This window comes from Prinia subflava, chromosome 2, assembly GCF_021018805.1.
Source record: "Prinia subflava isolate CZ2003 ecotype Zambia chromosome 2, Cam_Psub_1.2, whole genome shotgun sequence".
In the NCBI taxonomy this organism is placed as follows: Eukaryota; Metazoa; Chordata; class Aves; order Passeriformes; family Cisticolidae; genus Prinia; species Prinia subflava.
The window spans coordinates 56,522,054-56,594,142 of record NC_086248.1 but is presented as its reverse complement, the minus strand read 5'-3'; the positions used below and the strand labels follow the sequence as shown (position 1 = coordinate 56,594,142).

The 72,089-nt window shown below is 40.8% G+C and overlaps 1 long non-coding RNA gene across 1 annotated transcript; it reads left to right on the top strand.

The window, feature by feature from the left end:
* The first annotated feature begins 34,214 nt into the window (after window positions 1-34,214).
* Window positions 34,215-49,632, top strand: LOC134547741 (uncharacterized). Its single transcript, XR_010079587.1, has 3 exons — window positions 34,215-35,837; window positions 47,101-47,233; window positions 49,479-49,632. It is a non-coding gene; the product is annotated as an uncharacterized LOC134547741 (long non-coding RNA).
* Window positions 49,633-72,089: the final 22,457 nt, after the last annotated feature.

Below are 72,089 nucleotides of genomic sequence, written 5' to 3'. Positions count from 1 at the left end.
CAATAAATATTCCATTTGGCATTTCTGCGCTGCACAGAGTGCAAGCAAATAGGTCCTTCCTGAAATCCACTTTTTTTTTTCCAGTTCTGTTTAGTAAACAACACATACCTAGAGAAATTCTCAGTCAATTAGTCAATGCTTCCAAAAGCTACAGACTGGCTTTTATGGTACCAAATTTGCAAAGAACTAAATTTGCTGTGTCAAATTAATGCCAGCAGCAGCAAGCAGTAGTTTTTAAGAAGTTGCTTAGTGTTGCCCAGGATCAGCTCTGGCTGAATGAGGTGGATTTGGGAGAATTCTGAGAAATCCAAAAAGTTGCTCAAAATGAATATTTTTCTACAGGACTTCTGAATTCTCAAGGGTGTAGAATTTTGTTCAGCAGGTCTCAAAATGAACCAATGCAATGATATCTTGATGGCTTCTTAGGATGAAATATTTCCTCCCACAGAGATTCCACTAGGTAGATGTAAAAGAACAAGAATTTATATATGTAAGGAAATGAATATTTTATAAGGGAACAATATCTAGTAACTTACATGGCCTCATTTCTCACTGTCTCAGAGGGCAATGACACACAGGAATTCCTAGAAAAGCAAGTTTGAAAAAATGTGTCTGATTTGAATGTGATTTACATCCGCCACAGAGCTCAGTGCAGATAAGTATTTTGCTTGAAAAACTTTAAAAAAATGTTGATATAAGAGGCTCATCAAGCAGTGTTGATGCAAAACAAATGAAAAGCTCTGAAAAGTCAAGTCCAAATCGGTGCCAAGTGCTGAGCCCCTCCACAACCACGAGAGGCAGGAGTGAGTTTTGCAAGCTAAAAAAAAACCAAACCCAAACCAAAAACCAGTAACAACAACAAAAAAAACCCCAAACCAAACATGCTTATATACATAAAAGAGCACAGGAATTTTCCATGGGGGTGGGGAGCAACAATAGAGAAGTGATGACCTTGGGATGGCGCCTGGAGCCTGAACAGCTTGGCTATTGTATGGAAACAGCTGACTTCTGCACAGGAAGCAATCATTGCTGATTAGGGACTCCAAACCCCTATCTCTATTTTTTTCTGTCCCCTTTTTTTTTTTTGTACATAAGGCAAAGCTCCCGAGGGCTGTTCAAGACTCACCAAACCCCCCCTGGCCTGCCACAACCGGGAGCGTGCGTCACGGGCGGCAGAGAGGCAGCAGCCAGGGATCCTGAGGGGCCCTGCTGTTCCTGAGCTCAGGCTGCCAGGGAACACGGGAATCAAGGGCACAGGGTCAGTGTAGAAGGCACTTTTGGGGACACAGTCACTGATATTCTGCAGTGGACCTGGGATGCAGCCTTCTGTTTCTTGTTGACTCTGTGGGCTTGTCCCCAAGTATCCCAGTTTAAAGAAGAAATTTTTATTATTAATGCTTTAATGTATATTCCCTCTGCAGCCTTTTTGGTTACAGATTTTATCGATGAGATAAATGTTAAATTAATGCTAGATACAGTGTTGTCAATTTGAGGATGAGCTCCTTAAAAGCATATTGTGTTGAAAAGTTTGAGCCTTTTGGCTCAGGAATCGAGATGCAGAAAACAAAATGAAGCACAAAACCAGCCTCCTGAAGAGCAAGAAAAATTGTAGGTTTAATTTAACACCATGAGTTTTGTTAAACTGATGTATGCTGAATGCACAGAGGAAAAGAGATAACCACAAACACTGTAGCCAGCTGGGAGGAGGTCAGTAGGGAAGTGCTTGCAATTCTTCTTGACTCAGCTAGGAAAGCCAGCTCCAAAGATATGGGGAGCACTGAGTGGGAGTGGAAGGACGAAAGGGGGAGGACTCTGAAAAGCCCATTAAAGTTCTTCCCCTCATCTTCTTCCAGTGCAGCAACCAGGGATGAAAAGACAGAGGGGATAAAAGAAGAGGGGATAAGAAAAGCAGCAGAGCTTAATTAATTGGCTGGAACAGCCACAGAGGAAGGCGAGCCTCGCTCTGTAAGCTGCCTCAGTCTCTACCTCTTCCCAGGAGCTCACACCCCCACACCCCCCACATCCTCTCCCTGGGTGTTTCAGATCATGCCCCATGAGGAACGCCAGTACCATGAAGAATTTAAGCAACTCCAGACTTAACCAACAGCAGAGCTAGGGTTTTTCAGATTTTAGTAATGGATTTGTATGTCTGTGGGAGGCAGTTAGGGACTTAAGCTGCTTTAGGCTTATAATATTTAGACTGTAGTTATACTGACATACTTTATCTAATGACACCCACATTTGGTATTATGCTGCTTATTCACTGTCTGCCCAGTCCAGGGCATCCAAGAGATGTTGTGGCTATCCTGTCCCACTGCATTGCTTTACAGATCTCCTGCTACCTCGTAGTTTCAGATGCTTTGGGAAATTGCTAAAGATACAACACTGTGAAATATGTTACTTAGTCAATGAATTTTATGTGAAGAGATTCAGACATGCTTTCAGTTAAGGGAAAGGAGAGGCCAAGGGATGATGGCCCCTGTGTGATGATAGGATGTTTTTTAAGGTATCATTTGGCTAAATCAGTAGGAAATACCAGTGGAGCCAGAGGTCACAATATCATATTTACTGTTTTACTACTCTGACATTCCAGACTTTTGGTTAATAAACTGGTCTCATTTGTGATGATTGTATGGTTTAATTTCCACCATGCTTTGAATATCACATTCAGTGAAAGCAAGTAGAAGCAGCTGTTTAGCCTGGCAAGTTTGTGGGAGGATGGCTAAAGCTGGAAATGCATAAAGAACAATACTAAAGCTGATATAAAATGTTATATTCCTTCATCTCCTCCTTTTAAATCATTGCCAGGAAATCTCACTGTGCTCTGCTGACTGTTTCAGGTATGCTCCTAAGTGTCAGTGCAAGCCTTTTAGGTAACCCCTCCTTCTAGAAGAATGGATTTAGATAGATGTCTTTTTAGAGATGCATTGAAAATAATGAAAAATACAACCAGCCTAAGTTAATTAATCAAAAGAATTTTTATGTTAAGTATGTCTGAGATCCTCACCCTTGCAACACAGAGCACTTTCTTTCAACACAGAGCGTCCAAGAAACCCCAGAAAATGGTTAGGCATGTTTGGAAGTGACATGGCTGCTTTCTAAACAGTGCTTATCTTGAAGATACATTTTATTTTGAAAATACACTGTCACACTAAGACAGTCTTTATTGTATGGTACTCTTTACCAGTCTGCTCCCTTGATTTCTGCAGTGTGGGAACAATATACTCCAGCAGCGCCTGATTTCTAAAATAATGTCTTAATCTCATTAATTTGGCAAATTCAAGGTTTAGTTTCTGTTATATTCTATTCATAACAACACTAAAACTACTTCTAGCATGGCTGCCTGCCAGGTGAAAGATTTCAAGGCTGGAATTTATTTCACCTAGTTTTAATTGTCTATAGTTTTGGGAATAGCCTCAGCCTAAGCCAGGAACCCTCTTCAGTCAACTCAGATTAAGAAGAAAATTCATCCTTTCCCAGTTCAGGGCTATGAATTGACCCTGAACCTCCCTGGGTGAGGCATTAAAGTTCCTAATGGTACCCAAATGTCAGCCATGAAAAATCATGTTGAATAGATGTCACTGTGAGGATAGCCATTTGCATCTATGGGTAGTGGCCATTGTACTTGTTTGTTCATCAGACACTCAGCTCTTGGAATAGTTTTTATGTGGTGTTTTTGGACAGGAACTATTTCCTTACACACCATTACTCACAGCAAAGGTCTAAAATGCCTGAAGTCTTTTGGCATCGTTGTAATCCTCAGTATTATTACCAAAATTCTTACTGGCCATAGTTTTTCCTAACATCGAAGCAAAAATTTCCTTTAGTCACTGAGCTGAATTGCTTTCCCTTTACTACAGCAAATTCATAATTCAATAAATCTTTTGATTTCTCTGATGTGTATCCTGATGTCCTTTGTTTAGCATACCCTGAACTGTCTTGGTAAAAAATTACAAAACTTTATATAACAATTAGTTTTCCCCTTTTCTCATTTTCTTTCTTGTTATTTTCATTTGTGTGATTTTCCTTTCCTTCTGCCCTTGCCTTAAGTTCTGATCCAGTGACTCTTCTCCTGCAGTGTTATGGGACAGGCAGGCTGCCCTCCTGCCTGCTTGCCCTGCCTGCTGTGTCTCTGCCCCAGCTTGGCCTCACCCCAGGGCTCGGAGCCCACCCTGGGAGCCTCATGATGTCTAGAGTGAGACAGGGAAGGGATCAACAGTAAAAAGAGACATTCTTCTCCCTTTCTGACGGGGTGGCATGTGGTCACTAGAGGCAGATGGAAGTAAGGAGGCTTTTTTAGAGTGCCTGAATAATCAGCACAGAGGGGATCTGCCAGGAGTATTTCTACACATGAAAATTTAAAAATAGATTTTTTAACCAAAGTGGACTGTGAGAGGGTAATATTATTTTTTTTTGTAATAATTTCCTCCTCCCACACAACACACCATCCATTCCCACGTACCCTCAATGACTTTTTGGTTGGATGTTCTCCTCTCTTTATGAGCCTTTCAAGATGACTAAGTAGTGGATCTATCTCCCGCTTCCAAAACCTGCAGTTCATGATCTATGCCCTGGACTCAGACCTAAGACTCAGTAACTGATTTGTGAGAGAGAAGCTACATCTATTTCATTCTTACCAGCTTAGTTCCCTTGCTGTTTGAGACTTCCTGAAATACTTCTGGTACGGAGATGCCAATGAAGTACAGCACATTTCTATCTTTTTCCATTGGATCTTATAACAGAAAAGGGAACTTATTCCACAGGATTTGATGAGAACATTTATTCCTCAGAAACAGCTACATTTTGTCCTTATGCTCCTGTGTTCAGTTATGCATTTGTCCACATGGCAGACTCACAGGGTACTCATTGGCCCTTGCAGCCAGCTTAGTCCTAAACAAGACTCCATGAACAACCAGAAATCCTGCAAAGCCACAGCCTGAGGACTGGTCAGTAGCCATATGACAAGAAAAGTATGCTGGGTTGAGTTGCTTTCACAGTGTCTTAGCTGACTGCTGAAGTGACCCTCTCTTAGTGGCAGTGTCCTTCTCCACTGCATTTCTTGTACCACCCAACCTGCCAGCCACGGTGGGATGCCACTCTGCGTTCTAGCCCTTGCAGTTTTCTCCCAGTTACAGTATTGCCCTCCAGGGCTGTTTAGCCATCATAAGTGTAGGTGGTCTTTCTTTTCCAAGAGAAGTTGTGAACAACAGGGCACATCGCATCACCGCAGCCAGATACGAAATGCTTTTAAACCCTTCTAAAATGAGAGCACTATTCTTGTGGAGAGGGAGGGAGAGGAGGTAATTGGACATGTCATCCACTTCCACCAGAGGCTCCTGAGGATACTGTTGTTACTAACGTCTACTGTTTTCCGCAGCCCAGAATAATGCCCACCCTCCAGTACAGTTTGTGCCTGCTTTAAGGTGCTGCCATCCGTCCCTCTGGAACAAACACAGGAAATGCATCAGGAGGCCTCGGCTGCAGATGGAAAGCACATCACCGAGCAGCACTTACACTGCAAGATCCCTCAGATGAAAGTCTTATTTCAATGAGCATTGTGTTTCAAGGTCCACTTCCTCCAAATCTGGAAAGCTTAAGAAGGAACATCCCACTTGTGTCTGCCGACACAAAGGGCTGCTGTGGCTTGGGAGATGTTATCGGCCTTCCCGTGCCACGGCAGCAGCCTTCCAGTGGCGTCTCCCAAGAATTACTCATTGTTCCCGGGGAGGCTTGACTCCTCTGGGTGGGATCCCGTGGCGTCCAGTTCAGATGGAAGTAGGTGTTGCTGGGAGGCCAGCCAGACTCATGACTAAGATCTCTGGCTATGGGGCAGTTACACTGGGGGACCAAGCTAAATGTCCACAGCCATCACAGAAGTGGATACTGATTCATGAAATGCATCCCTTTTTGTTGATTGTAGTTAGTAAGTACCATTTAGAGCAATCAGATGTGAGCCTTGGCTCCTGGGAAGCTTTAGAAACTGAGATGTCTTTGTCCTTTTTTTTTTCAAGTACTCAGGCACTATTGATTTCTACACACTCTTTCCTATAGTTGTCAACTTGGAGCTCAGTTATGTCATAGCCACCTTAAATGAGGAAATAAGGATTGATCTATGCTTTTAAAGATCATCACTTGAAATCCAGGGCTTCTGTGAAACACACATGGTCACTGATAGGCTCTAATTGGGTTCAGTTTGCAGAAGCCTCTTGCACAATGGATGCATGCTCACATTGTCTTAATGTCTTGTCTCTAAAATTAGAGTGAAGGTATAAAAAGCAACTTCCCTGGAAGACTTCCTAGAACTGGTACTTCTGGTGCCAACTGAAGATACTGGGAACAATCACTTTTCTCACAATGATTTGACTTTGTCTTCCAGACTGCACCTCAAAGCACAAAAGAGGAAAAGGAAAAATGACCTGAACATTTCTGGAATTTAGCAAATCTTTGATTGGCTAGCAGGCTTACATTTGAACTGAGGAATGTATTATTTTTATTTTCTCATCTCTCTCCTGTCATATCAGAAAATCCATCTCTGATTTCTTTTCCCTGTCTCTTTTATTTTTTAGGAGGTCAGTAGAAGATAAACTGGAAAGCAAAAATATCTGTTGGCAGTGATTTCTTACATTTAAATGAAAAAGATTAAAAACATGTGTTTTGGAGAGGTACAGGAGAGGCAGCAGAGAGACAGAGATACAGCCTTTTCAGAAAGAAAACTTTTAGTCTGTCTTGCAAGCAATGGAAATTCCAATTTTAGAAATTGTGCAAAAGGCTAATAACATACAACATTGTTGGCTATGGCACATGGAAAAAAGAAAAAAAAGCTTTTGTAATTCTGTCTCTCTTGCCAGTCAAGCACATCACAGGGAAATGTTAATTTTCCACAGATACAGACTAAGAACATTCAGCTAAAACTGGTCATACGCAACTATGCCTTATACCCATGCCATAGAATTATATCATGTTTGATAAAACGTGAACGTTTGAGTTTTCTTTCAATGTCAAACCTGCAAGCTCCAGTTAGCATCCCAGGAATCAACATGTAGGGAGCCTGGTGGACTAAGGACAGAAGTTCATTGCATAGTTTTCCTAAAATAACATTGTTATTTTGTGTAGCATATGCTACAACTCCATGGCAACGGAGCCAGGGAAAATGGAGACTGAATGGTGACAATGATGTTGAATTACCTTCTGACAACCTCACTCACCCCATTTCTGGACCAAGTGTCATACTAGTCAGCTGCTGTTGGCATATTGCCACCAGTTTCCTCCAGACTGAAACTGAGAGGTTTTGAAAGAACTGCTGACAAATAAGGCCAAATGTATGCCTGGAATAACTTTTTAGCTTAGTGGTTATCACAGGAGTGGATTTGGCCTGTGATTGTGTTTAAACCACTTTCTCAAGGATGCTGTGTTGTTTCTCTGGAGGCAGGAGAGACCTCTTCTGACCCATGAGCGCAGTAATCAGTGCAGGTACAACCTCTGTGGCTCCTGGAGTCCCCGGTACAGCTCATGGAGAGAGAGAATGATAACTCACAACACCTGACATGATGGCAGAAGGATAAACAAAAAAGAAATAATTACATATGTATGGAACTGTGAAATTCGAGTTATCCCTGCATGAAATCCACAGTTCACTTACAGCCTGAGCAGCAAATATTTGGCACAGTTTAACAAAAGAGAAAAGTTATAAATCCATAAAGTTTTTCCATGTTACAGATTGATTTGTGGTGGTAATTCCTAGTACATGCCAGAGAAGCCTGTAGAATGTCAATGAGTACTGTTTCCTTGGGCCATGATGGGTCAGTTCAGCAGCTAAGGTTCTACAGGGCTCAAGGCAAGTCTGTGTGTACCCAGTAGTAGTTGGATATATCATGAGATAGAGATAAAAGTCCAACAACATACTCTGCTCAGCTGTGCAACTATAGAGCTGTTTCTGAGCATCTCCAAAGAGGGAGACTCCCATTTTACAAGGAGTCATGCGGAAAAGACAAGAAGTATTTGGTACAAGTTACTTCTGGGGAGATTCCAACTGGACACAAGGGAAAATTTTTCACAGTGAGAGCAAACAATGAGCCATTGGAATAATCTCCCTAGGGAAGTTGTGAATTCCACAGCATTGGTCACTTTTAGGATTTGGTTGGACAAGGTGCTGGACCATTTTGTTTAGATTGTGCTTTAGCCTGGAAAAGTTGAGCGATCCTTGAGATCCCTTCCAACCTATGATGTCTCTCAGTGACAGGAATTGCTGCTCACAACTACAGGTGGTAGCAGGCTGGTAGAGGCTTATGGAATTGTATTTAAGTGCCCCAAAATAGAGGTCAGACAAGAGTTAAATATCTAAACTTTGCATGCCTAGCACTGGCTAACTTCTACTGATTTGTAAGCTGCAGAGTGATGCGCTTTGGAGATTTTGATCAGTGCCTATCTACGTGTTCAGGCATTGACACCTTTAGCTGGCAATGGAAAAAAGCTTTATCCCTGGTGCCAAAGATGAGACTAAAGCAAATGGGGTCAAAAATAAAACCAACATGCTTGGAAGGAGTGCCAGGAAAAGGTCTCCCCAGTTAACTGGAACAGAAAGCCCTTCATCTTCTGGAAACACATGATCTTTATTGTGTAGCACCCAGGCCTCCTGGAAGCACTGCCAGGGGATATTAGCTGCTCACTTTAAGCTTACTGATATTGAGGGAGTGACAGCTCTTCTGCACAAAAGCAAAGAGCTCTTCTGGAAGCAGTACAACTCTTCCATGAGATGGTGATAAATACAGATAGCTACTGGACTGGGCTAGAGGGCTGCCAGCAAAAGTGACTTGCTGAGAAAATTTATGCACTTTTGTAATTTTCATAACTGGCAAGCTTAAAGTGACTTCAAGACAATTCCAGACTGATCAGGTCTGGCAACAGGAACAGACAGACATGGCACAAGTCATTAACAGAACTGGAAAACAAATACTAAAACCAGTTAGCATAATAGATACTTTTTTCTTGGCTGTGTAGTCCTTTTCTTCCCCGCCCAAAACCATGTCACTGATGACACGAATATTTCTTAGACTGTTCTCATTCAGTATTTCTGGTGTTAAATTAAAACAGAAAAAAGAAAAAGCGGGGATTTTTATCTGACTATTCCCCTTAATTAATGCCATCCATTTCTGCCTGCAAACTACCTCTTCACCTCATTTCCAGGGAGTTTTGGCAGTCAGGAAAATAATATTGAAGAACAGTTTGTCATTGATGTTCCCTTAGACAAATACAAGTTCAGGAATGCATGTGCCTGGCTCTTCTGCTCTGATAGAAAGCTACTACCACAAGAAGGAAAAGGAAACTGCTGGCTATTTTGTGCTGCTTCTCAGGTGATACGCCTTGGCTGGCTCTGATTCATGACCCCAGCCAATGACTCTCTTGGCCACATGCAATGGACATGAGAGTCCATTTGGTATAAGTACAGATGAGTAGGACGTCTGGCACACACTCATTCTTCTCATTTGATCAATAAACCTCCCACTAGCTCTGTTTGCTCAGCTTTGCTCTCAGATGACTTGCTGCAATCATGACACCATAACTTACCTGAGAGCAAAGTTTACACCTTTTTCCAAGAGTTTGAGTGTCTGTTGTTTTCCACGTGAACAGTCAAGGTTTTCAGTGGTATTTTTAGAATACTGTGGTGTTGGAAAGTCCAGTAGTCCCAACCACGACAATCAGCCTAATGTTAATGTGTAAAAAAACCCCCTCTTGGTGCCAGATTTTACAACAGCAAAGTGCTATATATAGCCTTGCAGGAGATAAGGATAATTCAGCCTGATACTTGAAGGCACAAGGTCATCAGCAGTGAGAGCTGGAAAGAAATGCTTCATGCCATGTGTAGCAATGTCTGATTGGGTAAGGACAGCACGCTTTGTCCGTAACTCCATTTCATCACCGCGTGCTACTTGTTACTACACAGGCTGAATACCAGATAGGATTGGCTAATAACTTCACCCACTGGGCGAAATCTATGTTCTGAAACAATTTTTAGGAATGCAAATCAGACCAGTGGCTTATTGAATCAAGTTTACCCTATTTGTTACCTCAGAAAACCTTCTCCACTTTTTTTATTTCTATAATAAATTTGCCATAAAGCTCCTATCTTCTTCTTTGATCAGTATGAAAACTTAAGACATCATCATCTTGTCTTTCTGTACCACAAACTTGCTATTTCTAGCACAATCTGACACCAGAACTCCCTCTTGGAGCAGATCTCACTCTTCTCTATAAATTCCACTTCTAAAGATTGTATCTTCATTCAAGGTTCTAGGCAGCAGAGGAGAGCAGCTTAGCTGAGCATTAAATGCAAAAGTCCTGGGCTTGGTTCTGAACCAGCCCATCACCTAATTTCTGCCTCATTTCCATAATTTGTAAATGAAACCTGGCAATGGTTCTTAGACTTAGTAATGATCAGAGAACAGTAAGAACCACCTACTACAGCATGATGTCAAGGCTAGGGTCAAAGGAACCACAGAATCATACAGAATCACAGAATTAATTAGGTTGGAAAAGATCTTTGAGATCATCAAGTCTATGTGGCTGACTGTCCCACACATGGAAAAAGGTGGCTCCTGGACACAAAGTTAGCAGAATGTCCTTTGCCCACCCACTGCTCCATCCCAGTGTTTCCAGAGCAGACTAGCTACATGCGTATGTTGTATCAGTTGGCCATGAGTTTGTTTAGGTCTCATGAGATATGTCTCAGGCAATTAAGACATAATGGTTAAATTTTTACTGGGGTAAATTTTTTTGAGCTCAAAGTGATCTAAATAATGAGATGATTGCTTTGCATCCCACCCAGCTAGTGTTTTTGTGTTCTGACACTCAGGACATGCATGCTATGGCTGGAAGCTAGAGGCCATGACCTACTGCAGAAGACAAAGCCTACTGCATAACTACATCAGCTAGGGGAGACAACTCAAGAGCATCCATTAAAACTTTTGAGAGTGGCCTGCTGAGTGTCCTGTCACTCAAACAGCTGTGAGAAATAATGTTGCAGTGATCCAAACTGGACTGAGGTAACACTTAGATGACGTAGACCCTTGTATGTGTGGTGCTGGGCTGGATCTCCTCCATTTAGCATAAATATCTCACAGACACCAGTGTGCCAAGGATCTAAAGCTAAAGCAAAGTGTGACTGCTACAGTCACAGTGAAATGGCAGAAAAAACCCTCTAAACTCCACTCACCTTTGAAATATCTTTCTGTGTGCACAAGAAGGTAGACTTTCTCAGAAGAATGTCTGGAGAAAACCCTGGCATGTTTCCTTCCCCATTTCTCTTGATACCTGCCTTGCACTGCAGAGGGGAAAACCAGAAGCCAGGTGTTTGCCTGTGACACAGATGCAGCAGTGGGGTGTTTGACCTGGGTGATATTCTGCTGGGTTAGTCACCAGCTGGTGCCAAACTGCTCCTGTGACAGAGTGGTATCAAAAAACTAACTTGAGAACAGTGCTCAATACTTCTGCTGTTGCCTTCCCTTTCTCCATCCCTGTTTATCTCACCTTTCACTCTGACTCTTCCACAAAGCGCTGCCAGCTCTGAAGCTCGAGTAGATAGATATGCAGTCCTTTCAGCCTGCCTGTAATATATCCTGGCTTATGCCGAGCTGCAGAGAAGGATTTGCCTTTCTCTCCTTGCCATTTGTTACTACTTTCCCCAAGGGCTGTTGATACAAGTCTGGGGACCAGGCACATAAAAGGTTGGAGCAGAGGGCCAAAAACTGAGGTTCCTTTGTCCTTGATCTGCCTCAGACAGCCAGTGGCGCGGTACCCGGGGTTCTGATTTATGTGTAAATCAACAGCAAACACTCACACCACCCCCTTGGGCCTCCTCCACTTCCCCAGTCTCCTCTGCAGAGACTCTGTGTGTATTAATTCCAGCTGGGCACATAAGTTCAGAGGGACCCCATGGAAGGAAAATAGTCAAACAAAAGGAAGAGACAGACACGTTCAGTGCTGTTTTGTTTTGCTGCAGGAAGCTCAAAGCCGTTCAGACAGCAGAAGCTGCAGGTCACAGAGTGGGCACTTGCTACGAGACGGGAAGCCACAGCTCCCTGCACATGGGGCTGTGGCGGGATACAGGCTCCGCTCCCTCCTTTGGGCTTTTACTGCCGCGGCCGGCACCACCGCGGCTCGAAGGCACGGCTGCGAAGGGCCAGGCACCCCGCTGCCTCAGGAGCTGCTCTGACAGCCCTGTGCTCCGGCCGGGAGCTGCCATCCCCCAGGACAGGCCTGTGCCGGGGGTGCGGAGAGCGCTGGGAGAACATCACCGGGCACCAGCGGCGGGCGGCTGGGCACGCAGGGATCGTGGATGGTGCTCCCACAGCACATCCATCGGCAGAAAAAAGCAGCTGTCAGAAAAACTACCCCAAACTTGGCTTCTGTATTCAGTGAGCTATGTCACACCTTAAATGTCTAGTGGAGTTACAAATGTGAAGGGCTATCTGAGGAGAGTATAACTATATTTTTAAATAAAATTGATTTAAAAAGGAATTTCAACTGTGCCTTCTAGCATTATTTTAGGTTATATCCTGCATTTATTAATCTTAGTGTAAAAGTTGTTTTTTACATTTTACAACTGCCATTGGAGCTCTGCATATTTGCTGCAATTGTAGGCGATGTGGAAACACAACAAACTTAAGGCTCCTTCAAATATTGATGAATTACAGTCTAAAGAATCACAGAATCACAAGATGTTCTGAGTTGGAAGGGACCCACAAGGATCAGCAAGTCCCACTCTTAAGTGAATGGTCCATATGGGGACTGAACCCCTGAACTCCTGTGTGTGAGAGAGACAGAGACAGAAATAGAATACACAGAGAGGAAAATCTAGTTCCTGGCAGAAAATGTACGTAAATATAAATGTGTACATATGCTTATGCAAGTTTATATTCTGTTTCTACTGTCTTTGTTGAAGGGAGGGTACAGCAGGGTCAGCTATGACTAATCTGGGAGTCTCAGCACTCAAAAAGAATCAGTGCACCCTGAAGACTTTTCTACTCTGTGCTGGCCAGTAAGGGTCCTTTGCCATCTGCACATTGCACCAGAATGGCCCTAACTTTCAGGACTGGTGGAGGGTGACATGATATACATATCAGCACTCCAGAGCTCATTTTGCTGGTGGTACAACCATCCACAAGGTATAAATGCCACAGATTTTTATTCTCACAGAAGTGCCAAGATGACAATTTGTCTTCATATATCACAACTCATTTTGATTCAAGTGATATCATCAGTTGCAATATTGTGATTAAAGCCATCAATACATTGACATTCATAAATACAGTTAATACTCAGAAATCTGGCCTTAATTTTCTGCACCAAAATTATTATGCTGTCTTGGGCTCAGGAACCAGATGTGATATAATGTTTCTAATTTAAGCTTTTGAATAGTCTTCCCAAGACTAAACAGGCTAACGTTTCAAATAATAAGTGTGAAGCTAAGACATGCAAATTATATATGAAATATATAAAGAGACCAAACTATGGAAAGACTTCAACCTATCTTACCTTTATGAAAAACCAGCAAGTGTGGTGATGCAACAAAAAAGGAGAGGTGAACGACCTCTGAAAAATTCTAGGTTTTCCAATTGTTCCAAAATCGTTGAGTTGTTGCACAGCAGATAGAAGTCTGCTTTGATCTTGTGGTTTGTGCTGGGAAGTGTGTAACTGCCAGCAAGAAGAAATGTGGCCTAGTGGAGTGCTGAGATTCTTGCACACTGGTAAGAACCAGCTACAAATGGAACTAACATGATTTCTAGCGCTGTGAGAAGAGGATGAAAACAACATGGAGAGTTGTGTAGGGAAATTACAGGAAATTTGTTAATTACAGGGATTATGGAGAGTGATTTTATATGAGGATTCATATATTCACTTACCTACTGAACTGCGTTTCCAAATGGATGAATGCTTACAAAAACCCCCTCACCTTTTTTTCAGTTAAGCTGAGGTGACTGGAACAGCTCATAGCATTTTTCATGTAGGTGCATTCAGTTCTTCTTAAGCCTAAGGGGTTACTTCATTAAATAGTAAAAGAACATACCAGAATAGCCTAAATTTGTTTCTAGTTTGAGTATGTTCACTTAAAGAAATAAAAAATAAAAAAGCATTTCAGAAAATAATAATTTTAGGAACTGTTTCGAAAAGGTTCCTGCTAAAAAGATTACATCTTTTTAAGTTGATAAAAGATTTCAAATTGGGAAAGATTCAAGTAATTTCTGAATTATCAGAATTTTTTCAAGACCTGTTTTACTTTAAAAAAAGATCCACCAAACCACTCCACTAATTTATTGTATTTGGAAAGGATTACACAAGTACATCACTCTGTTTTCATCTTGCCCATAAGCACTTTGTTTCTATATCAGTTTTGCATTTTTTAGAGCTGCAAAGGAGCTGGGGAAATCCAAGTGAATTATTTCACCTACAGAGCATGAAACACACTGGAAAAATTCCTATGGCATATGCAAGCTGCTGTCCAGTGTCCAGTCCCTTGTTCTCACTGCTGCCCAGAGCAAGAGGCTCACATACAGAAAAGCTTTAAAGGTCATGACCCTACCTTGAAACAGCTGTGCAGAGTAGATCATGCTACCCTGCCCATTCCCCTTTGTAGCCATTTATACCTGGGTCAAATACATTTCAAGAGATGCCTTAAATTCACAACTGGTTTGTATAGCCAGACTGTCACAGAGCAGCAGCAGCAGAGAGATCAATTTGATTCCAGTCCATTGGACTCAAAGGAGAGTTGGACAGAGTCCATCCACATGATGCTTGCATTTTAAGTGCAATATCTGCTTCAATAAACAATGTTCTGTGTTTGCTAAATAGGCTGGATTTCAGCTCAAGTGCCCTGACTGAAGTGTAGTCTGAATTCAGCCCCACCTGGGGTGGAAGGGCTTCAGCACAGAGACTGGCTTTCAGCTTCAATAGACAATTTCTGCAAGAGATGAGAACTCTGCTCTTCTGAAGCAGTGGTGGGTATGATCCAAAGGACATTGAGGCTGATGGAAGAGCTCCAGATAAATTTAATAGCCCTAGAACAGGCTGTAAATTATACTTTGCTCTCTTTTTTTTTTTTTTTTTTTTTTTTTTTTTAATTTTAGATGTATACTTTTTTATATACAGCACTAGCTTTCTTATTTCTTATTTCTTGTTTGCATTTGCCTATTTAAGAGCCCTTCACAGACTGGACAAGAGTGAGGCAGAGGAGAAGTGTCTAGAGCTATTAGTCAGTTTGGGGATATTTCTCAAGTCCTATGGTGAAAAAAAATCCAGTTTGTATTTGTTTTTCCATACTTCTGATCTATTGTCATCAACCTGAAATATTTGCCTTATATTGCTAAATAAAAAGATATTCAGAAAGCTTTGCAGTTTGTTAGTCACTGTTTCATGAACCACTTGATCACAAGAAAAGCTAGCTTGGTGTTTGCCTGTATTAAAAATGCAGAACTTTTTCTTCCTAGGGACATTTACATGCTAATAAAATGGATATTTCTGTGTTTTTTTGAAATCATTCCAGTGGTTTCCTAGTCATCTAGAATGTTTTTCGTAGGACAAACCTAGAAATTTTCCACAGCCTTTTAATTTGCAGAAGTGTTGTTTCTAGGCCTGACAATTGTTTCCCTTATTGATAAAATTAATCAAAGAAAACACAAAAAACATTAGCCATTTACCAAAACACAATGAAGAATAGATAAAATAGTATATTATTGAAAGATTAGTGGTAACATGATGTGTACATATCAACTGTAGTACAAATTTATGACATATTAAATGAAATGTCAAAAACAATAATTCCGTTTCGAGGAATTATATTTTGCTGAGCAAGAGCAGAACCAGAGGTGTGAGACTGAAAACGTGCAGAGATTGTGTCTTCATCTCTTCTCAATGAGATTATTTGGAGTGTTGGTTGTAGGGCACGGGAGAGCAGTGGGTAGGATATTGTATGGTGTGAGGAAAATGAGATTGACAGGAACATCAGATGGATGTTTTTGTTCCCTGCTAGCAGTTCCTGAGTTCTAACCAAACAGTGTGACTTGGCTTAGGTAAGATGGACTGTGCTCTCAGTGACTTTGATCTCTCCTATCTCCTGAGGTCTTACACAACCTTGAGATGAGGAGAAAAAGGACCTGCTCTTATCAAGGGGAGTTACTCCTGCTATTGATGAAGAAAAGCAGAATTTGACAAAATTAGGGGGTTTGCTTCTGTTCCTGGAACAATTTTTTCTTTGTGGTGGTTGAAGATATGTGTTGCAAAGGAATTGTTTTTCTTTATACATATAAGAAATCTTTCAGACTCTTGGTCATCTGATACTTACATAACAGAAACCCAGATGTAGTTTTGATTAAAGCAGATTTTCCTCTAATAACATTTAAAACTAAAGGATAATAACCACTATTTGCACAACTTTCAATTTTTGAAGGAAATCAGGGTGCTTTCCTAATATAAGGAACCGATTTTGCACAGGCAAAAGGGCAATCCTTAAAGAGGGGCTTTTGTTTTAAACTGATTTCTTCAAATAGGTGTAAAAGACATCAGCATTGTGACTGCCTTTTGTCCTTATCTTCTAATATATATGTACTTTTTAGTTAGTTTGAAAAAAACGGTTTCAAAGGGAAGCAATTTCTAATTCTATTTAAAATTTGTGTCAGTTTAATGGACAGTAAGTCTCTTATTCTTGTTTAAGTGCCACTAAGTGAATACACACGGGTACTCCTTTCGGTACTCCTTTCATAGCCAGAGCTGCAGTCATCCATCAACAGTTGTTCAATGAGGATGGGATTAATCTTCTTTGAGTGTAGCTGTTTAATTTTTAAACTTTTTTTTCCCAATCAAATGAAAATATATTTTGAAATCTATGTCTGTTTTCTTGTTATTCCCACTGGCAGGCTTAGCATTGAATAATTCAGCAGACTGAGTAGCCTATGCCAAGTATAACCACAAATCCCCAGACTTTCTAAACTCAATTTCAGGTTTCTCACTTTAAGCAATACATTTAATAAATTATGTATTTTCCCTTCAAATGTGCATTTTCCAATGGATTGCAAGTAGCTGAGACACCATCCCTTGATACTATTCATTTTCATATTAAAGGAAAAAAAAAAGCTGAATAGGGTGTAAATATTCCCCTAACCAAAAGCCTTTCTGTTGGTTTGGTTTTTTTTTTTTTTTTTTTTTTTCATTGAAATCTAACCCTGGGAAAATGTGACCATACAGAAAAATTATTCTGAGTCCCTGTAATCTGTACTAGATACTATTGCGCGAAGAAAACCAGAAGAAAACATCTAATTAAGTGTATAATCATCTCCTTGTGTAATTTGCCAAAGATATAATTTATTCTAAAATTGCTGAGAAAAGTACAGAAAAAGGAATAATCAACACAGCCTGGTAATTAGGTATGTGTCCTCTGGCACGTGGCCTGTCATATTTTAGACCAAAAGTGGATCTGAGCTGCACATTTTTGATGCAGATCTTGACTGATTAAGATCTTTCCAAAACTCAGGGTGTTTGGCTTTTGGTGTTGGCAGAACCCAGTGGAAAGGGTACAGCTGTGTCCTGCATCGTGATCAGATTCCTACATCTGCAAACACTTATGGGATTTCAGATTGAATTTTAGCCTTATCATGTTCTCACGGATACATACCACAGAAAGCAATTAAGATGTTGGGAAATCTAAGTGATTGTAAAGCTTCAGGGCTCGTTAAAACTGCTTGTTATACTCCACAGGAGAAGGAAACATGGGGAAAAATAAAGCCATTAAAAGCTACTATGACCTCTTCTGACCTCTTATCTTTTGCTTCTGAAAGAGCAATGTAAGAAAGATATTAAGCTATTAAAGAGCATCCAAAGGAGTGCAACAAAGACAGTAGAGGGCCTTGAGGGGAAGCTGTATGAGGAGTGGCTGAGGTCACTTGGTCTGTTCAGCCTGGAGGAGACTGAGGGGAGACCTCACTGCAGTTACAGCTTCCTTGTGATGAGCAGAGCTGGGGCAGGCACTGATCTCTTCTCTGTGGTGACCAACAACAGGGCCCAAGGGAATGGCTTGAAGCTGAATCAAGGCAGGTTTGGGTTGGATATTACAAAAACGTTTTTCACCCAGAGGGTGGCTGGGTACTGGAACAGGCTCCCCAGGGAACTGGTCACAGCACCAAGCCTGACAGAGTTCAAGATGCATTTGGGCAACACTCTCATGTTCATGGTGTGACTCATGGGAATGTTCCTGTGCAGGGATGGGGATTGGACTCAATGATCCTTGTCAGTCCCTTCGAACTCAGTATATTCTATGACTCTGTAATTCTGTGATAAAAGTTGGTAACAGGCAGATGCCCTTGTAGGTGGATTCATTGTCATTCACATCACAAGTGGAAGTAGAGCAGTGATCTAATCTACAGATGCTTTAATCAAACATCTTGCTTTGTCTTCTCCACTGAGCTTTCTGCTTTAGTCCCTTGCCAAATTAATTTTGAAGGTATAACATGACATTCTAGGCCCTACCCAGTGTCTGCAAAGGAGTTGTTTTCCACCTTGAAAGGGTCTAGTGGTGGGAGTCAAGGGCAACAACATTTTAACATCGTTAAGTAAATAACACCTTGTTCTTCCTTAGAATAATACTCAGATAAACAAAGATATCATCATTATGCTGGGTGCTTGGTGGTCATATCTACAGAATGAGTAGAAGTGATAACAGCTGGCTTCGTGTTCTACAAGAGATGCATTCTCTCACTTATTCTGAGCACTACTTGCCTACACACCACAGCAAGGTCACTGACAAGGCAAAATAATACCCTGCATCTACCCTAAACATCTGTGATGAGAAATGACCCCCAGCAAGATTAGTAGGACCAGTTGTACAGGAGGCAATTTTGAAGGGACAAGACACATTGTCTTGACAAGTGGGAGAAGAGGTTTTGGAATCTGCCTCTTGAAAGAATGTGATTGGAAAGGCGCCTTTGGCAAAGGGGATAAAAGAAGTCTAGAAACAGTAAAAAACTAGAGAAACAATCAGAAGGTCTCCAAGGGAGGAAATATTCTCTAGAAACAGAAAGCCCAAAGCTGCCTTATATCAGCTATTTGACAGATTGGCTGGATGTTGCATCTGGAAAATATTGTAGGAATTTGAAAAAAAGCTTTAATTTTCCTTGAAAACGATTTTTATTTTAGACTCTCGTTATCAGTTTGTTTTACAGCACTAAAAATTGCAAGTTCGTCCCATCTGAAGAAGAAAAAGAAAGAAAGAAGAAAACTCTTAATTGTCCTTTGTCTTTATTTAAAACTTTCAGGTTCATTTGAGAAATACTTTATATGGTAATGGGAAATAAGTGGCCACTTATCTTTTCTGAGAAGAGCCACTTGAGTTGACTCAGCTGATTCAGTCCTGTGGTATCTAGTGAAATATGAAAGAAATTTTTCAATTGAGCACAACCATTATAATTTGCTGCTTGTTTGGAAATACCTGCTATCTTTCTTAAGCCACTTTGTAATATCATAAGACCTTCTGTACTCTCTTGAGAAATATGTTTCTAAGATCATATAAACTGAAAAACAAAGGACTACATGTACCCCGTTTTGGAGGCGGAAATCCTATATCTGGAATAACAAATATTTTCATAACCTCAAGACAGGCCATATTCAGAAATAGGAAGAGACAATAGAAGAAGAAGGGAAAAAAGGGATCAGAAGCCATTGAGATTTTTACTGCCTACATATAGTAATGTGGGTCTTCATTTCACCAGTCCACCTCTCTCTGTTTTTTTAATCTGCTGGTTATTCAAGCTGAAATAACTACTAAACCTTCCAGAAGAAGTGATTGTTACACAGCTCTGTGGGGGTGCTGCTGTGAACAGATCCTTGCCTAATGGGCCCCTGATGCAAGTCACTACCTCTGCAGGGCAGGGTGCCTGGGAGACTTCTGAAATATCATTAAAAATGTTATCTGCTCCTCCTTCTTCTTATCAATATGTGAGTTTTATTGCTTTCAGAACTAGCTGTCACATTAAAAAAATACAATTCTTCTCCAGGTTGCTCTGCTGTTCAGATGGACTAATAAATACACATTTTAGTTACCATACCTGATGCATCAAACAATATATGTAAAGTGAATTAGTATTAGAGGATAAATAAATCCATATGCATCCTCGTCTCTGGTGAGACTGTTAGTGCATTGCTCTGGACTGGCCTTAAGATTAAATAGAGCTCTTTCAGTTAAGCAAACAAACTGCAGATAAAGAATCCACTGCAACTCGGTCAACACTAATTACTTGATCATAAAGCGTTAAAAAGGAAATACACAAGGTGAAAAAGGGGGAAAAGGTAAACAAAGAACATGCTGATGTGCTGCACTTCTCTTTTGCATACCCCCAGAACTTCATGAAGCCCTCAAGGAAACTGCTGCTATGTGGAGCAGGAGCTGTAGTACATCCAACCACTTGAATGGTTACCTTTCACACTGAGAGAGCAGCCTAGCTAATCAACAGAGACAGCTATATACAATTAGCTCTCAGGACTTGGTGCATGCTTCTATTAAAGCTGAATGTGTAGGCACAGATGAAATACACTCACATTGAGATTTCCCCAAGGAGAGGATTTGAGGAAAGCTTTAAAAGCTTCTCCATTATCTCTGCTACGACTCAGCTGAGCACCAGAGGCCAACTTGAGTTTGCCTTCCCCACCCCAGTGCAGCACTGTCCGTTCTTTCCACTGGCTTCAGAGCCACTGGGAAATTGCAACAGTGGGGAAGGCCTCTGTCTTCCCCTGGCACCAGGATGTGAGCCTGGATGCACTCCCTGATCTAGAGGGTCCAGCATGGAGGCATCATGTCACTGGGAAGAGGCAGTTCTCTCCTGTCTCCCCTTTACAGGAGCTGTGCCTGTGGCTGGAGCTGCCTGAGACCCCAGCAGTCATGCTGGGATACCGCTCTGTGTGAGGGCTGCAGGCGTCAGGGCGGGCAAGAGACAGGCTGGGCACATCCAGACTTCCCTGAGGCAATAAAAACACATCATGAGCACCCACACTAGCCTCTGAGCTTCAAAGAGTGTTCCCCTCTAGAGAGTCTCTCCCCCTTCTAAACTCAGAGATTGGAATCCCGGGGGCATAGAAGAAGCTAGAGAGTGCACAACAGCCCACTTAAAGTCATCATTGAGCCTTAGTTTATGCATATATATATATATACACACACTCATAAGCGTCATACTGGTCCAAGAAAGATGTGTAAGCAGTTTAAATCCAGTTGAAAGAGAAGGTAAGAGTTATAATCTGGCCCTCTTTTCTCCAGTTTGAGGGAAGCAAAGAAAGACAGGGGAAGGTGGAGGACTGGGGCAGAAGTGGTTGGAGAGGCCTTAACCTGCAGAAGCACCATATTGTGTGAAAACTAACCTGGATTGTGGAAAACTAACCTGGATTGGACTACAGGATTTTGTGACAGAAACTGTCGATTTCTGGTTTTAACTCACAAAGCAGTTGAAAGAAATAATTATAAAGGCAGAGACAGGTAAGAGAAAAGAAAAGGGCCAGCAGGAGGATTTAAGAAGGAGGCAAGCAAAGGGAGCATGTTCCCAAGCCAGGGATAAGGGGCAGTGTGCCCAGCATGTGTGGGAAGCAGCACATGCACGGGGGACAGATACTGCAAAGGGAAAATCTGCTTCCCAGGCCAAGTGTTGGAGATATGAGCAGTCCCGTTGACAGGCAATTGAAGAGGAGCCAGTGCTAATCTTCCCCACTTAGACTACTGCTACTTCATTTGTTACACTTTGACTTCCTTTTTGAAAGTTTGCATCTGTTTGTTTTCTCCTCCTGTGTGCCAAGCGTACAGTGACGTTTTACGCAAAGCAGTTCTCCACTGGGAAAAGGCCTGAGAAGCCTTGCACAGACCTCAGGCTCAGTCCTGGCATGTCTGTAGGGGCTGAGACCTGAGTCATGCCTAGTCTAGGACCCTTTCAGCCAGGACAGCCACTTTTCTCCATGAAAGCATAATAATGTCAGGTTTCATGGTGCCATGGGAATAGTAGAAACCTAAATGTTTCAGGAGCTGCTTGAAATTTTTAGGAGTTTCATAGAACAAATGGATAAAAACCAAGCAAGAAGACCAGTCAGTTCACTGAAAGTCTGTTACTTTTTACTCATTATGCTAACTGGATGACTGAAAAATTACTGCAAAATTAATGAAAATTGTAGTAATTTTTCAGAATGACTGATTTCACTTGCAACTGATCCAGATGTGCTGAGAATATAAAATTGCATGGGAATAATTTCTGCAATGATGAGCTGTATGAAACATAAATTGTTGCCATAGTCCCTCCTCTTACACAATGAATTAGACAAATAACAGCTGAAAACAACTAAAAAGCAGACAGCACATCAGCATGTTCTTTCTCATCGTGGACTGGCTTAACATTTGACTTCACACTTTGAAGGAATTTTTATGCTACTCTAGATCTGCTATGATGCAGAAAGCTGTTGCTGAACTGTCCTGAAACGCCCCCTGAAATCTCAGGTCAAACCTCAGAACACTGGGAACAGCCAAAAGCTTGGGGCGTGGGGAGGGAAATGGGGAAAGAGGCTGTTTCTAATGTTCAGCATTCTGCTTCGGCAGATGCAAAGCTGTAAGAGACTAAATTGTTCTTCACTCTTCAGCTTGTGAGGAACAAGAAAAGCCCACTCTCAAATGTCTTTCTTGTGGTGGAATGAGCACAAGAGGAGAGGGTTTTGCATCCCCTGCACGTTATTCAACAATTTCCCCTTCTGCACTCCACCACCATTCTGCTCCAGCCCTGCCCAGCTCAGCAGCTGGGTGAGATAAAAGGTTTACCTTGTAGTAAGCAGAAGCTTGTCTGCTATTCCTCAATTTTTGTCATGAACTTGCACGTTACTGCAATGGATAAATAAAAGCCAAGATATTCAAGAACATGATTGAAGAAGGGACTGACGCAGTAATCAAGTACACATTAGAAAAGGAAGTACTTGGATAAATATTTAAGTAAAGTTCAGAACTCCTGCTTGCCTCCTGTCAAATCCTGAAAGTACCTAAGCTCCTGGACAGGCTTGCTAGTCTGGTTTTCTAAGGAAAAAGTCCATGGGATTGAACTTTGACTATAATTTCACTTCATCATAGCTTTTGAACCCTTGGGAGAATTCACATCATGCTTGGAAGATGACTGGAACCTCAAAGAGAGTTTTGTTCCTATGGGTTTTGGGAAAAGTTGAAGACAATGTAACACTCAATCCTAATAGAAAACCAGAGGCAAGAGGCTTAGATATTCAAAACATCTGCGATAATTTGGTATTATCACCAGTTCGTGTGGGAATCTCAGCTCTACACTACAGCCCCTGCTCATGCAAATCCCACCCTGTATATTCCACTACATCCTCTGATGGTTATCCAGCCTCCGAATATTTTCAGTTTATACGTTGCACACCAACAGATTAACAAACTCCTTCCCAGGACAGCTGTGATGTTTATTAAAAAGTGCCAGAGCCCACTTTTAATCAATCACACTAACTTAGTTTCACTGACATTTCCTCGATGAACTGCGACTTAAAATCAACTAATGAGAACGTCTGGAAAATAGACCACTTTCTAAAATGCATCCCTTCTTGTCCATAACTTGCTGGGCAAAGGTGGTGATACTAAGTCCTAGGAGACTGTAGGAAACTCCTCTTTGCTGATGCCTTGAAGACCATTTGGAAGCAGACATTTGTCAGAGACAGAGTGATAAAAAACAAGACAGCTGGGTCAAAATAACATAAATCTGGATTCACTATTGGGGTGTGTCAGAAAGCAGCATCTCAGCTGATTATCATAGTCCCACTGTTTCTTTGGCATAATGTCAGATGAAAATAAGGTTCTTGGTGATGTAGAAGTGGTCAATGCCCATTTCTTTCTGTATTCTTGGTAGAATGGTCAGGCAGAGCTCTTGAAGCCTGGCCTTAACATTTTTACAGTGGTATTCTGGCAAGTGGCAACCTCATTACTAACCAATATTGTTTTATTAGCTATTGTGTTATTACACAGACACACAACATACATTATATCTTTGTACATATATTTAGCATAGAAAGAGACAACTTTAAATATAAACTTTTTTGTGGTTTTTTAATAAATGGAAACATTGATTACATACCTCCTGACTCTGTCTGTTGCTCTGACGTTAAGGTCACAGACAACTTCAAAAATGTGCAAGGTACGTTAAGAATTTTCCCAGACAGATTAGGTATATGCTTAAGTTTTATAAACCTACTCTTAACCCTCTTTTTCAAATCTCCTTTTCCAGGAACTCAATTACAGCATGAACAATAGTTTGATTATAACTGCTGTAACACAATGACCTGTGTTACATCTTGGTTTTGTGTTGCTGCTTTCAGTGAGCTCTGGAGTAGAGAGTAATTTGATACAGAATCTTATGGGTGAATTTTGTCGGGTGACTAGGAGGATGCCTCTGAAGGCACTCACTCACTCACTCACTCACTCACTCACTCACTCACTCACTCACTCACTCACTCACTCACTCACCACAGAACTGTATGTATGGTATGATTTTTAAAAAAACAAGTATCTCTGTTTCTTGCAGGCCTTGTGCTCTGGCAGGGAAACAAAGCTACCTGCTGTGTAGAAAAGCAGGAGGGTGTCTACAGGCTAGGCTGACCTTTCTGTATCATCCCCTTCATGGTAAAATCTCTAAACAACTACGTTTCTGAGGCCCTCTGAAAAAGCAATTGTGGTTCTGCTGACATTCTGACTTATCCTGGTTGTTCCCAGACTGTGCTTTTGTTGTGTTTGCATTGCAGTGGACTAGGAACAAAAGAGGAAGCTTTAATTCAATGATCCCCTCCTACTGCACAGAATTACAGGCTAATGAGAGGCAATCTGTAACACCCTGGAAAGGCCCTCCTGCACACACTGGTGTTACATTTACTTATGTAAGGTGGTGGCCACTCCAGATACACTGGAAAAGGATTAAGTATTGCCTAAGACAAATAGCTTATTTGCAAAGGGTGTAATGGAGATAAACACTGTCTCAACAGAACTGAAACTTGTCAAGCATGATTTAAATCGGGGGTTTTTTTGTGCTATTTTGCTATTCTTGTACTTCTGAATTCCCTCTGACATAATAAGCTATGTCTACATTGCTGGAGAGGGAGTCACAGAAAGGCTACAGATACATGGCTAGACACCTTAGGAGCCTGATAAACCAGCCTGCCTGAACTTTTTGCTACTGTGACTGCTTTTCAGTTGTTTCGTAGGTTGAAGAACTTCAATGCAAAGCTCACTCCAAAATCTTTTGATTGTGTCACTCTCTGTGCTGTCAGCACAACCCCATGTACGATCCAGGTTTTGGTCCTAAATGGAGCAGAACTGATCCTCTGAGGCTGTAGCTAAAAGATGAAAGCAGATATCATGTCACAGCAATACATGAAGATTACATTAAATGTGTGCAATTAAATAGTAGAAAACCTGCCATGGGAAAATAATAATAATAATTTTTTTAGAAGTTATATTTTATGCATGCTGTCTATATCTGAATTTTGCATGCAGTTTCCCAAGAGGCTTTCATGCATCAGTGAGGCATAGCTCTCCACACCTTCAAGATCAAATCTCTCATCTGTATATACTACACAGAAATTTGGACACGACCGTCACACTGTCATTTGATTCAGCCATTCTTATGACCTGGAAAAGTACAAACAAAGGAGGACATGTAAAATTAATTGTAGTTTCAGCACAACGTAGTTTCAACAACTCTACTTAATTCTTCTGGAACCACAGTAACAATATTATATAGCCTACCTTAGAGATTGTCTCTCTGCATAATCTGGTGACCTGATGTTGTAAAATTCATGGTATTTTTGTTTTGTGCTGTTTCTTGTTGGTTGCTTGACCATATAATTGTGGGTATTCTTTTTGCAGTTGATTAGGATATCATAGAATTATGCAATTCTTTGGCTTGAAAGTGATCTAGAAGTCCATCTAGTTCCAAATCCCCTGCCACTAGACCGTGTTGCTCAAAGCCCCAACCTTCCCAGTGCCTCACCACCCTCATATTGAAGAAATCTCCCCATTTGCTATGGTAAACTAAAAATTTGAAACTCTCTTCACTGCCTCTCTGTCTCTGTGAACAATTTTTCAGAAGTCTCTTATGAGCATTTGGGGTAGCAGTGACTGCTAGCAAACCTACTCATTTATCTATTGGTTTACAAGGGATTGTGTTCATCTGTGAAAAATATAAACATTTCAAATTTTATTTTTTAGCCCCAATATGGCAAAATATGGCTATATCACAGACTATCAAAAGTGGCTTGCAAAATTACTTTGTCAGAATGTTTCCCTTTGACTCCTTGTTCATACACAAGTCCATCAGATGCTGCACAAATATGTTTATGAAATCTTAGAGAAAGGGTCCAACAGTTATTTACATTCCTGTGAAATGTTTTGATTTCCTTAAATTGCTATTTCCTAACACAGTAGTTTTCTAACAGATAGTTTTCAACATCTTTTACTCTAGGTTCCCAAACATTCTCTATCAATGTCTGTTGAACTTTTTACTCTATACTTTGGGAATTGCATTATTTTTCTTTGTCTAGTTCTTGGTTATGATTTAGGATGTTTTTCTAGTTGACATGGCTTATCAACTCAACTCAACTCAACTCAAATATAAAAAATGTTATTCCAGCTTGCCTGTACCTTAGGATTTCTAATCCTCTTAGTTAATGAGCGCACTGCACTTTCTTTCTCTAAACCTCTTTCATCCTTTGTTTGGAAGCAAGGCAATAGTGCTGTTTTTCTGAAGGATTAGAAATTCATCTCATAAGTGCGTATACTTGTCAGTTAATTACCTGTTGATGCCAATAAGTTCTAGCAATATTTGGTCAGAAAGTTGCATATTAGAGTAACTGGGCAAAAGAAAGAATACTCCTGCTGTTCTGTGGTCTTTGATTCGTCCAACCTTTGATTTCAAGTGTTTTCCAAAAACAAGTCGTAGTTATTATATAAAGACCAGACTTGGCTCTTTGCTAAATAGTTTGGAGCTTGTTTTTTCGTTTCCTGCTCCTGCACTGTAATTTGTAATTGAATTGAAGGAAGGTTTGCCAAACAGCAGTCACATGGAGAAGATTTGCATGCTTCAGCTGATCTTTAGGTCTAGCAGGTTCTCAGAGATGTTGAACTGTCTTTCCAATTGTGACTACGAGAGAAAAAACTTGCATTGCTGTAAACTCTCCCCCAAAAGATGGGCATACAGTGTGGCTCTTGCATTCGCTGTGAGGACTTCCCTCCTTACAAGTTTCTGAGTTTCAGCCCTGAAGTGGCCCACTGTCCCCTGGCACAACACCACATAGAGCTGGGAAGTAAGGGGTGGGTCTGGAGGGTAGCAGGCTCACCTTCCACAGTGCACCCAGCTTTCCCTGTGTCCTGCTGCACTGGCTGCATGGCACCAATGAGAAGCTCCTGGTGCTCTGCTGGCACCACAGGCTTCATCAGCTGCAGCAGGACACAAGGAGACAGAAGTTAGTCTCTATGGTTGTCGTCAGAAATGAAACACATGGGAATTTCTCAATGCCAGTTACTTCTGGGCAGAATACAACTATGTGAAAAGCAGGGAGGAAAAGCCTCTCCCAGTCCTCAAATAAATAATGCATTATCCCACTCATGAAGGCACATAAAACCACCCTTCCTAGGTTTTCCAATCTGAATGAGTTTAGAATAAAACTAATTCAAGTTTCCTTACCTCCTCCACAACTTTATGCAGCTTTGTTCCTTCTTTGTGTTTAACTATAATTTATGTTTTTTTCTCATACACTTTGCTTTTGAGAGGGATGACATTGAAATGTTTGGAGCCAACAGAGCTGCAAGGAATTGTTTTGCCAGAAAATGTGTTCAGGGAGAATGGAAACTATTTGTGAAGCTGGAGCTAACACAAGCAGTTTGCATTTGAATCAATCAGCTGAAGTCAAAGAGTTGTGTTACATACACACAAAAAAAACCTGAAACATGTTTATGGGTACTTTTTCCAAGAATTTCCGCTTGATTTTCATATATTATTTTACTGTATCTCCCAAAAAGACCCTTAAAAATTTTATTTTCAATTGATCAGTGTTTTAACTTAGCAGAAAATGATGTTAGGCAGCTATATCATTAAAAAAAAAAAAAAAGAAAAAAAGTCCAGTGTGAACAGCCTGAACAACTTGGGATTTTTCAGCCTTAGCTTGGCTTCCTGGAGAAATACAAGCTTACATATGTGCTCTGTATAACTGTGTGCCCCTAGACTAAGTACCATCAACATTTTTTTTGTGATCACTGTCTGACTTGAAGCTGTTTTGTCTGGACTGCAGGTATGCTGCAAAGATACCTAACTTTCTGCAGATTTCATAAAGAATGAGAGATGAGAAAGAGACTTAAGTTCATTACAGCATAAGATGGGTCAGAGAGAAGGAGTAAGCGTCATGATGACCTCAACTGAAAGCCCATTTTGGGCAGCTGCAAAGATTAAATAAGGCAGCAAAGATGAGAGCTGTAAGACCTGCCCTTCATGAGCTGCCATGGCTCCTGCTGCAATGTGGCATCCATACATTAATACATAAGCTTTTCATGCTCCTCACCTGCTTTTGGTACAAGATACCAAACAACATGCTTTTCTTCCTCCAGCACAGCCTGTAAGTATCACTCCATGGAGTATTGTGATTTACAGATGATGGAAAGCATGCCATTAGAAACAGGAACTGAAATAGATTCTTGATTCCCCTGTACCTATATCTGATACTCTCAAAATCATTTACTGTGCTTCCTTGGTTAGACTTTATTATTTCAAGACAATCTGGTTCAGCTACTAGGAAGAAAGAATGAATCGCTTGTATGAGTTGGTGAAAAGACAGAAATTAATAGAATTCTTTTAAAATGTCAGTCATCTTCAAGGCAAAATCCAGAGGAAAACAGACAGCTTTTGATGACTTTCTCAAAACCCTAGTTTTCTAACAGCTCTGGAGTTCACATCATACATAAAATCCTCCATGTCAAGCAAGACTTGAGGGTATTGTTTTGGCAGAATAAAAAGTAACCACGTGACATTCCATACTTGCATGGAAGTGTGGCCACATGTTTGCTTTCGTGACAGAAAACTGCTTTCCTAATCAACACAACCATTTCCATCATGGAACCATTGTGCTATTTTCCATTCAAAGGAATCAAGTCACACTGACTCTTTTCTAACAGCTTAAAGATCAGCAGAAACAAAGAAGAGAATTGACCTTATGTAATCCTAAACTGATGCCTGGGACTGAACCCTTGCCCAGTGCTCCCATGCCAACTTCAGCAAAACAAGCTCATTCAGGAGGCTACACTTCTTTTTCCAGATGCAGTTTTAAGGCAGGTGACTCAAGAAGGGGGAGGAAGAGAAACCACTAGAATTTTTTTGAAGTGCCTTTTGCAGCTCTTGGGTTATGCATGGTTTTGTTATTATTCTGTATTTATTCATGGTTTAAACAAAGGGAAAAAATACCCTTCCTTTAATTTGGGTAACATTAGGCAGGAAGAATAATTCTTTATATCATGTTCAGTGGAAACATGTTCTTTAGTGCTCTTTAGTCTTGGGCTGTTACCACGTTTCAAATTGTTTATTGGCACGGATTAACCAACAGAACTACACTCATAAGCCCTTCTCTGTCCTAGTGGCAGGTAGATTTAGCTTTGCCAACAGGAAGGAATTTTTTGCTAAAGCTTCATAGCTCTCCAGTGTTGATTAAGAATTATTCTTATGTCGATGTTCCTAACCAGGTATTGAGAATTCTGTGAAGGGCTGGGTTTGGGTTGGGTTAGATACCAGTGAACTTCTGTGTTGTGCAGATGGAGACATCCCCATCACACTCATTCATCAAAAAATAGTGAACTGTTACCATGTGCGGTTTGACTGCCACTAGAACAAATTTTATTTGTGAGTAGAGCTGGGTGCCTTGTGGAAAATGCATTCTGTACATGCTCTACGAAAACGAAATCATTTCTCAGCTTAATGTGGTTATCACTATTTTTTTTCTACTATCAACACACCTGCAGAACATCTAAACTTTTATTTGGATGGAATTGCCATTATTTAGGTTGCAGTTACTGTATCTACGAATGGGGATGTTTGCTGTGTTTGCTGTACAAGCAGAATAGAAGGACAATGAATTGACAATCTGTTGTGTTGGGTTTGCATGGCCATGTTTTGGTGACGGGGGGCTACAGGGGTGGCTTCTGGGAGAAGCTGCCAGAAGCTTCCTCTGTGTCCAGCAGAGCCAATCCCAGGTGGCTCCAGGATGGACGCGCCACCAGCCAAGCAGAAATGGTGGGAACGCCCCTGGGATAACAGATTTAAGAATAAGAGGTAAAAAAAAGGTTATTGGGCAGATGTAATTGCAGCCAGTGAAGAGCTGTGAGAATATGGGAGCAAAACACCTATTCAGACCCCAAGGTCAGTGCAGAAGGAGGGGGAGCTGAGACTCCTTTGTAGCCTGTGATGCAGTCCATGGAGAGGCAGCTGTGCCCCTGCAGCCCAGGGAGGATCACAGGGATGCAGAGATCCACCTGCAGCCCATGGAGGAGCCCGTGCTGGAGCAGGTGGATGTTTGAGAGGAGGCTGTGAACCTGTGGGAAATGTGCTGCAGCGGGGTCCTGGCAGGAGTCTGCAGACCCATGGAGAGAAGAGGCCATGGTTGGCCAGGTTTCCTGGTAGGACTTGTCATCCTGTGGGGGATCCATGTTGGAGCAGCCTGTCCTGAAAGGACTCTACCCTGTGGAAGAGTGACCCACATTGGAGCAGTTTGTGGAGAACGGTTTCTCAAGGGATGGACTCACCTCAGAGAAGGTCTTGGAGAACTGTGAAGCAGTTGTGTGATGAACTGACTGTAACCCCCAATCCCCACATGCCTGCACTGCAGGTGGGGAGGAGGTAGAGCTGAGAAGGAGGGAAGGGTGGGATGAAAATGTTTTCAAGGTCTGTTTTTCTTCTCACAATTCTGCTCTGATTTTGTTCATAATAAGTTCAGCTATTATCACCAAGTTGAATCTGTTTAGCCCGTGACGGTGTGTGATCTCTTCTGGTCCTTATTTCAACTCAAGAACCTTTTTATATTTTCTCTCCCCTGCCCAGCTGTGGAGGAGAGTGATAGAATGTCTTTGGTGGATGCCTGGCACCCAGACAGAGTTAACCCCCTACACCTGTGCACAAAGAAAGGTGGTGAAAGGCTGGAGACTTGGGCTTCCTGACCATGTTACCACCAGTGACTGCCCTGAGATGGGCCGTGGCAGCCACTGGGCCAAGCTGACCCTGTGCAGAGTAGGGGACCCCTCTAGGGTAGGTACCCCTCTAGGCAGCTTCCACAGCCACAGTAAGTAGCTTGCACCCAGCTCTAAAAAAATTCTTCGTGAACCATAGCAGAAGCCAGTCTAGCTCTCTAGCAAAGTAGGCACTAAAAGCAGGGTCATTTTGCCAGCTGCACTAGAAGAATGAATCTCCAAAGCACTCCGGGTGACTCTTGAAGCCTTCATTAAAACCTCTTATTTCACAAAGCACATCAAAATAAAGCGGGTGTCCTTGATTTATTTTAAAGAGAAGAAATTATTTTTTATCACAAGCTGTGTAATGTCTCTGTTAAATAACAAGAACAGAAGGTAGGGCATACTAAGCACTTTATTGTGTAGGTCTCTATTACTAATATTTTAGGGGTTACAATGTGAGACATTTCCATTCTTGATGATTCACAAAAGGATACCTACAGTAAACAATAGTTTTCTTTTTTGTGAAATTGGTGAATAATACAAAGTTTAAAGAAATTTATTTTAAAAATTAGACCATCTATTTAAGCATCTAGCCATTAGTGCCAGCTTGTAGTTACAATGAAGGTTCTGCCTCTACAGCATCACATTAATGTGATGAAGTTCTACATCTGAATTGCCTCCTCCCTACCCTTGTCACTCCAGAAAACACCCTTTCAATGTTATTAATTTCCATGCTAACATCAGATAGCTGCAAGATCTTACTTCTTGTTATGTATTATAATAAGTGTGCATATTATTTCAGAAAGCAAGGAATAACTGCACATAAAAATGAATTTACACACATGTATATTCACAACTTACTGAACTTTGCTCATTTCCCTTCATTGTCCATTTGGCTATGTGTATCCAGATGCTTCTATCCCAGCTGAGAGAAGAAGTGAGTCCACTTTGGCTTTCTTGCTGTTCTTCATCAGGTTTTGCAGCTCCTCTGGTTTACAACAATCACTGTGAAATATGAGGAACAGCAAAAGACAAGAAGTGAGACATTCTGCTGTGTGCTTCGTAAGCACTCTGATAAGCAGTGTGGCAGGCAGGAAAAGATCCAAGGTCTTGGCAGTGCTCAGATGGTCTGAAGGAGAAAAAGGCTGGCTTAGCCAGGAATTCCTGCAAGATCAGCTGGACCCTGCAAAAGAGTATGGAGAAGTGGCTCTTGCTCCAGGCCAGCTCTCTGTCCTCCTTCTTGGAGCAAACGGTATTGTGGGAGATGGTGTGAACATGTGAGGCATTTGGAGGGCAGTAGTTAACAACTACTGTACTCCACAGTGAGGATATCTTTATCACAAACATGGTGTGTGCAATATGAGCCCCTCCTCAGCTCTGTCCCTTGCACAAGACAAATGGGCTGCTGGTGTGTGCTCCAAGGTGTCAGCAGACATCAGCATCTTAAAGATACCCCTCTGCCTGCTGCAGGATATCAGCAGAAGAAAATTGGGTCAATTGGGTCTTAGAGAAAAGAAAATGTTCTTTTCTCTAAGAATCAACATTTTTCCCTAAATTTCAGAGTAAAGAAACTATTTTGATGGTGACACCTGACTTTCAAGATAACAGGGGCTTAAAAACAGGCCAGAGAAAATTGTAACTGGTCTAAATGGTTGGCTTCATGGTAAAGCAAAGGCACAGCTGTCAAGAAAGGTTTATAATTTTATTTTCACATGGAAAACAATGGAAAACAATCTGCTTAAGCTTGCCATATGGTTTTCATTGGAGTTATTCTGTGTTTATATATGTGTGTCTGTATGTATATATATGCATAAGCTATTATATTATATGAGATTTTGACCTGCTTACCTGCTTCATTAAACAAGGATATCTGAAAATATGTCTGCCACTCATTAACCGCCCTTTTCCTTTTATATCTAAAAATTTAGGATTGGCTTGCTCTGAATATTTAGATATTTCAACTTCAATATTAACAAAAGTAACTTAAAAGATCCAAAATATTCTACTTTGTCTAGCTTGCATTTCACTTCATAACACAAGTGTATAGAAGCTCAAGGATAACCTATCTAACCAAGCTAGATGGCACAGGAATAATGTCCATTGTCATGTTACAATTTTCTACTTTGTTGAGTATAATTTTCAGTACTTTTGAAAAAATGTAACTATCTTATTTAAATTAAAATTTAAATTTCAGTTTATGTTTAGTGTGATTTATGGTCATTATCCCTTTTTCTCTAGTGGAAGCAACCCTTCCTCTGATAATAGATATAAAACCAATGGGAGATGTGAGTAAAATGTAACAATATGAGAATATGGGAATATGAAAATGCTGCCATACACAAACTGATTTGAAAAAATTCCACTTATTTCTACTTTGTTTTTACTGTAAGAATAGGTAAATAGATAATTTCTTACATATTGATAGTACTTGGTATTTTTTGTATGTCTGTTATGGTTTTGATTGTTAAATAAAAATGGCTGCTAATCTCAGCTTGTCGGTATGTCCATGCTTCCTATGACCATGCAAAACAACACAGCTAATAAAATACCATAAAATGAGCTTTCTGAAATAAATAATCTTTTTGGGAATGAATCTACATCCATTCAGTTTAGTAAATCTCAGCATAACTAAAAGCATAGTCTGTGTAACATGTGGCAGAGGGTAGAATATTAATATATTTATAAAATGCTGACAGATACTGCATTTGTCATGAGTAGAGGCTGTAAAAAAATATCCTCTTCATTCTGTCTGTGCTTGAAATTTCTTACATTTAAAACAAGGAACTCTGTCATCTCCCCAAAGTTTGGCTGCTGCAGCCCTGCAGTGGAACATTTGATACTGTCATGATGAAACTCAGACTATAATCTGCCAAGAACAGAGGTTGCCAGGTCAATCTTCTGATAAGTATGGCTGATTTGCCTCAATACAGCAGTGGAAAATATGCAAATTCACAGGGTGACTAATTACCCCTTGGGAAAACTTAAGAAACTGGTCTGAACTCCTCTGTAATTAAAACCATCTAGATAATGTAAACAATTGTCTCGTAAGCATTTCGCACTGGAAACTTTCTGCAACTACTTATTCTGTGGACTGGCTTTGTATTTGCCAAGCTCCTCAATGCATTTTAAGCTCATTAAGGCTTAGCTCCTGCCAAGGACTTTCTGTTTCAAGTCATCCAGTGCTCACAGGTGGCAGTTCTGGTTGGAGGCTGGAACTATAACCTTGTGAAGTATTCACAGCTGAGGGGGCAGCATATCACATGTCTGCGGCCCCCAGCAGCACCTGAAGTGGCAGCAAGAGAGGGGCAGCAGGACTTTTCAGAGGCCCCTGAAACTCCAGATGAAACTACTGGAGAAAGAACTGGAGATGTAGTACTGGGGGGAAATCAGCATGTGGAGTGTTGGGGGCTTGGTATGCATATACATGAAAAGCCAGGGCACCAGCTGTAATTAAAGTCAGCTGCTTGCTACTCTGTTTTGTTAAAGACCCTGCCTTGTTTCCTGGCCCCATTTTTTTTTCTAACACATCCTTCCAAAAATGTTAGCAAAATGGTTAATCAAAAGTCTCTTAATCTCAGTTAGACTTCTGATCTAGAGTAATAAACTTTATGATTACAGGAAACTACAAATACTTTTGCAAGTATCTTTTTCTAAGTGAAAAAGTACTTTTCATATGAAATAACTTGTAAGTACTTTTATCACATGAAATAACAGGTGCTTTTTTTTTTTTTTTTTTTTTTTTTTTTTTTTTTTTTTTTTTTTTTTTTTGACAAGTGGGCTCAGTGATTCTGGGAAATCAGAATCACTGAGAATCTGCTTTTACTCCAGAGTGTAATTGGTCACAGTATTTCTTTATAGGATGTGTTCTGAATACATGTTCTAGATATCAGCTACTTGGCACTAAACCATGAAAGTTCAGGTGGTTTTCTTCCAGCTTCCCTGCCCTTCCCCTCCCAACAGGAGAACAAACCACACTGTTAACTGTAGAGACTGAGATGTACTGATGGTGACTTGCTGAGCTTATTTAATAGATCATGAGCTAATAAATAATATTGTGCTTGGAAAGGGATTTGGCTTGTGTGGAGCAAGAGCTACTAGATGAGGAAGAAAAACTGCAACATTTGAGTATCCCATATTTCAAGCCCTGAGTAAGGCAAGAGCCAGTGTAGGGGCATGTGTGCATGTGTGCTTTGTAGAGCACTGGTCACAAGAGAGCAGTGAATAGAAATTTCAATTGCATGGAAGTTCAGCCAGGTCAATATTCAGTAATGAATTTGAATCTTTATAATAGGCAAACTGTTGGACTGAGAGACACTGTGTTGTGTGGTGATTCAGTCCTGAATCTGAATGCAGCTGAGCTGTGGAGCCTCAGTTTGCCTGATATGTGAAGTAAATGCAGTTTCCAGAAATCACTGGTTGGTGGTCCAGAAGGTTAGTTCTTTGTTTACTCTCAGAAAACCTTCAGGAAAGGCCAACACAGAGATTTCCTTGTGCATTATGTTGAGGCATTCCCATCTCAAAAAATCCAACCAACCACCACCAGCACCAACAAAAAACAACCGGAAAGAAACCCTACCAGCTGACTGTGAGTATACATCTCCCCGCCCTCCCCCCCCCCCAAAAAAAAATAGGCTGGGGAAGGTCAGAATCTGCAATTTTGCAATTTTCCTTAGTTCCCAGATTTCTTGAATAAGATTCCTACAAAGCTGTTCAGAAAATTTGAAATATTGTGGGCTGGGAGCTGCTCTTTTGCTGAGGCTCAGCTGTCAAAATTAATTGCTACTTACTAGTATCCTCCTGCATCCGTATCTCCAAAACATTTGATGGACCTTGTTGCTATTGCAAAATGGGCCAGAGGAGCACTACAGGCACATTTTTTTTTCTCTTCTAACGGTTCATGTAGCTATTTCTTCAGACTCAGTGATAGGACTAGGGTGTAGTGTATAGGCCCAGAAAATAACTTCTTACCACAACCCAAGATGTGAGAAGGATCCTCTTATCACATCCTATAAGTGGAAGAACCTCTCAAGAGAAGTCCACCACAGCTTAACTGGGGCTAGCTGCCTCCCATTTTTGATGGGTTCCTATTGGGGTGAGCAAGTGCTACAAGAGAGCTGGAGAGGGACTTTTTACAAGGGCATGTGTGACAGGACTGGAGGAATGGCTAGACAATGAACAAGAGTACATTTAAATTTGCTATCTTCAAGGTAAGAGTTAAATATTTGATTTCCAGCTTGTTTTTTTTGGAAAATTTGTGAAACAGAGGTAGCTCCAACCCAGAGGCAAAGGACAGAACATAGACAGAACAGGACTTTACACTGTCAGATAGTGAAGAAACTCATATCCCTCTCACCTCTCTTATAACATGGGGGGGACACTAAAGTCCTTTCAATTCCACTTCTCCATCTGTTCTTAGTTAAAAACATAAACAGTAAAACAAATGAAGAGAAATGGTGACAGTTTGAGCTACCAGAAATAAGTATAAAGAGTGTTTCTTAATATTAGATATTTTTCCAGTCCACAGCATAGAGAAAAAACGTAAATGTCTCAGAAGAAATCAAGTTTCTGTTCCTCTTTGTCTCCTGCTGGTTGCCAAATGTTATGGAAGTCTGCCTGAGGCTCACTAACACTGAAACTATTATCTATCTAAATCTGGGGCAGCTGAAGTTGCATTCATATGTTCATTAGAGCTATTCTGGCAATAGAAAATGAAAGATTCTGAGGCTATATTACATCAGAGACAAGCACTTTTTCATTCTCACAGTGCTGCTGTGGCTATATCAGCACGGCAGGTTGCCCATCTCATGTTAAATTGAACCCAAAACTGCTGCATACTACAACAACAAAATAACTCCCAGTACCCAGGCTCTTCCACTTAAAACCACCTGGCTTATCTTCCCTGCACTCTCTGCCTGTAGAAGGCCATAATGGAAAGAAATAGCAGAATTCTGTGCTGCAGGATTGCTGGCAATGATCTAGAGAGCTGAACAAAGGACCTGATAAATTTCACCTCAATTCTGGTTCTAGAGGCAGTCCCACAATTAGTGCAGAAACAGTTAAGTTGCTGTTAAGTTTCCAAAACATAATTCAGTATCATCCTGCAAAAGTGATTTTTCCCATAGCCAGAAGACTATAGATTCATCCTCTTAGATATATTTTCCCAAAAAGAAAGGAACTATGTTGCTGAATACTTGCAATGAAAGTTTGGGGGTTTTTTTGTTTTGTTTTGTTTGTTTTTGGTTGTTGATGGTTTTGATTTTGTTTGTTTGTTTTCCTTTTAATTTTATTAATTTGCCACTTGTTGCTATCATGTTTTGAAATTAGATTCTTCATCATTTGCATTGCCATGAAATTTGAAAACCCAAGAAAAAGATCAAGTCTCCTTAGTGTCTAGCAATATAACTAAGGGGGGAAAAAAGCATCTGTGTGGGTTTACAAAGCAGATGAAAACTGAGAGGCAAAAAATGGCTACATCCAAAATAATAGGTCCAATAACTCAGTACTGACCAGCGTATCTTGGACAATTGCCTCAGCACATCAGCAGCTTAGCTTTTGCCAAGTTTTCTGAGAAAAGTGCTTTGTACATGGGAATATGAAGAACAGCTTTTTGTGATTGGTTATAGAGAATTTCCTAGCTAAATACCTAATGCAAAGGGTAGCATGAAATAAATAACAAAAGTTCTCATTTCTACTCCAAGGTAAACCAAAGAGGAAGGACCTGGTTAGTCAGTGATGACAGACATTGAGAGAGGAAGATAAGGAGTCAGATAGTGGGGAAAACTGGAGAAAGATGAAATGGGAGGGGAGAGGCTGATTATTACAGCCTGTAGAGTATGGGAGAAGAAAAAAGCAGCAGAAAGACTATCAGGTGGGCCTAGGTGTGTAGCACAGCCAGAAGCTGAAGGCATAGGGTCATGTTGAGTTCAGCAGTGCCAGATCCCTGTAACATAGAAGCTGAGTCTCAAGAAACAATGCAGGAGACTAACAGGGATGATGAAGATGTTAAGGGCCCCAGATGTATGAGGAGTATGAGGCTGGAGAGAAGCCAAGGCTGGTAGCAAGGTGAGGAAGGACAGGCCAGCCCAAAGCTGGGTGACGGGTATGGAATTTGCATTTATCTTGATGCAAGGGAGGGAGAGGCTGAATTGAAATGGGTAAAACACAATCAGCCACAGAAACATGGTCCCAAAGGGGAAAGGAGAAGGATGGGGAAAAGAGAGAAATGAGAGAAGAAATAAATGCTGGGAACTGTATTGTGTATAATGAGAAGGGCAAATGGCAGTGAAAACCCTTGAGTGAACAGATCTGAGAAATCTGATAGAACATTCTGCAACTGCAGAAATTTCCTGTGTTTTCATATTTATAGGAATGGTCCAGATAAAATTGCAGTGTTCCTCATCTTATTTTTCTAGAAAAATATTGACATTTATTTTGTGTGCATGACTAAGAAAAAAATTCAAACAAGGAAATGGCATTAGTCTATCCAGTCCTTGCTACTTCTCTAGATACTCAGTATTTTAGAGGCTGTGCCCTTTGCTTGGTGCAGGAATATTGTACTGAATGCTGCTTGGAAAATATCTTCCCTCACAAATACAGGGGTAACTTGCTCAGTGACTCCTAAGAATTTCATACTTGCATATGAACCAAACCTCTCCATTGGACTGATCACTACACAGCTCCAGTTTTCCTCTGCATGAAATCAACCGGCATGAGTAGACTTATCCTACCATAATACTGCACCAGTGAAAGACACATTCCCTCCTCCTAATTGCATGCACCTCCTAAATGCTCCTAGTGGATCATTTCCCACATTGTGAACCTGTGCCATTTGGAATTTTGGAGAGATTTCTGGGAACAGTAAATTCATATATGGTTTTTGCTTTCTAAAGCAAACAAACAATTATCCAGGCATTAGAAAAACTGAGCTAGAGAAGAGGAAAAAGTTGAATGGGCAGATTTACATCTGCATTTTTTCCAGAGTTTGGTTTTGGCTGATTATAGGCAAAATGTAGCCACAAAAATTGAATGCAAATGAACACCATTAATATGAAAATCTACCCTTGTCCAAAAATTACACTGCATGGAAGAAAACAAAAATCCAAGGTAGATCCCTCCAGTCACTGTGCATTCATATTTTCAGGCAGAGAACTTGGTCATCAAATGTGCTGTTGGTGGAGCATGCTCAAAACTGCTGCTCTTTTGGAATCCTGGAGCAATGTGAGACCACGGCTAGATCTCACTACAGCTGTGAATCATTTTATCACAAACTTCTCCAGAGAGGACTCCTCTGAAATCAGCAGACAACTGAATCTTCTGCTGCTCTTATTTAGTCTGGCATGTCTTGTCTGAGACTGAGAAAGGAGATGACAGTTTTCTGAGATAAACCCTGACCTGAGGCTACCCATTCATTCAGCTGTTTTGGGAAGCCATTTGTTACAAACTTATGCTCTACATACATGGAGCTTGCCTTTCATCTTCTTCCCCCTTCAGAGGTCATTTTATAAGTTTCCTCTTAATACCATCAGCCTTTTGGGTGAGCTGGGACAGATGAACACCACTGAGGAGAGGGGACAGTATCCAGTGTTTTTAAATTCGGCCGTGACTCTTTGTGGCTTATTACCGTGTCTGAATACTTGATTAATGCTAGACAAAGCAGAATGCAGAGTGCATTGGTGCCAAATCAAGAACTGAAACCACACTACCATTATGCATAGAGTTATGTGATCTAAAGCCACATAATTTTAAAGAATAGCCATGCTGAGTTTTTCTTACTTTTTCTTTTTTGATTAATTGAGGGTTCTTATGCTTTGGACTTTACAGTGATGTGTCTAAAATCTCTTAGCGTTGACTTAAATGAAAGTTGAAATTTCTTAGTACTCATTAAACTTCTAAGGAAGCCTTTAGGAATTGTAAGGCTGACTCTGAAGCCAGCAGGACTGGTTACGACACATGAATGCCCTGGAGATTCAGCCTAAATTAGAGCAAAGCTCTGCTCTCAGCTGTAGTGGTAGGAGTGTGGAGTAGCAGACATAAAGATTTACTCCACAAAAAATGAAAACATACATATGCTGAAATGAGAAGATACATATGTCCAGGTTTTTTTCTGTATTGCTAATTAAAAAAACCCCAACAACAACAACCCTAGAGAAACCGGAATAATACTATTTTGTAAAAGCACAGGCTATTTTCCGATTAAAAATGGATAGAAGTATTAGCCAATGATGTTGTCTAGATGAATATCATAATCTTAAAAGTATCCTTGAGCCAATAGTTATTACTTAGGGTGTGTTCATCCCAGGAAATTTAGTGCAGTGAAAAGACCCAAACCAGTAAGTTCCACACATTGTGCAGCTCAGGATTCATTAGCTGGAGGACACTCTGTTCCAGCACTGGTCTGACATGGCTTTTAAGCTTGTTTTCTGCATTGTTAAAGACCTGGCACTTCTGGCTGTTGACTAGGCAGAGGGGATATGCACTTGGATGTCTCTGTATCTCCCATACTATACGTCTGCTTCACAACTTGCACATCCAAACCAAATTCAACTAATAGTTTTTGCTTGCTACCCCTCACTTCTGGTGACTGGCTCAGCAATAGCTGTAAGTCATGGGTTCACACTCCTCTTTAACCTCCTCAGGAAAACCAGACACAGTGGGAAGGAACCTTTCCAATAGTTATAAGTAGATGGCATGGATAGCTTCTTTACAAAGGGTGCAGCAAACAAATAAAACATCTGATGCCTTTTGTTCTTAATTTTTATGATCCTAGTTGTATGTTTAATGCAAAGTGTGCTGTATCTTGTGTATTTTATATATATATAATATTTTAGTTTATTTTTGATTTTATTGCTGTCAAAGGCTTTAAATTTGTAAATTATGTAATGTGAGGAATATGCTCTATCCTTCTACATGAATATCATCACTGCCCAGCACAATCTTATACAAAATTATATAATGAATATAATATAATACAATACAATATAAATCAATATAATGCAATACAACACAATACTGACTCACTGCTGACACACTGTTGCTTGTTAACTGAGAAACCTCTCCAGAACAAGTCAGATAGAGCAGGAATAGAAGCAGTGAAATACAGCTGTGAGTGAATAACATGGGAGGTGAACAGTCATTAGAGAGTAAGTAGAGCTATAAGTGGTTTTTAGAAGCCCTAAGGATTCCAGGCTGCCAGTTGTCAGAGCTGAAAACATGGATTGAACAGGACATGCAGAGTCAGCTAACACCGTGGCAGTGCTCCAGGAAAAAGGAACTTGACCACCAGTAGGAATGCAGCTGAAGAGCCAATGAAGTCCTTTTGGCTTCTGCTGGCTGCTTCATACCTCACTGATTTTTTTCCCTCCATCCAACAATAACTTAATCTCTCTCCGTTTCCTTTGTGCATTATCCTGTATTTATATAACTCTATAACCAGGGCATTTATAGCATCCGAAGTGGAGTATCTGCCCCTTGGTCTCTCCCTGCAGTGTTGCTGTTCTATGGTGAAGATAGGGTTGGGAAGCTTGCAGAGCTTAATCACTTGCAGAGGAGCTGCCAGCTTCAGACTCTTTCCTAGGTCTTCAAATACATGCTTCAATCAAGCTACCTAAATCAGACCCTTCTGACCTTACAGTGCAGCCTGCAGATGAACTTATTTTTTCCTTTTCTGCTTACTGAAAGCTGCAATTGGACATAACAGCCAGTCAAAAGGATAGTGTTTACCTCTTCCCTGTAGATTTTTTTTTTCATTTTCTAAGGAGTAGCCAGACACTTCTAGCTTTGTCAGGGAAGGTGAGTTAACAGAGGCAATTCCTTTTGTACCTTCCATCTTTTCTCATCCTGCCCCTCAAAACAAGAAACAAAATGTTTCCTATTAAGGTAACAGCAAATCAAATTGCTTTACTGAAGTGTTCAATGTACATTGCTCTGCACTGAAATTGCCTGGTTTATGGTGTTGTTTGCCTTACGTTGAGGGAAAAAATATAGATTTCAGAGTAAGGTCTTACAAAAACATAGACTTCTATGGCAGAGTTAACTGTAAGCAGCCTGCTAAAAGTCATATATAAATGAACTCTGTGACAGTTCATATTACAGTTATAAATATAAAAGGGACAGACTCACCTGACACCCTGACTGGTTTTTGCAAGTGTTACTTTGCATTCCTACAAGTCAAGTGAAAATTCCCAAATGCTGGCCACCGTCCAATGATCTTTCCCCCCGCCCTGGCTCACCACCTTGGCCGTGTTTGAGGCGCCGTGGTGTGTTGTAATTGGTGGTTTTTCTGAGCCCATGCAGACTGCCAGTGTCGTCAGGGAGCATTGCTGGGGATGGCAAAGACTTCCAGCCTTGCTCCAAGGCTCTTGGCAGCACAGGATACATGTGCCCGCTGTGCCCTATGCTTGCACCCCAGCCAGCCAGACACGCACCAGACAAACTGGATGGTGAAGAAACGGTGTCACCCAAGCCTGTGTCACCTCATGGGGGTGGCAAAATCCTTGGGTGAGGGGTAAGAGAGCATTCTGGGAGAGGTTCACTTCTTCCTTCAATGTGACCTCCTGAACCTGCTTAGGAGTTGTCTGCAGTGCAGCATCAGGTGTTCTGGCATCTGAAAAACATATGGCAGGGAGTCCACAAGGTCGCTTACAGTGGCACATACCTGATGGCACTGACACTTCTGTGTCTCTTAGGTCCTCCCTAGTAGGGTTCCCATGGATTTGAGGGACATATTCATCCTTTGAAAAAGCCACTCAGTGATGAGTGGCTCAGCCACTGAGCAAAGATGTCCTTGAGATAATCTGAGTATCACCCTACTGTGACAACTCTCAGAGCAACAGAGGCCAGCAGTGAGGTGTCTACACAGGCCACTACTGCAACTTAGAGAAGAAAGAAAGGACAAAGACCACCATCTGAAATACATCTTTTGGCATCTCTCATCCCCTCCTCCTCCCTCTGGAACTTTCTACTTATGTAGATGCAGTGAGAATCCCACATTGCTGCAGCTTTGTTCCCTTCTGATGAACCTTGGGGACACAATGTGGTCTTTTCTGTAACTTCAGTCTCCCAAATTCAAAGCAGGATCGTTTCTTTTGTGATTTTGTTTACTGATTGTACCACACACAGAAGATGAAAAATGCTGTGGATGTGGGGTTGGAAAGGATTCCTCTCTTGAGTATATATTGTGGAATGACAAAAGCCTCCTCGGTGACTCAAGAGTGGCTTCCTTGACCACAGCAAGAGGAGAGCACAACTGTTTTGGGCTTTCCTAAAAAACTTCTGCTACCACAGCGGCCAGGACTTCTTAAAAAGAGGTTATTTCTGTGTCACAGGAAGAAAGGGTACTGAAATTTGTCATTAAGGTCAGGAAAATAATCCAGGTCAGAAGTTCTTAACATCTTGGGGTTTATCACTAAGTAAACAAGAAGAAATGAGTCACCAGTGGCCCAAACTCTATGAAAAAACCTCCACCCTCAAAACTTAATAAAAGCTTTTCTTCGTGCTCTGTAGTCCTGTGTCAGATATGAGGCTTCATGTAACTGCAACTTGTGAGTGACAGAACTAAGAGGACTTGATCAAACCTGCATAATAGACACAAGCTAAAGGAGAAGGAGAAATGGATAGGATATTTTGATAGACGTGGGGCAACTGTGTCCTCTCCTTCTGTTTGGAAGATATTTTAGTTTGCCTGTGAAGAAAGCAAGGCAGTAGGTCTGAGATAAAAAACTCTTCCTACTTCTTCAAAATCAAAACTTGTTAATGTTTAGGAAGATAGAGGGGAAAAAATCAATATATGCCTAGAAGATACACTCTTTTTGATGGAAAATAATAAATAAAATAATGTTTTGTTTAGGATTAGGAGTTAAATTGTGTGTGTCCTGGCATACAGATAATTTCTGAGAATATCAGAGATGAAAAGAAGCCTTTCTTCACACCTGTGAGCTTTCACAAGGAAGCACACAGCTCCCTGCCCTCACTGTCAGATGTTTTACTTTCCATTGACACAGCAACACCCCAAGACAATTATTCACCAGGAAGCCAGCAGGAAATACATCTTGGTTTGGTCTGGCCACATTACACACACAATTAATTCCTGTAACTCCCATCACAATTAAAAACTCTGATTTAGATCCTAGGAAGACACTGCCTTGCTTTTTTAACTACCCAATTATTTTTACAGTAGCTTTTACTCCAAGGCTTGGCTTTCAAACTCTTCTCTGCAGGTCAGACAGACAAGGGCAGGGACTGTCACTGCTAGCTGTGCACGTGCCAGCAGTGGCACCTGCTAGACACCAGTGCCATTTGCTGGCAGCTCCTGCAGGCAGGTGACTGAGAAATGAGCAGTTCAGCTGGGGACATGCTGTTGCAAGTCGTAGTCACTGCTTTTCCAGACACCAGTTTGTTACAACTCTTATCTTAAAAGTGCCCTGCACCAGCAGGGCTAGTCTAGGTTCAAGTGTGACTACAAAGGCCACATGCTGCCTGGGTGCTGGGGTATGGCTGCAGTCCCCCCGGCCCTCCCCCAGTGGGTGTTTGGCCGGTGAACAAGCCTCAGCATGAGCCCAGTCAGCATTCCTGGAGGCAGATGGTCTTGGGACCAGAGAAAACTTTCTCACCTAACTTGCTGACTCAGGATGCTCCAAGGCAATGATCTCATGTCCCTTTCCTCTAAAACTTTCTCCCCTCTCAGGAAGCAGCTGTTTATTGCTTGTTGGTTGGCAGCTCGGTTACACTGCTGGTTTTGAAATCAAAGGCATCAGTAGCAGTTCTGCTCTGTCATTTTTGTGCTGACCTCCAAAATATTATCAGATAAGGGCCATCTGCTATCGAGTCTGACGATCCAGTCGGGGATAACATTTCTACTCCATAAGAATTCACAGCAATTTGACATTTATTTTCACTCCGAACTGGAATGAAAGCTCAACACACTCAGACTTTCCCTGTCATTGAAATTCTTAGTGCTGCCTCAAGGAATTTTTTTTTATCCATAACACTGCAGCATTTGATAAGGTAACAGTATTTTACTTCAGTAATGCTGAAAAGTGGAAGTATAATGTTGGAAAAAATTTATGAAATATTAATATGCTAAATTTAGTTTAGTGATGCATTTAGATATGTGGACTCCACAATGAAACACAAAAATATGCCTAAATGAGGAATTCAAAATATTTTGAGTGAATCAAGCATATTTGGGAAAATAGGGACAGCAGATTTGAATCTGGTTTTGAATATGTAGTGGTATTTCACATATTTTTGCAGCATTATTTTCTGACAAGAGATATTTTTCTGTCTTCTGTCCAAAATCTATTACTGGTCCCAATAATCAGATGGTGTCCTGGTTTAGCTAAATAGTGTGTCTTACCCTGCTCTTTAGTGCAAGAGTTCTAGCTTCCCTTCAGCCATGTATCCTTACTTTTCTTGTAGCTTCTGGGACTGTTTCTGGGTGCATGATGGTGACTGACAGTCTTCTGCTGTACTCCTCAGCTGAGCTCTGTGACAGACTTTTACAGCTCCCTGCTGCAATATGCTGCCAAATCCCTACCCAGAAAAGTCTCCTAAATTGTCCATGTGCTGGCTATTTGAAAGATCTGTATGAGCACTGACCCACTGACTTGTCTACATCCCCTTGCCTTGACAAGCAGCAGTTCTGCTTCTTTTCCCACTGCTGTCAATGCTGACATTAAAAAAAAAAAAAAAAAGGAAACGCTCTATTAAGATATGTATTCGGACACTAAGTGCAGAATATGTCTGACTTCAGACCCTTGCATAGGAAAAAGCTTATTAGGCCAGCATTCAGCCTTAACCTTAACGTTAACTCTTCCCTAATTAGATTTTGTTTTTTCTTCAAATATTATTGCCTTACTCCATGGTATTTAACAGCATGGGCCTATATCACACTAGAGAGTGCTTGCCTCTCCTTGAGACAGACAAGATGGTTGCACTGAGAGGACTTGGACACACTTTTTACAAGTAAAAACACTCCATGGCCTAGTGGTAAGAGAGGAAAATAGAAATGTTATGACAGTTTCTCTCTGATGGCATCCAGACTGGCTGTCTTTCTGGAAGTCCCAGTAGGTTTGTCAATTCCTTTGGACTCTGGAGAAGAAATGCATAAGGCATGGCTAAAGAAGTTGGTTTTGGGAAGTGATTCTGGAGCACTAGCACTGCCTGCTTTCTGGATCATGGTTAAACCTTATGAGAGTGCCCAAGCCTTAGGACAGTGCTCAGACCACTGGACAGATACATTTTGTGTAAATGGGTGATAAAAGGGGTTTAGGGAACAATTCAGATATGTGAACTTCCACTCCTTCTGCTGTGTGGTACCAGATTTCATGTTTCCATACATGATGTCTCATGGTGAGCCTAATGCTCTTTGTACTTTTGTGTATGACAAATTGTTTCAAAAAGAGAGCAAAGGTTCTTGGTCCTGTTTTTGCCATGGAGGTGCTATTATGGTGTCAAGTAGGATAGACCACCACACTGATGTCAACAATATTTAAAAGAAGGAAAAACTGAGACTAGTTCAATGCTGTGATCTATCTCTCAGATAAACTTATTCAAGTATGAGAGGAGGCACCTAACGTTTTCATTCAAGGTAGGATATGAAAGTAATAAAAGAAACAAATCCAAGAACAGATTTGGGCATAGTGAATAAAGTGAGCATCTTTGTATCTGTCTGATACTTAAAGCCTTTTGAAATGTGCTTGGTATATGCTTTAATTTTGCATTAAAAAGTCAATGAATAAAACACATAAAGCTAGGGAATCTCTCTTTCAAGAGGTCTCACTGAGATACGGTAATATTCTTCCAGTTTGCCGTCACTGCCCAGACTTGTGATCTTCCTCTTGGCCTTACAGTACCTAATCATGGCCAGGAGACACCTCACAGTTATGAAGCCTCCTTCCATGGACCATCTTCTGAGGATATGGCAGGTGACACCATATTCTTAGCCTGAAGAGACCTGAGAACACACAGATCTTTGCATTCTAGGTAAGTGCTTTAATCACAGCATTCAGCACAAATAGGAGCAATAACTTCTCATCCAGAATCAGCAGTGGGTAAGGTCTCTAAAAAAGAAATGGTTTTGCTGGAATGGGTGGCTCAGGTGTCTTAAGTTTTGGAAAGAACAGTTTTCTCTTTCTCCTTGTCATTCTCTTCAGAGTGAGCCAGAAGGGAGCACTTCAGCCCTATGTGTGACAGTGCTTCAGACCCCACACTTTGATCTTTTCCTCTTGGCTGTCTTATGGGCTCTGCTGTGGTGTGTCCAATCTCCCCACCTCTGAACCAGTAGCACTGGGAAAATAAGTGGTGCTTAGGCTGTAAATTCTGCTCTCATGGCCAAGACCTTCGACACTAGAGTGTAAGAATGTGTGGAAACATCACGCCTGTATAATCTTTAGTTCATGGAAGTAGAAAAATAGCCTCTGTCAACAAATGTTATCATAAAACAGGTGTGGGAACTGTAACAAATTTTTTCCCTGCTGACCAGTACATTTCAAACTATCATTTCCATTAAAACAAAAATACTGCAAATATTTGGGCAGACTTCTAAACAGAAGTCACCTGTAAACTTACCATAACCCCGGAAATAATCCTGAGACCCTCATGTCCAGACTATCTACTCCCAAGCATAAATTTCTCTCCCAGGATTAGGAATTAAGGAAATTCAAAGGAAAAATGTGCTCTTTATCTTTTCACATCTTCTAAGCTGTAAAATTTTTCTGACATAAGTTATTTCTTTTGATACTTTGGTACAAAGCTGGTATAACAGAATCTGTAGAACAGAATTTGAAAATGTAGAGTTTTAATTTAGTATAAATGTTTACTGCTTCTGAAGACAAATTCTGTGTATGGGAGTCACCATTTACAGAGTGAACCTGAACACTTTATCAGCTGGTATCACTACAAATATTGAAGGGTTTTCCTGCAGGTTCCATTTTTCACCCTCCTTTTTCTTGTTTGCTTCTTTGAAATGCTTCATTTTGCACGTTCCTCATTGTCAAACGTTTTTAAATTGCTTCTGGCAGAAGCATTTTACAAGTGGGGAGGATGCCCCAGGCTTCTTTCCCGGAAAATAGGAGACTCTGTGTGTGGGGAGGCTGACGCCAGCTATGCAAACCTTGTAGCTTTGCATTAAAAAAAAGGGGGTTTTGAGTAAACAATGGAATCCATTATTTACAGACTGTATTGTAAACATCTGTGGCAGAGAACTCTTCTTATTGTATGCCTGTAATGACAAGGGCAAACCCAGCACAGGAAGAAGGAAGGACCAACCCACTTAACAGAATGAGACTTATTTGAATTCATTTTAAAGCCACCAACAAACAATCAATGGTTTAGCTGACACAGGACATAAGCAAATAAGAAATATTAGGATACCTACGTGACATTCTGGCTCCATCAAAACAAGCAGGATGTTTGAAATTGCCATTAGATGTCAAGGCTCAGTTTCTAATCTTTTTTCCTAAAAAAACCCAAAAGCAAAACAAGTTGCTCAGCCTATATTGTAAAAAGAATGTTAAAACCATGTCTTTCTGACTGATTGAGGTACTTAACACACATTTTTTTAGGCATTTGATAACAGAAAAAAAAAAAAAAGTGAATATTATGCCACCGCTAAAAAAGGAAATAAAATGATTCCTTTGTGGACCTTGGCAAAGGACATTTCCACATTGTTACTGGCTGGCTGAGCTCTTGGCCTTAGGTCATCTGTTGTTTCAACTAGTCATTAGTGCTTTTGACTTTGGTTGTTGTCATTGCCTTGGAACTGCACTGAGGAGAGATTGTCTCTCTCCATTTTTTGCCACATTGTTCCAAAGGCAGTCTTCTAGCAAACCCCACAGCCTCTGTGCTGTGTAGCTCATCCCAGCTCCAAGGCTCCAAAGAATGTTGGGGCAAATGTATGCTGCCCTTTTTTTAACAGAAGACTGAATTTGTACCTTTTTTTCCTCCCCAAAATGCTCCCTACTTCAGCTATTGAAAGCAGCCAGCATTAGAATTCAGATTTGGTTTTCTCCTTCTTTTACGAATTTTGTTTTCACAGAGTTAATCAGATACAATAATCTGTTTTTACACTCTTGTATCATCAAACCTTTTCCTAATTTATATTGCCTGTTGTGGCTAATCCCTTTGCAGTCAAAGCTATAGAGTGCACACCCTCTGCCACAGCCTTCTTGTCTTTGCTCACACTCCCTTGAGGCTGACCAAATCACCAGATGCTTTTCTCTTTTCACAGGCTTTAGGCAATGCAGACCTTGGTGGACTGGAGTTACTGTCACTAGCACAAGATGTAAAAACCTAACTTTGCTTCTGAAAAATTCAATCCCATCTAATGTTTTTAAGCTAGTTTCAGCTAAAAAAAAAAAAAGGTTACCTTACCCCATGCTCTAGAGAAACAAGAATGTACAAGTATGTCGAATAAATGCTATTTCTTACATGCTAATATCTTGTCTGTCTGTAGGAAGCTTGTAGGAGGCAGTGGGAGGTTAGTCGTGAAGAATACTTTAGACTACTCAACTTTGCCTCATCAGAAAAATGTTAGTGATACTCTCTGTATCAGCAGTTATTAAATGGTGAATGATTAGATTTAGCATCACTGGCTAAAGCCACTGTTATAAACAGTTGTACTTAAAAAAATCCTAAGCCAAGAATTTTCCTTCTTCTCATTGTCTAAAGCTTTTCATTTAAAGCTCATCAGTTACAAACTTGCAAACATCAGTGAATACATTTGAACAAGCTAAAAATCATGTTTTTAAATTTCTTTTTATTTCCATCTTTCAGCCAGTAGGAAGTCTCTGTGACATCAGTCAGAATATTTCAAAAATGAAGAGATTAAAAACTTGGATTTTATTACTCATGGTGAGCCATACTGTGTCTTATGAAGAATTCCTCTGTACAGAGCTCCAAAGGCAGAACCAACGTAAGAGCCTGTGAGATTTGTTTGCAAAACTTCTAATGATTTTTTTATTCTGTTCTTGCTGATTTTTTAAGGTAAAGATACTTAACAGAGTGGCTTGATTTACTAAACACAAATTATTGCACGGACAACTACATATGGCACAAGAGAGCACACTTGCTCTGTTCATTGGACTATGACACTCCTCTCAAACCAGGACTGGATCTTGCCTGGAGCTGTTAGCCAAGAACAATCTCTTCAGCAAAAAGGAATTTCTAGTGGTTTACAAAACAATTATTCTAATTGTACAAGCTAAAAACTGGTCAAGACATAGACTCAGAGAAAATGGAGATGGTTTGCCCATTTATTTCCTTCCTGTAACAATGCAAGAGTGTTCCCTACAGATTTTATGTGATCTAGCCTGATTTTGAACAACTTCACAGTTTTCCACACACTTTTCTTAGGATGCTGTTCACAGCCTAACAGACTGTAAGAAATAATTGTTGCTTTCCAACCTATAGTTTCTTTTTTTAGGTGTAAATCATGACCATCAATACACCTAAATGATTCTGTCTCCTCTCACTCTGTAGAACCCCTGGGACCTTCTGGGACAACATCATTGAAACCATCACATTCCTGCTAGACAGACTGCCTGGACTGAGTAGTTCTTAAAAGTATTTAACATAGCTAAATAAAATTCGTGTTAATGATGAAAAGCTTTAGGTTCCTATGGCAACTTATATTTAATTGCCTTAATGAAAAAAGAGAAAAAAATTTTCCAGAAGTATAGTGATTTTTTTTCATTCTTATAGCAGGAATCATTTCTATGCTAATGGTACATAAATTAGAAAATCTGCAAATATTAGCATTAATGTGTAACATCATGAACTTTATGTGAAAACTGAGGAACATGATCTTCTGGCATTCTATATGTGTGCATTTCTCACCTTAAAATAAAAGTCATTAGTGGTGATAGTTTCAGTCCAGTTTAATCCATTGTTTTCTCCAGCATAACCAAGTGATCCAGTCTTTTAAGGGAGCCTTCAGACAGGCACTTGGCTAACAGTCCTGGAAAGGGAATAAATTTAACACTGGCATTGTTAGGAAATGTAAGAGTAACCTCAGGTTTGTAGTGCAAAAAAGAAAAGAGGATTTTGCTTAAAGTGTTTTGGAATCATTAGACTTACAGAACCAATAAGGCTGGGGAAGGTCTCTAGGATCATCAAGTCCAACCCTTAACCTAATATTTCCATGTCCATGTTTTAATTACATTTGTGAGGAGCAGAAGCTTACTGTGCTCTTACATGTTATACAGCCACTGCAGTGAAGGAAACTTTGACACATCTAGCAGATGCACCATAGAATTAAATAAGTCTAGGCACTTTCATTTGGGAGCTGAAAAGTGGAATGAGAAGCTCACATTTACTCCTGAAAGACAGCTTATACAAACCAGAAGTCTGAGTGTGAAATTTAATGAGGGACATTTGAGGACAAAAGTCCATATTATAAAAAAGATGGAGAGCAATGGAATTAGTGTCCTGCCTCACCTTTCACAAAGTTTTTAGCTCTGATCTGATAGAAAATGCCATTCCTACTGTGTTTCGTTACTGCCTAAGGACAGACATTTTTCAGCCCCCTTCTCTGCAGCTGACTTACATCCTAGCTGCATGGTTTTCATCCTTAATGTCAGATCCATAATAACATCATTAATAACATTAAATCATTATCCTATGGAAGTAAACTTCAGTCCAGTAGAGGCAGCATAGGGAGGCATATGGCAAGCAGCCTGCAGCAAACTAATCTGCTGACAAACCCCTCCTATCTCTCAGTGCTTTGACTTTGCCAATGTCTTTTGTTTTTATCCAGTGCTTCAGCATATCACTTCGATTACGTGTGTTTAGAGAAGAGTAGGCTTGTGTAATGTTTTCTCTGAAATTAAATCCCAGTGCTTTCATTCTAGAAGTGAAAATCCATCCTGGAAATTCTTTCCAGCCTCTGAGTGCCCTTTTTAGGTACCCTGCGGTTACAACCCTGCGGTAACATAGACCCCGTGCGTTTCAGCTCAGCTGTTCAAACACGTGGATGACCTGGACAGTTAACACTCACTCAATCCTTTCATCTGCCCTGCTTCAGTTCTTTGGAAACAGCTCTTCATTTTCTCCTCATTTGTATCAGGGCAAGTTCGAATCAGCATCTCTTCATCACAACACATCATCTTTGGGGAAAAAAAACCCACTCAAAATTGTTAAAGGAATCAAGCAAACAAGCAAGCAAGTGTTGACAGGTGCATGTAATCCAAAAGTGTAGTGTCACTGTGCTGGAACAGAGCTGCCTGAAAGGGAGAGGAAAGAGCAGGGTTCTTGTTCTTTAAGTTCCAATATTAGAATATCTCAAGGGACAGGCACGGTCTCTTTAGAAAAAAATATACTCCTTTTGCATTTTGAGCCCATCTGCAAATGATTCAGAATGTGTTTCAAAACTTGAAATTTGTAAAACTTTCCTCATTCTCTGACTGTACAATATAAAGAATTTTTCAATGGTATCCTATTGAAAAAATGTGACACTATACCCAGACTGATCATCCATTTCATTTACTAGTCTTTTGCAAAGGCAAAAGGGGACGAAATGAGAAATATGAGTCCAATTAAAAGGACATTTGAAACTGAACTTGCTCAGAAATCAAAGTTCATGAAAGAGAGACAGGAAGGAAAAACACCCAAAAGATTTGTTACTAAATTTTCTATTCAAAACACCAACCCGAGCAATGAATTCAGATTTCAACAATAATGTAGATCACACTTTTCACATGTCTTTGCACTGCATATTGTTGCTGTGTTTTTAGTGCATCATCTGCTGCCTGCAGCTTCATGAACTGGAGAGATGTGCTATCAAAACAAAACTCTGCTGTGGTCTGTTTCATCACAGTCACATTTCTCCCCACATGTGGTTGCTGTCCGGTGGTTCATAAAAGCAAATCATGCACAGAGAGGTTAAAACTACATGATGTTGTCTGATTAAAAGCACCACATAAAGCCAAGCTATCCATAATATCTGTGTTATTAGAAGCTTTGTGTCACTTTTTCCAGTCAGATGGTGCCTGATCTCATGTCATTCCAAGATTATGGCAAGATTCCCAATGCATAAATGGGTACTGGATCAGCCCAAAACTCACAACAAAAAGAAGAAAAGAAAAGAAAGGAGACCACAGGCATATACACAGTGCCAGAGTTTACTCTCCGTGATTTAGAGAAGTAGAAGTGCGTCCTGGAATTAATTTTTTTTTTCCAGCCATGAAAAGTTCAGCACAGAGGAGCAGAGGGAGGTGGGTCTGTCATCCAGCTCTACCTTGTGTGCCAAGTGGTTACATCCACTAGGCAGAGAGGTGGGCTGCAGCCCAGGCCCTGAGACACTGCTGCACTCCTGTGTCTTCCACGGCACAGATTCAGAGAGGGGTGGGGAGATGCAATCCCCCGATGTATGTGAAATCTTGCAGCTAGGCCATCTCCTGGAGATGATGGAAAGGGAATTTCAATTGTAGAGTCCAAGGCCTTGCATTTTCTTAGAGAGAAGGCAAGTGGACGAAATAGATACCATTACTGGTTTTGGAGTCAGGGAGAGGGAGGCTTTGGGCACAATTCACAAGCCACATCCCCGATGGGGCCTCGGTGCACACATAGAGCCTGAAGATCCATTCTGAGGGAGGCATCAGGTCAGGGAGGTGGTTATTGAGAACAGGCACCTACAAAGTAAGTGTAGTCTTGTAAGTAGCAACATGTTATGTTTGTAAATCTGAGACTTGTCTGACGGCTTTCATCCTTGACATGAGCTTCTTCTAAAGTCAATGTTCTCATAAGTGTTGTCCAACTCTTATGTGACTTGGTGCTCCAGGGAAAACTTCTGAATGATTCTCAAAAGACAAACTGTAGACAGGTCTTACCCAATGTGGATTTATTATGCTCAAGCACGTCTCAAATCCCCAAATGGAGCAAGTTCACCCTTGTGATCCATCAGACTGTTCATTAGACAGTTTCCTTCTTCAGAACCCTCAGGTGCATTTATATGAGATGGAATATCTTGCACTAGCAGGAGATGATATTTAATGATAGATCTCAGACCAGCCTTGTGTTAATCATTTATATAGATTCTCCATTCAAAAATGTTATTTTCTGCTGTCTATGGGAACTCTGTGCCTATTTCTTAAGTCTATGATTTCACCATCATTCTTTGAGTCACCAACTTTCTCAGAATCTTTACTTTGTGAATACATTGCTCAGAGGTAGGTCCAGTCAGCAAAATGACTGGGAAAAGAAAAAAAGACACCTTTTTTTCTTTTATCAAAATAGCCAAAATGGTATTTACTGCTGATTGTGATGCTACTAATAGGAATAATGAAAAGATATGCAAAAGAGTTACATTAGCATAGCCAGGTTGGCTACAGATGTAGATATCCCTCACTTCATCTGATGCATAACCAACTGAGAGAGCCCTTAACTAAAGTCTCCTTATTCTTGTGCAAGCTGCTGTGAATACTACCCAAGCTGCTACTGAAGATACAATCTGAGCACAGTGACTGCTGCATTCCCAGGAACAAAGACAAAGTTTTAAGGAGACAAATTTGCATGCTTTTATCTGAAGGCAGAATCTGACTTTCAAGATCTTGATCATAGGTGACATATTAAAGAGAAAGCATCAACATAACCTCAATTGCCCATTGTGACTTTGTATACCCGGCAAGCAGAAACCTTACCCTTTCACCTGTCACTGAAAATGATTTGATATGGAAATTAGGCTGGAATTCCACAGGGCCATTGTCACAGTTATTCACACTGACTTCAATGACTGTTGCCATAATAAACATCACTGAAGCACCAAGTGCCCGGTCCTGATGGATTGCTTCATTAACTAATAATTGCAGGCCATTACCAGTTTGACCCTGTAGGGTGTGTGCTCTCTTCCCTTGAAAGCAGCTCCCATGTAATTACCTGGCTACTAGTGAAGAAACCATCTCTACTATTTTTAAAACTTTCTTCAGAAGTTCAGAAAGTTTCTTGCAATGCACTTTTTGTTTGTTAAAACAAAATTCCTCCAGTTTTAATAGTAAGTGTTCAGAGTGCATGAGTGTGTGTGTGTGTGTCCATACAGCTCTGAGGATGATAGACCTATACTATGTAATACGCTTTAGGAGCATCTGAAGATTATTTTATTCCAGTGGTCCAACACAAAGTTGGCTTAGTTGAAATGTAAACCATACCCTAAACATTTGCAAAAATATATATTCCTTCCAAAATACCAATAAGCGTATAGGAGAATTCAAAATGTTCTAATTGAAAGTCAGGCATTGGTCCCATAACACCAAGAAGTCCTTCTGTGAGTGTAATCACAGTAACGGGGTCTGCAGTTCTTGTCGAGCCAGATGAATGGCTGGAAACCAGCATATCTAGAAAGAAAATCAGTCCACAGGTATTGCCCAGATATTCCAAACTCTTTTGGCTGACATACATGCACTTCCTGTCCAAGGGTTAGAGAATAATTCAGCACTTACTACCTTGAAGCCAAACCAGGACACAACACTGGACACATTGTTCTTCTTTAGAGTTTACTCAGTACCTTGTACAGTCCCAGTCTGTCTGTCCTGACTCTTCCTGTTCCTGAATCATGCAGCTCCTCCAAGTCCCAAACAAAGGATGCTCAATGCAAATAAAAAGATAGGTAGATAATGATATCTTCTAAATATTTGCTATGGGTGGGCTTTTCCCCACCGTCTGATACTGGGGAAAACCTGATAAGGCACAGTCACCTAAACCAAATGTCCCTAGCAGATACATGCTGGTCAGCAGACAGGCTCTGATTTAAAGTATCAGGACACAGTAAATGTAATCAAAAGGGGATGAGTAAAGGGAAGCTTCTGACAATAGTCACTGGATTTGATATCAGATCAGGTATCTGGAATCCATTTTTTCCTGTTGTAGGAGCTTCATGAAAAGCCTTTTAGTGTTTTAAGGATCATTCAAGTGGCATGAGATTGCTAAGAGGACCCAGGAAGGAGGGAGCTGCGGACATTAATGGAAAGGTGAAATATGTGGAAGGCCCAAATACCTATCTCAGTATAAACACAACTAGCCTGAACCCCTTGACCTTTTGAATTGCCCACAATTGCTAGATGTTAAATATTTCTGGAAGCAGTGCCATGCCGGTTTTGTTTTGCATAATTTAAAGGAAGTTTGCATTCTAATTCCTTCATCTGTGGTGGTGTCACAAACCGTTGAAACTCTAAGAGCAAATTATGCAAAGTGGAGGTATGACACAGCTTCCTGGTCCAGTCATTTTGTGCTTATAAGATATACATACATTGAAGTACCATGTCTGAGGAACACCTCAGGCTGGAATGTCATCCTAAACTTGCTTAATTAGTCAATTGAAGTCATTCCATGTGTTTGACCCCGCACTTCCTCAAGAGTTCCCACCATTGATCAGAAGGAGGTAGTCACAGACACAGGAAGTAATCATGGTACCAAAACAAACCCAGCTTACAATTTGGTAGTTTCAGGGGTTGCTTATGGCACACAGCACTGGAAAACAATAGCAAAAGCACATTGATGAAGAGATTCAAGCCATGATTATTTTTTATTATCAGTTTAAAATAGATTTATTGTGTCTTCATACTACTTCATGCCTCATGTTTTCATCCACATAATTAACTTCCTGAAGTTGATTATGCTGTCATTTCTTTCTCCCTGGGGCTGAGTCGGAGCAAATCAAAATAACTACAGAAGTCCTTACAGTGTGCATGCCATTGAGTGGTTAACAACTGAAGAGCATCTATTTGTCGGGTCCTACTGCACTCGAGGAACTGTGTTGAAAACAAGCTTTTAACAAGATGTTGAATTTTCCCATGTGATTGCCTAATTTGTCTGGGTTGCTACTGCACAGTTCAATACTATAGAAGCTGATGTACAGTCTCATTTCCCCTTATGGCTTTCACCCTTTGTAGTTTGCATTTAATACAATTTGATGGTCAAGCTACACAGGATCTTTCTGTACTTGCAATAATTGTATAAGAGCCTCCAGATGTGGGCCCTTTTCAGATTTCTATGATGAGCCTAGTTATGTGAAAGGCACGTGAGCTGAGGACATCCAGATGGAGACACTACGTTGCAGGTGAAACAGATTAGGAGCAGAAAATATCTAAAAATAGTGTCTACATTTATAGTCGACCCAAAACATAATGAGCTTTTGTCTTGTTTACTCTCTTACTAGGACTGTGCCCTCCTGGAAGTGGCTTCTCCTTTTTAGCATTTATACTTCTTTTGGACACCATAAGGCTACTCATAGAGCCAGTGGCAAATCTGATTTTAGGTTTGATGTGACCACAGCCTTGCTAATAAGTCAATTAGCAGCCACTATCAAAAGGTGAAAGAAAAAAGCACGAGTAAAAAGAGCTGTTGCTTGCTTGGCTTTGTACTAACTACTTTTCTGCCCAAAGCAGGTAACAACCTGCCCTTGAACATCGTTGGCAGTTCAGTGTGTCTCCAGTTCACAGTGACTGGGAAGCTGTTTTTCTCCATCAGAGGATGATTCCCTGGAAAAACAATTTGTGGCTTCACGCTCCAGTACTGCCTCCAAGAGTTGAGTGGTCACCGGAGCTACGTCAGTAGGCAGGAAGTGGGGAAGCCAAAACACCTCAGGAGCAATTCAAATGCCTATGCAGAGGCATCTGAGGTCATCTATGACCGTGCCACTTCACCTTCTGCTGCTGCTTCAGAAGGGTCTGCTGTTGGACATGAGTCATAGATGTCTCCTTTCAGGCCTGGACACCTGGATTGCTCTGCTTGTGTTGTGATTGTCCCAAAGCAGTAGAATGGTCTTTCTCACTGGCCTTCATCTCATATCTATGTTATTCCAAAAAATAAACCCAGCCAGATGCAAGGACCATAACCCTGGTCCTTGTACCCTGGCATGTTCATTGCCTTCCAGAGGCTACCAGAGAAGTTCCAAAGCTCAAGGAGATTATTCTCATCTTCATCACAAACCCCTTATTACCTGCTTGGGTATTGCAACATTGTCTTTATATTTGCTCTTTATACTCAACAGAGCAGGAACAGCGGTGTCTGTTTTTTGATGATGTATCTGACATATGATTGGAAATTTGAAATGGTGAACAAATGAAACTTGTCAATTCTGTGAAAAAAATTACTTGCTTAACATGGAGTATGGGAGCACAGCATTTTTGCACAAGAACATTTCAATTCCAATGAAAATTTTCCATTTCATAAGAAGAAGGAAGCAAAAAAAGTGGTTCTTTCAAAGTGAAATTGAGAAAGGAAAACATTTTCATTTCAGCTCAAAATGTCAATTTATTATTTAAAGGACATGTTGTAACAGCATTCCTTCTGTCCAGATGAAACAGTTCTCTCTGTTTCTCTTCTAGTTTTTCCACTTTTCATATCTCTATCATTTGTCTAAAACCCAAATACCTAAAGGCAACAACAACTGTGTAAATTTTATTAGGTAGCTTAGGGAGCCATTCTGGATTTTGTTCACATTCCACTTTAAAAATGACCAAAACTGATGGGAATTTAACTAGTAATCTCAGCAGGAGCAAGATCACGTCCTTTCGATGGAAATGTCATGACCTTCTTCCATAAACGTTCTCATGTAGAATTTGTTTTCTTTCAGACTGTGTATGCATATGAAACCTATTCCAAGAAAGAGAGAGGGTAGGAGAGTTTAGTTTTCTTTTCAGTAAAGGATCATCTAAGGAGTCTCTCTGTAAACTAATGTGGAATGGGATTCACTTAAATTTCCAGGCTCCTGTAGCCTGAAATCTGGACCACAGCAGCAATGTTCTCAGCACTAACCAGTACAGAGAAAATAAAGGTGTCAGTTTTGCACTCTGTGTAGAGAAGAAAACAAACTTGAGTCTAAGACATTCAAGGATTAAGGACATCTTTTGTGTATAATGGCTTTTTAACAAATTTATAAATCCTGATTACTTTAAAAAATAGATTTGCCAGTTTTGTGATATGACAAGCCTTAATAAGCTATTCTGAGCATTTCTGCAAAACTTGTACCTAGTTGCTGCATTACAGATTAACAGTTGAATACCCTGCATTTGAGAAACAGAAAGGCAGCTGCCACTTAGCTGCCCTCCTTTCACGGTAGGGAACCTTGACTGGGAGATGTTCTTGTTTGTGCCAGTACCTGATACAAACACACAGCACCACTGGAATTCCAAAGCTTTGACCTCAATATCTTACTTTCTGGGAGGAGAAGGTGTTTCAGATGTTACACCTGATATTTCTGTGTGTAACAAGGTAAGAGTTTAAGAGCTGGTTGTGTTTTGCTTTCAGCACAGCTGTGGTGTAAAAGTGAAAGAAGATGGGGATCTAAGGTGCTTAAGGTAGGTAGAAGACAGCCAGGACCTTAAGGTACCTGGCTTTGAAATGGAATAAGTCCACCTAACTGAAAGGTGAACTATACAGAATCATTTAGCTAGGGAAAGACCTCTAAGATCCTCAAGTCCAACTTCTGACTGATTATCACCTTGTCAACTGGACCATAGCACTAAGTGCCATATCCTGCCATTTCTTAAACACCTCCAGGGATGGAGAATCCACCACCTCCCTGGGCAGCCTGTTCCAATACTTAACAACCCTTCCTTTCTGTGAGGAAATTCTTCCTTATGTCCAACCTGAACCTCCCCTTGCACAGCTTGAGGCTATGGGAGAAGAAGCCAACACCCACCTTGCTATACCACCTTTCAAGTAAAGAGTAATAAAGTCTCTGTAAAGAGTATAAAGAGTGATAAGGTCTCCCCCAAACCTCGTTTTCTTGAGAACAAACACTCCCTCAGCAGTTCCTCTCTAGATTCTTCATCAGCTTTGCTGCCCTTCTCTGGACATGCTCCAGGACCCCAATGTCTTTCTTGAGGAAAGGGATCCAGAACCAGACCAAAGGAGGGGAGAATCTGTTACGGGTTTGCATGTGTACAATTCTTCTTGACCTCATGTGCTCCAGTTCTTATGGGTGTTACCTGAATGATGACTCACAAATGATTACTCTCTTCACTTCTGACCTTTTGCCTACTGCCCAGTCTCATATTTCTGATTGTCAAGCAACATTTATTACAGATGTCCAATAATAGAACCAAAAAATTCTAGTTTTTCCTCCACAGCAGACCTAAAATGCATTTGCCTCTCCAACTACATTTCTAGGTGCTTTGCATCATGTATTCTTATTGCTCCAGGCAGACTTCTTGCTTGGGATCTTGGTTCTCCTGGCTGTTTCACCATCCATTTTCTCATTGTGGGTGCTTCCCCACCACTTTCTCATGAAGTAAGACTCTTTTATTTTACTGTTCAAATACTTCAAGTCGTTCTTATTACACACACACACACACACACACACACACACACATACACATGGATGCAATGCAACACAACTTATTCACAGTAAACTGCTACTCTTGTCTTTACACTTGTCTGAATTAGATTGCAAATGCCTTCAGGCAATTTTGAGTGCAAGAACAGTTGCAAGTTCAAAGTTGCAGAATTACAACTCTACATTCCTGGACTGAGAAAATGTATTTGCTGACTTTCTTCCCCTTGATTCACTATTCTGTATCTTCCTATTTTCTCGGACATTACAGGAGTTCAGAGATGAGAAGTTTTCCTTTGAATCTGGTTCTTATATGTAGGTTCCAGAAGAAAAATAACAAGTTTCTTTAGGGCGCGGAAGTGTTTGGTTCAACCCCTCATTTAGCAGCTTGGGCAAGTCTATAACCTGTGTTGTTCTATGAACAATAATACATTAGTCACAGAAGACATCAGCAGTTTCTTAAGGCAACACATTTCCTTGGACTTCTAACATTAGCCCCTCCCTGTGCATTTTGCAACTATTTCCTCTTCCTTTACAGGGTGATTGACCCTTTGTACATTTTAGGTATTCTCATTAAGGGCATTATTGAACCCATATCTTAAATAATGTTAGAACAAAAGACTTCCCAAGAGATTCCAACTGTTCTGGCATGGAGCATGTGACACTAAGTAATTCTGCACTCTCTGCTAGGAGACATTGTGCACCGTGCAAATGTCCTGCTGGCAGTTTTCAGAATGAGGTACCAAATTACCGCTTCAAATCAACGTGCATAAAGTCTTCATTCCTTTTCACTGAGATTAATTGTCATTTTTAAATGCCAAATCCAGAGAACTGTTCCAAGTCACAGTGCATTCTATTTGCAGTCTGTCCTCCCAGCGTAGGTGACTCGTGCTGACACAGACAGTGCCCACTGCTGCAAGGTATCTACCTGCATTACCACAGGGAAGGTTTGGGCTAAGTGGAGGAAGAGAGATTCGAGAACTACTGAAAATCAGCCTGGCATTAGTTTATGTGAAAGGGAGGGCCATGCCTAGAAGAGTTTTTATTGACTTGAGGCCCATGCTAAATACCTCTCCTCCAAGGATTTCATCAGCTTGAGCCTGATTCACCATGCACAGTAACAGCAAAAAGAGCTCCCCTAAACACACTCACAAAGCAATAGCCAATTATGTGTGTGTGTGTGTGTGTGGAGAGAGTATAAAACAAATTGGAAAAACTGAGTATGTGGAAATAGCTTTTAGAGACAAAATTGTTTACCATCATGCTCTACTTTCTTCCCTGTCTGTTGTATTGGACTCTCTGTGTAGCTGTTAGATAAGCAAAGACAATGATCTTTACAATTATATGTCTACTACATCTGGAGAACCATAAGAATTATTTAATTATGGCAGAAACTGAATCAAAATAGATCAGGAATGAATCCGTGCACTGCACTTCCCGTTTTTCATTCTCTTGGCCTGGCTACACCTACTGTAAATAGACAGTAAATAGCAATAATATGTGTTTATAGCAACAATAACACTGATTAAAATATGGAACAAGATGTTCATAGGTGCCAAATCAGGTCATCCCTATGTCCACAGAGAAGTAGTTTATTAAAGGCAAAGGAAGAAATATTCTTTCCTCAAAGACTGTTAATGTCTACTCCTTAAAGCATAAGAGAAATATTTCCTCAGTGCATGGGCTAAGCAAGAATCACCTACACTTGGCATTGGTACCAAGTGAGAACATCCTGTCTGGTACAACCTGTACTTGATGCTTATCCAAAGCTTGTCTTCTGTAAAGATGAGACTGTTCATGTCTCTATTTCCATCTTCGCCTGCATCAGGAGCGCCTGTTTAGAATGGGTCTCCCACAGACATTCCCACATGCTGCATGCTATCATATTGCAAATCCTCTTGGGTTGCATAAACTGGTCTCCTGGAGATGTGCCCTGGCTGCCTATGTCTCTGGGATGTCCTGTCTCTGGGACCAAACCAGAGACAGTATCTAGTGAGAAACTTGCAGATTTTTGGTCCTAGTTTTGACTTCTATGTGAGTCTAAAATAAGGTTGAGTGATTTGCCCTCTGGAAGCTCCTGTTCTCCTCAGTGCAGGCAGCTGATGTTGCCTAGCTCAGATAAAGCTGATTGACTTGACAGACATATAAAGCCAGGAAAGATAAATCCCACCCTAAGCATCTAATTCAAGGCAAAATGAAATGCTCTTCATTCTTTTAAACACAGCCACACAGCAGAGAGGCTTAATATATCTTCCTGCCTCTTGTGGTTGTCTGACTCCTCTGCTCTTTCATTGGAAAAAAAAAATCACCTCTCTAAAAGGTGGGGAGTGACAAGTTTCACATTTAAAACAGCTGGACATTTTTTGCATCAGGATGTGACAGTGGGTAATGTTCATACTGCAAAGAGCTGTCACAGCTCGCATGTCACCAGCCACAACCTTTGGCCAGATGGCATCGTGACACAGACCTGCCGACTCGAAACTTTGTTATCAGCAGCAGGCCAAGGCACAACACTGCTGTAAAACACCCTGCCATAAAAGCACATACAACAGTCCAGCCTTACAATGGTTAAAAACATCCCATTGTAGTGCAGGCAAGGCCAATGAGGAGTGCACTAAAGACACTCTGCCTGGCTCTTTGGGGCTCTTTGGGGCACTCGGGGCTGGCAGAGGCATGGCCAGGCAGGCACATTGGCTCCTGTTCCCAGCTTTGCCTTCACAAGAGCTTTACTTTGTTCGCCTCCATCAGTTTTTCACTGTTCTGACAGTTCTATACTATATTATTTTTAATGTTTTCTCTCACTGATACGCAGAGAGGATTATATCTATCAAAAGGAACAGCAATTTTCTGGGTTTTCTTGAGCATATACTCCCCAGATTAGTCAACTTGTTATTGCAATTGCTCTGTTACTGTTACTGCAATTTCTCTTCTTTGCCACCTCCCTCTATGCTGCTTTTGTACTGTTGCTCAGCATTTATGGTCATGACATCTAACTGTGCATAGAAAAAAAAAAAAAGAGGGAAAGGAGAAAAAAGAAAAGCAGCCACAATGCTTAAATCTTTGTCACATGTGAATTGACATTGAAAAATATTTGTTAGTGCTTGAACCTGCTCTAGTCATGAGAATATGAGTTCTATAAGAGGACTCTTGGTCAAATTGACAGTCAAGATTGCCTGCTGTGGTTTGCCATGCTAAAGTAATAATGTATGCATCAGGTCAACTTCTCGTGTACTCGCTGCACTTTGGTTCACAGCCTGTGGAACAAACAAGGCGTAAGTCTGATCCCAATGCTGAGTTCAAGGCTCTGATAGATTATAACTTTCTAATTAATCTAAGGAATATTTTCCTTGTTGAACTTGTGGACTTTCCATGTATTGATGAAATCTGTGTCATGGCACAAATTTGTTTAGTTGGAATTGTTTAAGTGTCTCGCAGGTATCATTGGTGCTGACCCCAGCCACAGCTAGGAACTAAGTTCAAAAAATATATGGAGAGGAGACAGGGTTAATTTGTCCACTTCCTCATAGGAAAAATACTTATTTCACAAAGCCCAGAAACCCTCCTCCTTTTTGCAGGAGAGTCAGAGAATGAGAATGAGTTAGGCTATTTTCTAGAAGAGGAGTGGCCATTCATTCTGGTTTTGTGTGTCAGCTTCCTCACATGCACAGAAAATCTCTTTTACACAGCAGCTTTTTTCTTTGCTGCAGAAATGCCACATGATGAGTATATTATTGGTCATCTTTCTCTCTTTTTACATTTTTCCTTCCACTGTGTTTCCTGGTTTTTCCCTCTACCTTGAAAAGCATAAGTAGGAGTACTGCCCTACTTCTTACTTGGAAAAACTGAACTGTCCTGTGGTAAAGGCTAATGTTACAACACTGTTTATTATCCCTCTGACACCTGGCAGGGCACAGACAGAATGGCAGGGAGTCAGCAGAGATAAATGAGAAAACAAGGGAGAAGTGGGAACACCTCCCACTGGAACATCTACTGTCCTTGAGGACTTCCAGTCACTACAGTCTGGCACTCACTGCAGCCTGGAAATGCCAAAAACCTCTTCCCCTCTGGGACATTGACTCCCCGTTGGCCAAGCCCACCTGGACTGCAATTCTACATCTTTCAGTGAATTATGTTTTATGAATTCACCTATATGTTTTCCTGGGTAAGAGGGTTCCTATTAATAATGCTCACAAACTAATGTTGCAATTTTTCTGGGGAAGCTCAGTGATATGAAGAATGCTTTCGTTTCCAGGTGACCTAAAACTATGTAACATACTGTTACTTCACACTGGTACTAAGCACACAGTCTAATTCACAGTTGCTCACAAGCAGAAACAAGGCAAATGAAAAGCAAGCAGTTATGAACAGGAGGATTGGTGTTCCACTCCACATGATTTTCTCTCATTACTTATTCACCCTCCAGAGTTTATGGTACAAAAGATAACTAAACCTTTTCAATACACTCCTGGTCACTAAATCTGTGCTTAGAACATAATTTTAATAAAATTTTGCTGTAACTAACTTGTATGAACTCTGGGATTGTTGCGGTGTTGTTGTTGTGGTTTTTTGGTGGGTTTTTTTGGGGGTTTTTTTTGGGTTTTTTTGGGGGGTTTTTTTTTTACAGTTATAGGTAAGTATTTGTTTTCTGGCTGCTCATCTGACCATGTAGTAAATTCAGCTGGTATTTTGATGGTTCATCTGTGGTGTGGATTTTTGGCAGTATGAGAATTACATAAGAGGTTGTTTTTCCAGAACTGAAACAAGAATGGCACCTGCTGAGGCCTCCATGCCAGGGGGGTGTGCACTACTCATCAGCAGCAATTCTCAGATAAAAAATGGGTAAGAAAAGAAGCCACTGCTTTTGCGATGACATTTGCTTTGACTGATCAGCAGAATTTGAACCTGTGACCTTCAGTGTCATAACACAGGCTACTTAAGTAATGTCATTAATTGGCAGAGAGGGAAGGTGTTACACTTTAAGCAGACTGGTAAAGTCCACACTTGTTTCATAAACCTGTCAAACCAGAATATTGAGACATCATAAAAAGACACTGACAATTTCATTAAAGTAGTGCTTTATGCTTAGACAATGAGAGTTTTAACATATCTCAGGTTTGAGGAAGAATAAGGTTTCCTAATAGGGAATAAAGGATACTTTTTTCCTCCTGTGATCCCACTGCTAAAGGAAAAGAGAATCTGGCAGGAAGGAATCCTTGACTGAGTCTGAGGGAAAGTCTGCATTATGCAAGACTTGCAGGGAATGTGGAATTCCCACAAGAACAGCACTCAGGCTCCCTCCCATACTGATGACTGGCTGCAATCCTCTGGTCATTATAAAGAATAAATGAAAGACAAGCAGGCAAGTGCTCAAGAAGAAAGCACAAAATTGCAGTGATGATTAGCTCTCTCTTCAACTAGAAGACTAAGACTTTCTGCAACTGTGGACATCAAAGGGAAAAAACCTAACTGATTATTTCTAACAAACTTAGGCAATGTTTATTTAAATCCCCTTTAGGAATCAACTTGTAGTGCTGCAAAGTCCCAGGAGATTTTATTCCGTGGAGAATTACAGCGGAGGCAATGGAGATGAAAAAGAATTTGCATTCCATTTCAGTTATCATTAACGAACAACCGTACTCAAATGTGTTCTCTGATAAAGGCTTTTTTGGCCAGAGCAGGGCTCAAAAGGGAAGCAAAGAACATGCCTCTCTTAGGTACACTGTGGCTCTGTGCACAGTGGGGATTGAATTGGAGGAAATGCATAACCTAGCCAGCTTGTGATAACAGCTTCCACCTAATCCCAACCCATCCCCATCCCCAGCCTCCAAGGCCTCACTGGGGAGTTTGAAAGCTGGCTGATAGGTTTGCAGGAACTGCCTCCTATATCTTTCTGAACGTTTTAGAGGGATTCTGGCTGCTGTTTCCCTGAAGAGGCTCTTCAGCTTTTCCTTTAATTGTTTGTCAGTTCATTTAAACAAAAACAAAACAAAACACAAAACCAAACAAACAAAAGAACCAAAAAATCAAACCCAAACCAAAAGCAGCACATGTCTAAAAGACAGCATTGCACCTGCAGTCAAGGTGGATTAACATTAGAAGCTACAGGCAAATATGTCAATTGAAAGTTTTCAAGAAAACAGTTCATAAACCACAACAGCTGATAACAAACACCAAATGACATAGCCATATAAAGAAGAAGGTTGGCTGACATCATTGCCAGAAAACCTCATTGATGGAGTCTGCCAAGAACAGGTGATATAAGAGCTGGCAGTGAATGAAGCCATGAATGTGATGTCTGGCAGTATTTCTTGAGAGATGTTCACAGCACAGCAGCTGAGACTTATAGATTGCCACTAAGAAGAGATGGCTGAGGATAAACCTGAGCAGTCTGACTCCCGTGCCCAACAGGAAATATCTCCTGTGTGTTTCGTTTCTCTGTTCTGTGCATCTGGCTTGGGTTGGGCATTATAACTGATGTACAGTGAACCCTTATTTGCTTGTTCTGTCCCTCAGTGTTCCCACAGAAAGGTGACATGAAGTAAAGTGGGGATAACAAAATGTGCCCATGTCCCAAGCGGTTGCAGTGTGCAGTCAGCCATCAGTGCAAATGCAGGGCCATGTGCACCAACAGCAGCAGCTGCTGCAGGGTGAAAGCACAAAGCTCTCTGCCATCCCTGGTGTGATCCACAGGTGGGCAGGTGCTCAGGGACACCGAGGATGTCACAGCTGCTCATGGCTGAGAGAGCCTCCCTCTGTGGTCCCCTGACAGCAGTATCCCAGCTGTGTTGCAAAGACACATCCTCAGCCTTGGGCAGACTCCATCCCTTCCTGTTGCCTGGTGTGCCCAGCTGCCTGAAACCTTGGAGCTGCAGGTTCTCTGCCAGGACACCATTCAGATTAGCACATCTGTGTCTGACTGGATGAGCTCATTGTGATCCTTTCTGCTTCTTGGCATGTCCCCTATCCTGTTCAGTGCTTGGCAGCCTTGCTGGCTGTTCCTGACTGCCCTGCCCCAAGAACAGGGCTGGGGAAAAGTCGCCCCTCACAGCAGACCTACACAGCATGGACAAAGCCTGGCCCCAACCAAACTGCCTGGAGTGCTCCATCAGGAGGCCTAAGAGTATCTGGGAGTGGTGCAAGACAAACGTCTTAAATGGATGTTTGAACCTTTGTCACACTTGTGGCTCCAGAAAAAGGTACAGGGCACTGAAATGAAGTTCAGACATTGTCAGATTGTTTCTTCTGCTCTCAGCATGGTATGTAATTTTGGCTTTACAGAATTCTATCCAACAGAATTGAAAAGGAAACAAATATTTAAAAGGCTGCAGGGGAAGTAAAGAATTAAATGGACTGAAGGAAAAGAACTCTCCATTAGTGAGTGAGCCAATATATCCTCAAGTTTAATACTTAAAAAACCTGATAGATTTTATGAAATGAGATCATTGCTTCTCCCTTGTTTAAGGAAGCACATTCACATACTGAAGAAACAGCAAAGGCCAAACTCATGTGCATTGCTTGGCAAGGGCAGCAGGCAAGCCAGACAGATAACCAGTGTGCTGCAATTCACATGGCAGCCCGGGTAAAGTTCAGCAGCTGGGCAGGGAAAAGATGACCACGGGCAAATACTTGCCAAGCACATGCTCAACAACTGCTGCATGTCTTCCACAGCAAACCATGCATTCCCATGCACCTTCCCTGGTAAGCTGCCACGGCAGCAGCCATAGCTGAAGAAGGGGCTTTTGCTGTGAGGCTTCAGTGTGTCGTGTGTAAATGCATTTGAGTCTGTAAAATGGCCCATTAATCTACAATGATACAGTTCTAGATTACAAATAATTTAGATAACACAGTAATTAGGACCATGTAAATATATAATCTAGGCAGAAGATGAATTCTTTCTAGATGAGAAAGTTCCCTTTGGACTGAGCCACGTTGCCAGTTTGCTGGAGCTGGAATATCTTGTAGGTGCATGTTTGTTTCTCTGCCCTTATGAAGGACCTTCAGTCCTCTTGTCTGTTGAATTAGCATCTTTCAGTGGCACACAGTTCACTTTGAAATGTAGCTGATAAGTAATCAGGAAAAAACATATTCTGCAGACAGAATATTATCTGAGGAATTTCTTTCTGAAAAGTATCTTAAGAGAAACCTTCACCTGAAAAATTTGAAGTCCGTGACACACTTTCAAATAGTCTAGGATTTTTCTTTTGTTTTCTTTTTTGACTTTTGCTTGTCATGTCAAGATCTCTTCAGTCTAATCTGTTTTTGTAAAATAATTTAGTTTACAGTAGGAGGAACTTGTGAACTGCCTGTGAGCACTTCAAACATCATGAAGGATTTCTTTTCTGGGAGAAAATCTCATTGTACCTGGTGTAGGTATGTATGCTGCCGATAAAAGTACTCTAAAAAACCCATCTACCAGGGAGCAAAATGTTCTCTAGCAGCAAGAAACCCACTCTTGCACCAGCTTCAGAAATTCCTATGCATCATTGCAGAAGTACTTGCACATTATAAAAATATTTTAAAACCAGCTGAAATGAAGAACAAGAGAAATATAGATTCCTTTATGAAGTCTGTTTGTAAAGCAATGCTGAGGACTTACCTAAAATCCAGTATGTGGTACTGGCCATGAGGTCTATGAGGGATTATGACAGCACTGAAGGAGTTCACACCTGTGTGATGGGACTGAGCAAAGACTCAGAAAATCTTCCCTATGTCAGAGAAATTGAAAAGATTTGATGGATTTGCCTTAGAACAGAGAATAATAGAAGGGGACATAATACAAGTCTACAGAAAAATGAAAGACCTAGAGATAACAGATAGGGAGCCTCTCTGCTCATCCATTAGCAAGGGAACATTCAATAGGTAGAGAGGCAGCAAACTCAAAACTGGCAAAAGACATATTTTTTCTCACCAAGTATAACTGGGCTCTGGAATCAAAGTGGTCAAGAACCTGCACAAAATGAAAAAGGAATGCTTATTTTAGTAAGTGTCAGGATTATATATTGCTGGCATTTTGTTCCATTTATGCCTAACACAGATAAAAAATCTCCAAAGATATATTACAAACATCTTTGCATGAATGTGTTTACTGTCTTTGGGATTTAATAACTTTATAGTCATTTGCATTGTTATGAGGAAGAAATTTCTTTTGATGAGGACAAGAAAACATGGCTAAGAGGAGTACTCACACACACTTAGTGGCATAGCACAAGCTCCTCTCTCGATCTGAAGTCAATTCATTTTGATATTTTGTCAATACACTGCAATTCTCTTAGAGAGCTATTATTTGTTCAAAAATCGTTTGGTTTCTGACTGCTCACTGAAAAAAATATGCAGAAAAAGGAGGCATTCACTCTGCAGCAAAAAAAAAAAAAAGCAAGACAGGTAATGATGACCTTGGAAAACATTCTCTGTGCCTTTTTTTTTCTTATCTTTTTAATTGAATGCGTAACATGAAATTATGATCTTTCCCTTGATCAGTGGACTGTAGCATTCTGATGGTACATTCAGATAGCAGGGTCTGTCACACAGTTCAAGGAAAAAAAATGTTAATATCTGACTTTTACAGATTGGAAGCTGAGGCACACAGATTTATTGAAAAGCTGACACCTCTGTTTTAGCCAAGAGCTGAACCTGGATCTCTAGAGCCACATTAACCATAAGAGCAACATTCATAATCTTAAACTGTATTGTCAAACCGTGTCTCAAACTATAATGACAAAACAATAGCAGCTAAACAGAAGACTTAATTCCAGGTCTCCAAAGAGCAATATTAAGGTATCATTTTCCATATTACTGCTGTAAGGCCCACAGACCCTGCCTTTGGCTGAGGACTGGATTCTGTTGGATGCTATATAAACTTTGCAAAAGAGGTGCTTGGGCAACCAAACAGCAAAATACAAATGGGGAACAAGAGCAATTTCAGATTTAATCCTATGCATTAAAGTTTTTTTTTTTTTCCTTAGTAGCTATGTGAGCTACTCAGCCAAGTAGCTAAGGATTGCCTGTAGCCTGTACACAGAGGATTTCTTTGGTGTATTATTCCTTATTTTGATTTTACACCCTACTTGAACTCCTACTGGTAAGTTTAAAATTCCTTTCCCTGTTTTCTGGCATTTCAAACTTCACACTATAAAAAAAAATTGAATCATGTTGTGCTTGTGTGTGAACAAAAAGTCATCTAGCAGTTTTTCAAGTAGAACTTGTCCTCTGCTCTCCTTATACAAGGGCATGTAGTGATTGGACAAGAGGCAATGGTTTTAAAAAGATTTAGATTAGATATTATGAAGAAATTCTTTAATATGAGGGTGGTGAGGCACTGGAACGTGTTGCCCAGAGAAGTTGTGGATGTCCCATCCCTGGAAGTGCTCAAGGCCAGGCTGGATAGAGCTCTCGAGTAATCTGCTCTATTGAAAGGTGACCCAGTCCACACCAGGACTAGATGATCCTTGAGGTGTCTTCCAATCCAGCCCACTGTATGATTCCATGATTGTAGTTTTTTGTCCTGTGGTCTAAAGACCAGGGTACTCCCTGAAGTCTCTTCTGTAAATTTGGTGTGTTTCTCTTGGTTCAAACAAAAACTGATAGTCATGAAGGCAGTATATAAGTAATGTTTGAATAATTTTACTGTGCCCGTGTCAGATATTTTGTCCTGTTTGTGGAAAAAAACCCCGTGTTTTAATGAAGATCTAGAAAAGATTGCTGCAGGTTTTAGATGGGGTTTGTGTTTTAACAGACAGCCCTTAGGTGAAAATTAGATTAAAGCATTGCATTTTCTTAGTCTGACTGCTTTTGTATACTATAACATACATAGTTGCATAACATGCATGCTCAGCCTCAGAGCAGCAGGAACTTTCCACCCCCAGCCCCCATGCAGCCTGGCTAACAGAGAAATTTGCTCCTGGGTGGGTGAAAAATTTAAGTGAGGTCATTGCAGGTTCTTGCAGAGTGATACACTACCAGCAATACATAATGAAAATTCATCTCATGTTGTGAAACATATTGAACTGCTAAAATAAACAAAGTGCTGGCAGGGAATGTTCTTTGAGGTTATCTTTAGATTGAATCTGCTTGGACTTTTGACACCTACTCAGCAATGTCTCTTGGCACACAAGAAACACATTATCAAAGTGCTGAAAAAGTTTAGTCAGTAACTGTTTTATTCCCTCATATATTTTTTTTTTATTTCCCAAATTCTCTCCCTCTTGCTTTCTTATTTAGTGGTTGAATTCTTAGCTATAATCATGTAATAACCAGGAGGTGAAGGAGATACAACTTGTGACCTTGAGAAGGACTTACCTCTCTCGGAGTAAAAGGTTTTTCATATAAATAGTCTATCACTAAGTTTTATACCTTCACTATATTAATTGCAGTTGTCACTATGGTAATGGTATGTGCATTCCTTTTACACAGGTAGGACCTCTAGTTTTGCCAAGTGGTGGGCCAACTGGTCATTTTTAAAGAGCAATATACTTATACATGATATGCATTTAAGCGCTCGGTGTGACAGCAGTACATGCTTGTGCTTACCTTGAACTAAGTTTGGAAGCTAAAAGTAGTGTAAGAAACAAGTCAAAA